At 41.8% G+C, this 69,941-nt stretch overlaps 6 protein-coding genes across 10 annotated transcripts in view; 3 read left to right on the top strand and 3 right to left on the bottom strand.

The window, feature by feature from the left end:
- The first annotated feature begins 2,148 nt into the window (after window positions 1-2,148).
- Window positions 2,149-20,524, top strand: mapk6 (mitogen-activated protein kinase 6). 2 transcript variants are annotated; one of them, XM_071528737.1, is made up of 8 exons: window positions 2,149-2,239; window positions 8,241-9,144; window positions 9,586-9,903; window positions 15,959-16,103; window positions 16,478-16,642; window positions 16,916-17,111; window positions 17,414-17,531; window positions 17,986-20,524. In XM_071528737.1, exons 2-8 carry the CDS (start codon window positions 8,908-8,910, stop codon window positions 19,081-19,083), a joined length of 2,277 nt encoding a protein of 758 aa, XP_071384838.1. In that variant the 5' UTR covers window positions 2,149-2,239; window positions 8,241-8,907; the 3' UTR covers window positions 19,084-20,524. The 2 variants fall into 2 exon arrangements, with proteins under 2 accessions (XP_071384838.1, XP_071384837.1); XM_071528736.1 differs by lacking the exon at window positions 2,149-2,239 and adding an exon at window positions 7,088-7,196.
- An 8,279-nt stretch (window positions 20,525-28,803) lies between these two features.
- Window positions 28,804-32,964, top strand: LOC139651681 (uncharacterized). The gene is made up of 7 exons (XM_071528696.1): window positions 28,804-30,047; window positions 30,299-30,496; window positions 30,697-30,892; window positions 31,012-31,236; window positions 31,390-31,532; window positions 31,674-31,806; window positions 32,776-32,964. The coding sequence occupies exons 1-7, from the start codon at window positions 28,804-28,806 to the stop codon at window positions 32,962-32,964; spliced, it is 2,328 nt and encodes a 775-aa protein (XP_071384797.1).
- Window positions 32,965-33,435: 471 nt separating this feature from the next.
- Window positions 33,436-47,025, bottom strand: usp8 (ubiquitin specific peptidase 8). 2 transcript variants are annotated; one of them, XM_071528838.1, is made up of 19 exons: window positions 46,888-47,025; window positions 45,922-46,093; window positions 45,486-45,630; window positions 45,193-45,278; window positions 44,859-45,000; window positions 44,178-44,220; window positions 43,771-43,942; window positions 43,382-43,544; window positions 43,139-43,280; window positions 41,460-41,746; window positions 40,822-41,331; window positions 39,621-39,695; window positions 39,117-39,412; window positions 38,381-38,602; window positions 38,078-38,288; window positions 36,463-36,699; window positions 36,203-36,345; window positions 35,593-35,725; window positions 33,436-35,170 (listed from the first exon to the last, which is right to left on the bottom strand). In XM_071528838.1, the coding sequence occupies exons 2-19, from the start codon at window positions 46,023-46,025 to the stop codon at window positions 35,012-35,014; spliced, it is 3,270 nt and encodes a 1,089-aa protein (XP_071384939.1). In that variant the 5' UTR covers window positions 46,026-46,093; window positions 46,888-47,025; the 3' UTR covers window positions 33,436-35,011. The 2 variants fall into 2 exon arrangements, with proteins under 2 accessions (XP_071384939.1, XP_071384948.1); XM_071528847.1 differs by having other exon boundaries at window positions 43,771-43,939.
- Window positions 47,026-51,957: 4,932 nt separating this feature from the next.
- Window positions 51,958-56,120, top strand: hdc (histidine decarboxylase). The gene is made up of 12 exons (XM_071528754.1): window positions 51,958-52,037; window positions 52,163-52,335; window positions 52,480-52,593; window positions 52,744-52,866; window positions 53,021-53,158; window positions 53,246-53,389; window positions 53,488-53,554; window positions 53,715-53,877; window positions 54,039-54,129; window positions 54,219-54,317; window positions 54,489-54,590; window positions 55,034-56,120. The coding sequence occupies exons 1-12, from the start codon at window positions 52,010-52,012 to the stop codon at window positions 55,847-55,849; spliced, it is 2,058 nt and encodes a 685-aa protein (XP_071384855.1). The 5' UTR covers window positions 51,958-52,009; the 3' UTR covers window positions 55,850-56,120.
- A 221-nt stretch (window positions 56,121-56,341) lies between these two features.
- On the bottom strand, window positions 56,342-61,544 carry LOC139651741 (long-chain fatty acid transport protein 2-like). 2 transcript variants are annotated; one of them, XM_071528734.1, is made up of 10 exons: window positions 61,070-61,544; window positions 60,337-60,546; window positions 59,615-59,773; window positions 58,782-58,906; window positions 58,375-58,569; window positions 58,014-58,104; window positions 57,704-57,902; window positions 57,194-57,291; window positions 56,644-56,774; window positions 56,342-56,515 (listed from the first exon to the last, which is right to left on the bottom strand). In XM_071528734.1, exons 1-10 carry the CDS (start codon window positions 61,542-61,544, stop codon window positions 56,342-56,344), a joined length of 1,857 nt encoding a protein of 618 aa, XP_071384835.1. The 2 variants fall into 2 exon arrangements, with proteins under 2 accessions (XP_071384835.1, XP_071384836.1); XM_071528735.1 differs by lacking the exon at window positions 59,615-59,773.
- Window positions 61,545-65,721: 4,177 nt separating this feature from the next.
- LOC139651716 (long-chain fatty acid transport protein 2-like) overlaps window positions 65,722-69,941 on the bottom strand; it is an 11,276-nt gene continuing 7,056 nt past the window's right edge. For both annotated transcript variants that reach the window (XM_071528732.1, XM_071528733.1), the window contains 6 exons: window positions 69,788-69,941; window positions 69,304-69,394; window positions 68,985-69,183; window positions 67,329-67,426; window positions 67,040-67,170; window positions 65,722-66,444 (listed from right to left, as the gene is read on the bottom strand). The exon at window positions 69,788-69,941 is cut by the window's right edge and continues 41 nt beyond it. In XM_071528732.1, coding sequence (XP_071384833.1) covers window positions 66,268-66,444; window positions 67,040-67,170; window positions 67,329-67,426; window positions 68,985-69,183; window positions 69,304-69,394; window positions 69,788-69,941 — 850 coding nt within the window. In that variant the 3' untranslated portion in view covers window positions 65,722-66,267. The remainder of the gene's footprint in view (window positions 66,445-67,039; window positions 67,171-67,328; window positions 67,427-68,984; window positions 69,184-69,303; window positions 69,395-69,787) is intronic.

The raw sequence follows: 69,941 nt of genomic DNA, 5'->3' as shown, positions 1-69,941 counted from the left end.
GAGCGATGTCATTACGCAAACTGGATTTGGACATCTTTATCCCCTGCACCGGGGACACAAACACAGACGGGAAAGAGTTCCAACACTTTCTCTAAGTAGGCCTCTTTCATAACGCTGTGAAATACCTGAGCTGTGTGGTATCTGAAGCGAACAGGGTGTGTATGGATAACATAGTAGCTCATGTAAGGGTCAAATCATTCCTGAAATCAACAGAGGTGAGAGGATTCATGCTGCACCTTGTCTCCAGGTCCAGTGGGATTGAAATGTTATGTAACACCTCAAACACTGCATCACATAATGAGGCATCAGTAGAAGTAGAATAGGTTACTTTTCTACTGTTGTACCTTTAAGAGAGCAGGCCGCAAATGCACACACACACACACACACATGGGACACACACCACAAACACACACAGCAGACAGAAGAGCTCAGTCACTTTGCTATAAGTTTGAGTTTTTACCTGTCAACAATTAATCTCTTAGATAGAAATAACACTCAGATAGCAATCAGAGGACAGCTATAAGTCTGGCAAACAACACAAATCCCATAACTCTGCCCTCATTTCCTTATATGTCAGCTCAAATATTTTGATAACATACAGCCAGTCTAGACCCTGGGGCAGTCTGGTGTAAATATCAAACAGATACACACGCACAGACACACACATACACACACACACACACCCATAGACACACACACACACACATTTCCTCACATTCGCAGTCCAAACATGCCTGTCCCTAAGGATGCCAGTGGCTGCCATGACGAGCAGGCCAAGACAGAGGAGAGACTTGAGAGACGGACAGCAGGACGGGTCTAGCAGGGAAAGACCGAGCGGCAGACGCCATGTGATAATGTGAGAACGAGAGCAGGAGCCAGATGGAAATGCATATCCGCTCACAGATTGTGTGAACGAGGAAAGCCCGACAACCCGCATCATTCTCCAGAAGCATCAGCAGCACTGACTCCTTCCTGGCGCTTATATGGTGCAAGCCTCAGGCATTGCACCTTTGTAATAAACCCCGCTGATACCGATCATAACAGCAAGCAATAACACACACATCAACCCCCGCAAAGACTCCCCTTAGGAGGATGTACACACACACAAAAGTGTCTTCTTAAAGTGATACTGTGGCCCCCATTCTTCACCAAACAAGCTGTAGCATTGAGATCTGATGATTGTGTTTGTCATGGCTAATGTGTTTGGTTCCTGCAAATTAACGGCACCTCCGAAAAAACATAGCAGCAGGTGATAAAGTGATAAAGCAGTTTAGAAGGTCAGACCCATCAGGGAATGCTTCTTATCGAGTTTAAACAGAGCTTGCTCCCATATCCCCCCCCAAATGTAAACATACCGCTTCTGTCAGGTGAAAACCTTTCATCTCCAAAATGTCAAATTTTCAGAGACAAAGAAAAAAGGAATTGTTTTTAGGTTGATGGCAATGCATTTTTCAGTTTATCCAATGAGATCCAATGAGATTTTCTAAGGTTTTGATAAGCCCAAGAGTCGACAGAACTTTCTCAACACATAGAGGTACATGTAATCCTTTGATATAAGTCAAAACATGAAAGCCATCAAAATTGGATTCACCTGGTTTTCAAATGGCGATATATTTCAGTATGAGCTCAAGCCTCATTTGAAGCACAGACTCTTCTTGCATACAACACACAAACAAGGAGAATGAAAAATGAGAATGGATTTGAAAATGAGAGAGAGAGATGAGGAAAGAGGCAGAAAGAAACGGAAACAGGGAGAAATAGAGAGAGAGAGGAGGGAAGAGAAAGAAATAAACAGAAACATGGAGAAAGAGACAGGGAGAGAGAGAGAGAGAGAGAGAGAGAGAGAGAGAGAGAGAGAGAGAGAGAGAGAGAGAGAGAGAGAGAGGAGTTGGCAGTGGACTGCAATGGTACTGGGTCTGACACACTGACAGGCCAAGCCATACACAGAGCAGTCTCCTCCCCTCTCTGGCCCGGCCTATATTAACTCTCCATGGAGCTCCACCTCACAACCAGAGGCACATGGAGTAGGATAACACATCACTGAGGCTCTGAGAACACATTCACAAACATACTGACTCACATACAGGGAGATACTACCTCTAATCTGGTCCTGGACTGCACTGAAACCTCTCCTCCTGTCTGGCTGTGGGAATAGCAGTGTTGGATATAAATTCTCCTGAATGGACTAATATCTTGTGTGCCATGTTGCTCCGGACGCCCCTGGAGGATTCTAGCCATGGTAAGAGAGGCAATAACTGGCAAGAAGGTTTAGGTTTGCAAGAGGAAGTGTTTTCTGTGTGTGTGTGTGTGTGTGTGTGTGTGTGTGTGTGTGTGTGTGTGTGTGTGTGTGTGTGTGTGTGTGTGTGTGTGTGTGTGATGGTGAGGTTGAGGTTGTCTCTGTTCCATCTAATTCTGAGATATCAACAGGTAAAAATTAAATATGGAGTATGTGTCTCTTGCTATATAATGAGATGACAATAGCAATGCAGGAATGTCAGTTTAGTAGTAGATGGAGCTGACATATGCTTGAGATGTCAAGCTGTGTGTGTGTGTGTGTGTGTGTGTGTCTGTGATTCTTACTACTGTCATCAGCAAACAGACATAGGTAAACAGCATGCATGTGCATAACTCTACTTGTAACACTACAGGAACACATTGTGGACAATAAACAAAACCCCTGCGTTGCAACAGTACAGTGTTTTGTTTTTAAACCACAGAGCATTAACACAAGACTCAGTAGCAGTAACAGGCTGTAACAGACACTATTCTAATCTCTGCTAAGTTACTGAGACAAACCAGACTTGAGTTTTTATATCCACTGCAAATAAATAATTTCTATTTTAAATAGTAATGTTGACCAGAACATATTTAAAATTAATATTATTCTGTTTAAACCTATTTATTAGGGGTTGTCTCCTGACATTAAACTAACCAGAAAGGCCTACAGCAGCTAAGGCTATAACAATCCTGCTGGAGAAACATAATTAGTTGAGATATTAGTTTAAAAAGAGTTATTGAAAATGAGAGAAGGTGTAGTTTTTGCCTCTTGCTCCATTAGTTGACCTTTCATCTTTGTTCTCCAAACTGTCAAAAGGCCACAGTCAGAAGACGTTGCAGATCAATTTGATACCAATTTAGAGGAGTAGGTTCAAAGGCCTGCTGCAGTTTTATCAGATTTTATTCACCAGATATCGCAGAATATCTTCAAGAATTTGATGATGAAAAGTTTCCTTTGTTGTGCACTGCATGACCTCTATCTGTTAAGTTAACTGACAGAGCTACATGCCAAAGATCCATGTGCATATCTCTCTCTCAAGCCATAATTACAGCAGCATGACACACTGCACCTAGCCTGACTCTTATATAAGCATGTTAGGCAGAGGCTGATTTGTCAACAGTGGGCCATTCACATGCCGAAAGAGAATTATCTATTGTTTTTTTTCAGACAGGTAGGGAGAGATACGCGGCTTCTCCTTTTGACCCACATCCATTCATGTACAGGAGAGGGCAAAGAGCAGTCATGGGACCAGAGTGTCCTGACAAAACCTTAGCTATTGTTTTTTTGTTTTTTTTATAGTGTAGTTTTAATGACACGCTATCAATGACTCCTGTGGGTTTCATGAAGCTGTTGGGATTGAGTGAGCCCAGTGATAATGCAAACAATAAATTAATAGGGATATCAAACCGTTTTTCTCAGTTAACTATTGGGAAATGTCACGCCTGATCAGCAGTAGGGAGACTGTCCTTCAACAACAGGAGGACCTGGGTCCTGGGACTGTAAAAAAAAAAAAAAAAAAGGTTGACACCCTCTCTTCCCTGCTGCAGTGCCCTTGAGCAAAGACATTGATTCCCTACCAGCTGGAGGGAGGCTGCTCTGTAGCTGCCTGTGACCTCTGACCTCCCTGTGGTGAGGAGGGGGGATCAGTAAAGTATCACATTATTTACAAAACAACATAATGTACAATATCAAGTGGATTAGTAATGTCAAATAAGTCTCACAAACTGATTCCCATTCTATTCATAAAATAGACAGAAATACTTTCAGAAACTCTGTGTCCTCAAAGTCTGAGCTGCTCCCCAAAGAGGATTCCCCACCATGAATAAACCTAATATCCGTCTGAGCAGCCTCGTCATGAAAGATTGGACCATTGGGCATTAAGTTGCACTGATTGACGACATCTATCCCTGTCTCCCTCTCTCACTCTGTTTTCCATTACATAAAAGAACTACCCTATCCTACAATGGATTTTAGTATACTATACAAACATCACAGCAAAAGATAGGGGTCCCTACTCACACAAAAAAAAAAGCTGCCAGTTGGAACTGAAAATGGTTCTTCGGAGTAATACCGTAGAAGAACCATTAGCATTTCTTTGCTTAGTCTGCATTGTGTTTTTGTTTAATTGCCCTTGTATAGGCTCATTTACAATTAGGCTAGTATGCAGTTAACCCCCCCCATCCCGGACCATAGAGGGGTGATCATTGGTCATTTCCAAATGTATGCCATCACACCATCCAATAACTCAAATAAGAATTAAGAACATTTTAATAGGCTATACCAAAGAACTATGAAGAATCATCCATTAGGCTAAATAAAGTGGTTCTTTAGTAGGTGATGGTGTGCTTTCTGTGTGTATAGGATATAATAGGAATATTATAGTGATAGCATAAGACATAAAATATTACTATAAGGTCACTAGAAACAGCTGAGCACCACTGACGCACTTCGAGTCCCTATAGAGGTATGACATTGTTTTCGTTATGATCCCTTTATCTCATAATATAGGCTACATCCCTCGTTCTCAGATTATAATCTAGACATTAACTCGGTTTTCTAACGCAGTTCGCTTCCCAAGCCATGCAGCTTGTTGTCGCATTTCTCATCCCCATCCCGGAGAGCCCATCCCGGCCCGTTACAGGCATCTGCATTCCCCGGCACATGGATCCTCACATGGTCTGCGGATGCTGATGTAGGCTCGTCTGCTGCGGCTGATGCTGCCTGCAAACCCATTCATTCACAGCGTGATACCGCAGTCTGACGGATCCGAGCTGCACAAATAGAAACCTCTTGATCTCTGATTTATTTAATCTACTCTGAGCCTCTAATTTGGGGGAGATGTAAGCCTAGAGATGACATCTGAGGGAAGTTATCCGCCGTTGATGTAAAAAGAGGGAAACAAACAGTCGTGCGCATCTCGATCCCAGATGGACTTTCTAAATCAGCCAGCCGCATGCAGTGAGTGACCTGTCCGAGGGATTTTTCGCACTAACACGACTAATGCAATACTCTGCCCCAATCTGAAAACAACACTAATGCCTTCAGGGCGAAAACAAAAGGGAAACCAATTGTATCCGGATAACAACTGCCTGTCTGCAACGAGGAAGCCTGGAAACAACAACAATGTAAATAATTGATGGCTGAATTAAAAGATTATTTATGGGAGAATTAAATAGAATATAGCCTGTGAAGACGACTGATTTTTATTTTTTTTATTTATTTTTTAACTTCTCTCAATATTGGCAGGCCAGAAGAGGATGCTCAGTCAGACTACGCCACAGTTTTAGACTATTTTTTGAAGAACATTAAAAATAAACACCTGCAAATAGAAGAGACGAAAAAATAAAGCCCTATAGGCATAGTCCTATAGCTCAGGTAAGATAAACTGCCATAACACCTGTGCTGGCCTATAACATTTTTATGTGCTTGTAACCAATATTTTGTGATCATTTTGCTTTGTATGCTGCATAGGACTATTCGTAATCTCTTATAGCCTAAAATAGGCATAAGAATCAATTGGGTTTCTTTCCCACACCCTATCAATATAGCCTGTTCAGTTTGATCTTTTGGAAAGAATAGCAATAAAACAAACCAATTATTGTTATTATTAATATTATTATTAGTAGGCTAGTAGTAGTAGTAGTAGTGGTGGTGTTATGTAGTAATGTTATTAGTATTTGTATTATTAGCATTATTCGTATGTTGTTGTGAGACTACCATTGCTATTATTCCATTTAGTCGGATTTTGAATCTACCGCCTGTCCCAAATGATTTTCCACCTTCACCACCCGTTTTGAATGACTCTTGCCGCCTTCAAGTGCTCCTCGTAATCTCCTTCTTCCGGAAGTCGTAAACACAACTTGCCCCGTATTCAAGTGCGTTCAGTTGGAAATAATGACAAAATCTCTCCTGTTAAAAAGTAGTTTTTTGGTGGCTATTATCTTAGAAATCAAGCAGCGCAAAGCGAGGTACTTGGTGCTGCAGCGTCAAGAGTGAAGAGGAGAAAATGTGCATTATGCATGTGATTGAGGTTTTAATTAATGTCAAAAACAAAAATGCATGGCAACTAAACAGTGAAAATATAAACATACAACAATATGAACTGAACAATATGAATTATGCATACAGAATTATACATAATAACAAATAACATGAAATACAGCATTTTTGGGGGTGGAGGGGTGGGGTATGAATAATATGATTATAAGATAATATAGGCTATGAGTTCTATCTTAAAAAAAGATTAGTTTGGTTTACAATCGCCAGACCACTTCATTGTTTGAATATGAAATCTGAATCTGCTATGGATAATAAGTAGCTTAATCAATTATGATTAACTGGTATCTACATAACTTAAAATATACAAGTAGCCTACATTGTGAGTATAATCAGTAAATCGTGTGAGTTAATTTAAAAGACACCTCTTCGCTTTTATTGGTGATACAGTATTTATTAGGAAGCAACCACACTTTGTTCCAATTCACAGCATCTAGTAGCATTCCATTTAGTGACTGCTGCAAGAATAGATGTTTCATGGCATAATTTATGCATTTATTACACTTTTGAGTTTCTAATGCCTATTTCCGTTTAACAGAATGGAAGATGTGAAACTGAAATATCATTACAATAATCATGACATCCAACTAGCTGAATAATAGGTTACTCTCAGCAATGGCATTGGTAATGGCCTTAAATCCATTGTTATGATAGAAAATTACCACTTCACCCGAGCCCTCACCGTAGTTGGGATATTTCCCATGGCCCATGAAGGCAGCATCTGACGCAAACACTGCCTTTCATAGTGCTGCCCAGCCTGAATGGCGATTGCAACAGATCCGCAGGGCAGGGAGAGCGGAGCGCGCACAAACCTCATCTGGGTTTGATTTAAGAAAATAATCTGATGCGACGGATGAGAACTGTAAGTGAATTCTTATACTTTGGATTCTGTCATCAGTGAGTCTTGTTACTGTCATTTTTAAGGCAGGTTTAGATCCGTTTTGAGAGGTTTGACTGACGTCGGCTTTGTGCTGGGAGAAATACCACGTAGTCAGTAGCTCGCTAGCCTTCGCCAACAACGACTCCTTTGTTCGTGATCTCATTGGGTTTCAATATAACGTTACGCGAGTTAGGTATTCTTTAATACGCAATGTGTAAATGTGACCGTTGTCTAGGTATCAGGTTGTTTATGTGTTCGTTACCGGGCGGCTGTGGTTGTCTGACACATTTAAACCAACTAGAGAGGTAGGTCGGTTAGCTTGTCAGCTCGCTTGCCAGTAACGTTATGCCTCCATTCCGGGGTCTCGCTCCGCCAGCCACAGACCCGGGAAGGCAAAATAAGCTGTAAAAAAACAAACATTGAACAGCTTGTTTTTCTCTCTTCTAATGTTTGCCGCCTGCACTTCCTCATGTAGCTTAATCGCATCTGACCTCTCAATGGCTTATGTTATCACACAATTTTATCTATACTCCAGAAACCGGACGAACAAGCGCCTAAACCGGGCGGGGGAGGGGGTAGTTTCCATCCACGATACTACATTCATAATACATTTCTACTCAAGCCGGTGGATTAAGATGTTTCTGCTCCGGTCATTTTGTTGTTGTTGTTTTATTGTTGTTTTTGCGAACCCACCCCCAGTTATATTTCAGCTATAATAAGGTTGACGGGTGGGTTTTCTCTCATACATGCCCAGAGAGAGTTGTAGTATGTAGTTGGCCACATGGCTTGGTTTCAGACCAGTTTTCTGTTATCTGTAGTTTTTCAAGGTTTTAATATGCAAGTTCCCCAAATTGTAGTTATCTTAGATTCTGAGAAATAAAGTGTCTATCAATTTGCATGGGAAAACAATACTTAATTAGATATTCAAATGAAAAATGATGAAATTGAAACTGTTAACGGTTATGGCACTTTTTATGGATTATTTATTCTCAACTTTTTTTCTTGGTTTGTCCTTGTCTTTTTCAGGTTATGCCCAAATAAAATGGAGGATAGTTTTGATTGCGACTGTGGCGAGCTTGAGCCACCTGATCATTGAGGGTGAATCACTTTGAAGACTCAAGGCCAGACTCATTTCAGATCTTCAGATCAGGTGAATTAACAGGAAAATACATAAATAAATAAAAAAAACTTAAAAAAAAAAAAAAAAAAAGTGCTTTTTGGCACATTAGTATGAAGCTGCTCAGGACCAGTCATACACTGAATGTATCTGCACTGTGAGGATGCAACTAGATGCTTTTATAGTTTCACACAATTTCAGTGCTTTTTAATTGGCATCAAAGTCCATTCCATTGCAGTCTTTAAAACACTAGTCAACCAAGAACTGTTGAGTTAAAGAAGCCCACAACCAGAATTGGAGAAGGAATTCCACTTTGAAATTTACTACCCTTACACAAGATGTCAAGAAACTTTGACTACAGTTTAGTGCCCCACATCTGACAGTGAGGGCTAGACAGGGGAAATCAGTAGTTCTCTGTACAGGGGTGAGTTAGCGCGGCCTCCAAAGTAGCAGGGGAATCCATCAGATAAATCCCTCCGTCAGTGTTACATTGGTCTTGACCGCAGGCCAGATCCCCAACGTTAGAGATAGCAGACGGTGAATCAGACGCTCGGTGTTAAAAGCCAGGCGCTCATCATGGCAGAAAAGTTTGAGTCGTTGATGAACATCCACGGCTTTGACCTGGGTCCTCGCTACATGGACTTGAAGCCTCTGGGCTACGGAGGGAACGGCCTGGTGTTCTCCGCAGTCGACACGGACTGTGACAAGCGTGTAGCGGTGAAGAAGATCATCCTCACAGACCCCCAGAGCGTGAAGCATGCCCTCCGGGAAATCAAGATTATCAGACGCCTCGACCATGACAACATTGTTAAGGTAAGATGCAAATCATCGTCTTCGAATTCCTGCTTTCTCGTTCATTGAAATAAGAAGAATATTCATCCCATTATTGTGGGTTTGGCAGATGTCAAAATGTCTGCTTCAAAAGTGCATAAATAAACAACAGCACATAATGAGCAGGTGAACATATATAGGCTATAAAAATGCAGAATATATTATATAGAGAATAGAATATATTATATTCTGCATGTTTATAGCCTGTGTGTGTTCACCTGCTCATTATGCGCTGTTGTTTATTTATGCGCTTTTGAAGCTTTAATAAATATTTGACGTTGCACAAGTAAGATGCTTCCAATCCCTTTATTCTGATTATATCCTGCGCTACGTTGGAAGCCCTTTTCTTCCCATTATTTTTTGCCGTGATTTTAATGATGATCATTTATTGACCCCCACTGCTCGGTCTGTTATGTCTTCCAGGTGTTTGAGACATTGGGCCCCAGTGGTCGCAGGCTGACGGAGGACGTGGTCTCCCTGACAGAGGTCAACTCGGTCTACATCGTGCAGGAGTACATGGAGACAGACCTGTGTCAGCTGCTGGAGAGGGGCCTCCTGTCTGAGGGCCATGCCAGGCTCTTCATGTATCAGCTCCTCAGGGGCCTCAAGTACATCCACTCCGCCAACGTGCTGCACCGCGACCTCAAGCCCGCCAACCTGTTTGTCAACACAGAGGACCTGGTACTAAAGATCGGGGACTTTGGCCTGGCTCGCATCATGGACCCACACTACTCTCACAAGGTAGGACCGGCGGCCAAGCAGCTCTTCCATTCAGTCTCGTAGTCCTGCACTACTTGGAATAAAAATGTTATGATTCTAGTGTTGTGGAGTGTTGTTGATGTTGAAATGCTGTATTCACTAGAGCTCCAGGAAGAGCAAACATGACCTTGTTCGCGCACTTTGTGCCAAAGGATGAGCGTTTTGTTGCCTCGGTGCGTGACGTTTCTGTTATTGCCCAGGAACGCAGTCTGCTCCCCAGGGTGACGCAGTTCCACAGCAGGAAGTAAACAACAAGGGATGTGGTTCCTTGAAGTCACGCCTCTGTTTCCCTTCCCGGGAGAACTGTGGCCGTTGAAAACTCAACCCTGGGAACTATTGTTTCCATTTTACAGGAGGCCATCATCCTGTCCTTGTGCCTGTGACTTGTAGAGTCAAGAGTGCCTTTTTAAAAATAGGTCTTGGAGAAGGCTGTGTTATTTGGATTGTGTTGGTTTGGCTGTGTCTCTCAACAGATGACAATATAATGTAAACCTGGACAGATAAAGCCAGATCCGTGTATACCAGATATTGGACGACACACAATTAACCTCTCTATAAACTTACAATTTACCTCCATGAGGAATGAAGCTGTAAGTAGCAATATAATGGTCGCAGTAAAGTAGGCTGCTTTTATCTCTAGCATGAGTATGGATCACCCAGTGTATGCATGTCTCCCTGTCGTCATATAAAGGCATGAGGAATTTCCAGTCAAAGGCCATATGATGGTGTGAGGTGTGTGTGTGTGAGTGAATCTAAGTTGGGGATTTTTTTTTTCTCTGTAGCTGCTGGATCTCCTTAGAGCACTGAGGCAGTCAGATGCCTACACGTGTCTCAGATTAGTCATTGCCAAGTCTGAAGTGGGCTCACGTGACGCGATCCCACAGACTGGCACAGCCTCATTCATAGCCTTGAACAGCGAGGCTTCTGCCACAGAAAAAAAACAAATTTATGGCTTCTCAGCCCACCACCTACATTGTTTTTCGTACTCTGGTCACATTTCAAGCATTGCCTTGATATTCTGATATGACTCATAACTCGGGTCTAGACAATATGACTCTCTTCAATAGCAATAGCAATATAGGAAGAGGAAGGGGTGAGCTCAGCGATGCCGGGAAAGAAGTGACTGAGAGTTTCTCACACAGTTCAGTCACTGTAACCGCCCCTCCCACCGTTACTGCACTCCTCCCCTATTGCAGGCTTTGCCATGTGGGCTTTTTTCCCCCTATATAAGCAGTTTTTCTGATGAAAAATGGAGGCAAGTGGGTATTGAAAATGAAAGACTGTGTGGCTGAGGTCAGCTCTTTTCTTCATCACTACTGTCTGTGTACTAACTGCTGTAGCAGTGGTACAAGCTGTATTTGTGTGTGTGTTAGCTGGTGTTTTAATGTGTGTGTGTATCAACCATATTGTAGTTGTGTGGGAGGATAGGCTATGTATGTAGGTCTCTCTGCTGTTCAGTTTTTATCTGTAGACTGGCTCACTTCAACAGGCTATGGCCCTGAACCCACCTCCCCCACAGTGTTACTATTTATTGTCTGTTTCTCTCCTGTGATAACATACACTGAAGTGGTGTTGTGTGTGGGGGGGCATTCCCACCTCCTCCAGCCCCTTTCCCATGGCACCAGTAGCCTGTGTGTCTGGTGTCTCTGCAGAATGTGGGACCAAATGAGACTGCCGCTGGGTGGCCTGTTAGCAACAAACCTATACACACCCGTGAGGTGTCCGTGGAGGTGTAAAAACCACTTGGTTTCTGTGTTGGCTGGACATGAGGCAGAATTGCTGGGGGCAAATTTGCTTTCACAACCACTCTCTACATCTAGCAGGCTGGGCGAGCGAGAGCAGCTGGGTGGTTGGGAGCATGCTATTTGAATAGCGTCGTGTCTAAATAAAGAAGGGCTCTTCGCCAGCTAGCCTTGGTCTCTGGCATAGTTTCAATAACTTGCAATCTAAATATGTGCATCAGTGATATGGGTGCAAGGTAGTTGTTCCACGTTTTTACCTCCACATTACAACTGTTGGTTGGGTTAATGAAAATATGACTTCTGATGATTAATCTTCAGGCTATAATCCATCCTGCTTGGCTTCGTCCTGTGTTTATGAAGCTTGTTGAGAGTATGTGAGTGTGTGCTAGGTTCCCATTGTGCTGAGTCCACGAGCTGTTTCTGTCTATCTGAAACTCATGGCAAGCACTCTTGGTGGCCCAGGATCAAGAATGACAGGAATTCACGTGCAGTGATCCAACTTCTCCGGCCTTGATTCTCCGTCTTTTCCCAGCCAGCTCTTTGTCTTGCCGTGGGAGCCTTGCTCAAGGCCTTATTTGAAGCTGGTGTAAAGCCTGTGTTACGTTTGCTGTAGGATTAACCTTCCCTTTGGAAGAACAGTATGGATAAAATGCTAGGTGTAGCTCACCCATTTAGGTTTAGCATCTGTTTTGCTTGAGCATGCCCTTTGGTTTTAAACACGACATGGCCAAGGCTGTAAACTACTCTAGGATAGTGTAACAAAGTTAGTGTGTGACTTAGTTGAGTGATATCACATCTGCTCTGAGTAGCAACACAAGCATCTCTTCTATTTTGAAGGTGAAATTCAATTTGTCATCTGAATACGTCAATGGATTAAATTATACTTTGGAAGCTAAGAAAATCATTGACTAGATCTGAGTCTTGTTCGTTGAAATGAAGGCTAGATGTACATATGGGAAAGCTTGCAGAGAATAGCCTATTTTGGATGTTATTGTGAATCGAAGCAGATGTACTAAATGTAAACATGGCCCACTCTTGGATAGGGATGTTCCGCCTGCCTTTGGCTCAGTATAATAAGCAGTGGCTTGAGACGCTGTGGAGATGGCAGCTTGTGGAAATTTTCTGGAATGTTATAAAGAGAGAGGCGGGGGGGGTTATGGAGGACCAAGTCATCTCACCACACATGCATCCTGCACACCACACCACTCCAAACCACCCTCGCTAGAACACACATACACACACTTGACCCAGTTATTCAGCCAGTAACAAGCCTGGCTGGCACCAAAGTTCAAAAGATCCAAGAAGAGAAATTGTGGGGAAGCAAGTCGAAGCTTAATGAATGTCAGAAGGGAGCTTTTCCTTATTTTCTCAAGTCTCATCTCCTAACAGGTCTAACAGTTTTCGTAATTGATGGTAGTTTTATCTTTTACTATGGGCGGTTGCAATGGTGCTGTGGTTTTCAAGAACCAGTGAGCTCAGGCTGGGTGAGGGTGCCTGGACACTGTCCAACACCATCAGTGTCATAAAAAACATTTTCTTTTTGTATTATTGTAAGATTTAATTGAATTATAAATCTTCACATCTTGGCTGACATCTGACATCCTCTTCTAATACATTCACATAGTCTTCAAATACATTTTGATGGTCACACAGCAAAAGAACAAACCTTGGGGTTTTTCATCTATCAGCCTCTGTGGACTGTGATGTATGGCTATACATAGCTAAATCTTTTATGATCAAAGACAACTCATTGTATGTAATGTATAATGAAACGCATTGTTGTATTAGCAATGCTTCTTTATATGTAAAATGCCATAAGCTGTGTTGGCTACTGGTTAGCAAGCCAAGTAGACTAACATTGCTGTATTCTCTGCCAAACATATTAAAGCAGCTGATCGACTAGGGAGACAGAGATCAGATTCAAATAAACTGCTCATTAAGTACTTCTATATGTCTTCGCCACAAATGTGCTGTGAGTCTGTACAGAAGCTGTTCTTGTTATCCCTCCATATATAGTCCCATGCTTTTCCAACTGATTCCCTGTGCGTGTGAGTGGGTTAAAGCTGTCTATAAATACGTTCAGTGCCAGGGAGGAAATCTAGCATCTAGTCGGCTTCTATGAACCAGCCCAGCTTTACTGGGCTTTACCCTGGAGGTGGAGGTGGTGACTGAACTGGCTCTAGTCTGCTCCAACCTCCTCGACTGACTTCCAGTTAGACTCTGCTCTCTCTGCTAAAGGTTGCTGTCAGTAACCACAGCCAGCCACACCGAGGGGGCCTGTATGACTCACTAAATGTCAGCCTGGTCTGATCTAGATCAGGTTGGTTAAGTTATTCAGCAACCGTTGCCTTTGGCCTGAGCTATTGAAATGACTGCTGTTCTAAAGCCTGTGTGTGTGTGTCTGGTGTCTCTTTGTGGAGAGAGTGGCCCACTTGGAAATTAGGAAAAGTAGTAGCCTAGCTGGAATGTTCACTTAATGCAATTAATCCCCTCAGTAGGTAGGCTAGCTCTAATCTGTTCAGAGTAAGTCCTTCAGCTCAGAGTCCAGGGTTCGCAGAATTGTCCTTATGCAATGGCAGACACTTTTAAAGTTAACCTAATTGCTACATCTCTGTCGCAATGCTGTGCTAAGCTGGTTCCTTGTATTTCGCCATGAACCACACCGCATCGACATATGTCAGACCATTTTCTCACTGTTGCTCAGAAATGGTGCTGGGCAGCCAGGCAAGAGCTCAAATGAGAAGCTTCAGTCAGCGGCTGTGACCTGCCTACGTGTGTTGCTCAAAATACCTTTTATTACCCTCGATCACTTTACCAGCTACTTGGTACAGGCTGCACCATTAGGTTATTACATTAGTTGCTTGACAACTGGTTACCTGAGGGACGGAGAGGTTTGAATCTGCATTGGGTGTCATTTATAGGCTCACCAAGACATGGGCATGTGGAGCAGTGACTCGCTCTTTGTTTGGAAACCAGGATAGCATGACATCAAGTATTTGTGGCTAAATTAGGGCAGAAACAGGAGCCTGTCTGAGAGTGGTGAGCCAACCATTTTGGTCTCAACACAAACTACCACTGCATGAGCTGTAGGGGAGAGAGAGAGGGCAGCGAGGGTGTTGTTTTACCACCTCCCTTCCCCCAATGTGCGCACACACACACACACACACACACAGGTCGGTTTCCTTTGTGTTTGGTATGCTCCTGTCCCTGAGAGTAGTCAGGCAGGCCGCATATTGTTACTGACATCAGTGGCCCAGAAGTGCAGATTGGTGTCACTGGTGTGTGTGTGTGGCAGAGGGGGATTATCCTGCTCTCAGTCTGCTGACAAGGCCTGCACGTGTCTGATCTCCCTCTTTCATCTCCCTCACTTTTTCTCTCTGGGGTCTTTGTCTCCATATCGGATGGTGTACGTGACCGGGACAGAGCGGGTCCGTCAAGGAGATGGTGTGGGGGAGTTTGTTGCTGACGAGCAGCCATGGCTTGGCCTGGGCCGGTTATCAACAGCAGTGTTTTATGGCAAACAGGGAGACACATACAGAAACGTGATCAAGCTGATTACACTGATCCATTACTGGGTGCAGCAGGGCTTTGAGCCTCTTAACGACCACGAATGAACCAGTCATCATGAGGAAAAAGTGGTGTGCATGCACAGACCAATGAGGAGTAATCTTTGGAAACTTTAATACATATTTTGATATGTTATGACATGCAAAATAATGGGAGGAGGGAAACTACTTGTAATGCAAAAAGTAAGGAAATTTATTCAAGCTAACATCACAAAAAATCGAGTCAAACTGCGTTACCAAGTGTGAACTAAGCCAGTGATAAGTGTTCCACAGCTTTCTAACGTGATTTTTTGCGATGTTAAGCTTGAATAAATTTCCTTACTTTCTGCATAAAAAAAACAGTGGGGAAGGTCTTCCAAAGCCCAAAGATAAATCAGAAAACACGTTGAAACGCATTGCGATATAAACTGTTTTTTGTGTTCGCCCCTTGCTCACTTATGCACTTTTGATCATTTGTGCACGTATATGTAGCATTAATAAACTTTTACTTTTTGCATTCAAGGCAAATTTTTTGACTTTATGCATTTATGCAAGTGGTTTCCCTCCTCCTATTATTTTACTTAGTATTTTGGCCAATTTGGGAGCCCTTCATTGTTTGCTATGCTATGACAAAGCATCTAGTTTGTCGAGTCATACTTTCTGGTACCATTTTTAATTATTTTCAGCAGGAAACATTTCCATCGGTCTCTTGGATCCTATGACCAACTGTGTATATTATCTCTCTCTCAGGGCCATCTGTCTGAAGGTCTGGTCACCAAGTGGTACAGATCTCCTCGCCTGCTGCTCTCTCCAAACAACTACACCAAAGCCATCGACATGTGGGCCGCTGGCTGCATCTTTGCTGAGATGCTCACAGGGAAAACCCTCTTTGCAGGTCAGTTGTTGTTTTTTTAGTGCTCTCTCCTATTCACTGGTACTCTCTTGAATGCTGCCTCTCACAGTCACACTTTTTACACACAAATGTACAGGTAGGCAGTCTGTGAAGCCGGTCAGGTGATTGTGAGGTGCTTTCACTAGGCGTATTGCTTCCCTTTACACATCCAACTGAAATTGTGAGAGAGAATGGTCTTCATATAAACAGACTGACTGTTCTTGTTTGGTAAAACCCCCTTGAGCCGAACACAAGGCAAATATCAGGCTCACTGTTCCCATGATCTGCTGCACTCATGCTTAGTGAAACAAAGGTGCTTCACTCACAACAGATTTTGCGTGTTGGCAGCTCCTCACGTCTCTGTCTGGTGTTTTCAGGGGCTCATGAGTTGGAGCAGATGCAACTGATCCTGGAGTCGATCCCCGTGCTGCGAGAAGAAGACCGACAGGAGCTCCACAGTGTCATCCCCGTGTTCATCCGCAATGACATGTCCCAGCCCCACACGCCACTGGCCAAGCTGCTACCTGACGTTAGTCCCCAGGGTAGGTAGCCACACACACACACACACACACACACGAGTCACTCATAAATGCATACACAATTACTCCCAGTCATAAGAAAGTTAAACAAATGTGACTTTCAAATTGTAAAGCATTCTCATGAACATACATTTCCATGTTCCCTACAAAGACCTAGCCAAAGATGGGGGTCATTCCTCCCTCTTCATATCATATATCATGTCTAGTGTTTCCCACTCGTTAATCTCATCATCCACCCTCCCTCTTTCCTTCCTTCCTTCCTCCTTTTCTCTCCAGCCCTGGATTTCCTGGAGAAGATCCTGACCTTTAACCCCATGGACCGTCTGACTGCGGAGGAGGCCCTGGCCCACCCCTATATGGCTGACTACTCATTCCCCCTGGACGAGCCTGTCTCTCTGCACCCCTTCCACATCGAGGACGAGGTGGATGACATCCTGCTTATGGACCAGAGTCACAGCCATACCTGGGACAGGTACGTGCTCTCAAACACCCACTCGCTGTAAATATGCTTAAAGACAAAAGGCCTTTTTTTCCTATTCAAAATTTTTTTTATGTGGTGTTTAATTTCAGTAGAAAACAGTTTGCTCTGCTCTTTGTTATTCAAACACTACGCTGGGAATGTGGATATGCAGGTCTCAGAATTATCACATGCTATGAAAAATAACAAGTTCCTCTGTTTTTGGGATAGTTTAATGGCCTGTTTGCATAGTTGATCCTGTACTTGAGGCTGTTTCTCTGTTTGTGTAGTAGAGTCTAACTCTCATTCTGTATCAGGTATCATGAGAGCCAGCTGTCAGAGGCTGATTGGCACCTGCACAGCACCCACGATCCAGACGAAGTTCAGGTCGACCCAAGGGCCCTCTCTGATGTCACAGATGAGGAGGAGGTCCAGGTGTGTTTGAACATTCACACACACATACACACTTATGATGGAAGCCTTTGCATTTAACATGGTCCACTCCATATTCCTGAGTATGTACTTAAAAAACAAGCGAGAGGTTTTGTACACTCCCACAGTGCAGTCGTGGTGATGATAGATAGTCATCTCTGAATATAAGAAAAGGACTGTGGGAGTTGTGTGAAAATCTGCAGCTAAGGTGTGAGGATTCATAGTTAAAGTAAGATTTTCACAGTAATAGAACTCTTGCTCCCCTTTGTTAATTAGATATTGCTCCAAAAAGAACATTTGTAGAAAATAATTTTAAATGTTGTACACTGTGAATATTGAGACAGGTGTGCACAGGTAAACAGGAATGAAGTTTCTCTCCCCAGACTGACTGACATGAATTTGCCTCTTGAATGAGATGACAAAGGCTAAATGGTTGTTTGCTATTGTCTGCTTCCAGGTTGACCCCCGTAAGTATGCTGATGGAGAGCGCGAAAAGTTCCTGGACGAGCCGTCCTTCGACTACTCTACTCTGTTCCCACCAGAGCGATCCTGGCAGGACGACCACCACGAGAACAAATACTGTGACTTGGAGTGCAGCCACACCTGTAACTACAAGGCTGTGTCACCCTCCTACCTGGACAACCTCATCTGGAGGGAAAGTGAGGTCAACCACTACTATGAACCCAAGCTCATCATTGACCTCTCCAATTGGAAGGAGCAGCAGAGCAAGGAGAAGGCCGACCGCAAAGCCAAGAGCAAGTGTGAGAAGAACGGGCTGGTGAAGGCGCAGATCGCGCTGCGGGAGGCCGAGAAGACCCAGAGTCCGGTGGAGAAGGACAGGGAGCAGGAGAAACACCAGACGCAGCCCCAAAGCCAGCAGAACCAAGGCTTTGACTTTGACTCCTTCATCGCTGGCACCATTAAACTGAGCCTGCAGCCGGAGCCCTGTCCGGAGGTGGCCCTCCTGAGCGAGGTGGGCCTCCTCAACGAGCTCAACTCCTCCGTCTCCCAGCTGGAGGCTCCTCGCTCGGGCTCCATGTCCAAGTCCATAAGCCAGGAGAAGGAGGAGAAGTGCCTGGTTAACCTGGCCCAGTTAGGCGGAGGGGGGCTGGGAGTAGTAGGCGGGGACGGAGTCAGGCCCGCTCACCCTTGGGAGAGTTTCGGCGGCGGGGAGAGAGTCGCGGAGAATGGCTGTTTGATAGATGAAGCATGCTGGGACATTCACAAAGAGGACCACCTCCAGAAGGAGAGCACTTACACCAGCTACCTGGACCGTCTGTTCAGCCGGAAGGAGGAGGGGGGAGGAGAGAGCGTGGCCAGTCCGGAGCCAGAGCCGTCGGAGGGGAGGGAGCGGGAGCTGGACGAGGGCTTCCTAGGCAGGAACGGAGAGATCATGTTCAATATGCAGCTGGACTCTCTGGCCCTGCCCGGCTTTGACAGCACAGATGACTTGCCTCTAAAATCCATCCAGGCGTCCCTCACCCCCTCTGCTGTCAAATGCTCCCCGCAGATCGCCCACAAAACGTACAGCAGCATCTTCAAGCATCTAAATTAAAATATATTAAAAAAAAACAAAAAAACAAAAAAAACAGCCTCCCTCACAGTGCAAAATCTTGGCGGTTCTGTTTTTATGTTTTGTTTTATAATAATGATATATATTATTTTACTTGAATCATTTCATACCTTTTTATGTACGGTTACGTTTTAATTTAGATTTTTTTTTTGGTATTATGAATTCAAAGGGGTGATTTAATATATTGAAAGAGTGTTGGTCATCACTCTGAGCCTTGATCACCAGGCCTTCATGGGTTAATGTCTACATACCCATTGCTAAACTGGCATGTCATTCGCACACTTAAGTACTGTAGACTAGCACAGAGGAGAAAGCAGGAGGGAAGTAGCTGGAAAATGGATGGATTGATGGTAGGAAAGGTATAATAATGTGAGAGTGAGAGGTTTGGCTGAGAAGGTGGGAGACATTGTCACTAATATTATTGCTGTAGGCTGTGGAAGTGCTTTTTCAAACCAACAGCCTTTCCTAGGATGGGAGACACAAGCAAAAGGGGATGGGGATTCATTTTTTTTTTTTTTTTGTGTTTGTAACTTATTTTTTTTTCCAAAGAAAGCTTATAGATAACCCTTTCATACTGTAAATTTATTTGACACATGATGCCAGCAGCAACCATTATTGTAGACGTTGATGTAAATGTGTTATCTACCTCAAGGTAACAGCCGCGAGAGACACTCGAAGCCGCACTAGTGCTTTACACACATGACCATCCTCATACCATGAAATGACATGGTCACGTAGATTAAATCTGTCTCACTTAAGCATTTAACATAGTGAGGTTTTTCAGTAATCATTATTTATTTCTAGCAGACGTGCGATATTTATTTTAACAAAATGTGTTATTTCAATGTGATTATTGGAGATCGAGGGGTTGGACAGACTTCCATTTTCGTTTCGGCACTATATGGGGCGTGTAAGTGTTCCTTTTGTTTATGGTAGGATGCAAATTCATCTGTTTTTACGTTCTAAAAGAAGTTGAAGCTTTCCATTTTCCATCAATATTGTCCTAGTGGATATCATTCTTTTTGTTCATTTTTTAAATTTATAGGTGCATTCTGTCTTTAGTGGAAAAACTGCTTTATGGTTTAAAGAAGCGCCTAAAAGTCTTAATTTTTTATCTAAATGTATTGTAAAAATTTGCGTGCATGGAGGCAAGAGAAGGTACATTAAAAGCAAAGTTAATGGTGAAGTATATTGTACGTCATTAATTTTATTTTAATTGTATGTTTTTATTAAATTTATATATACTTTTTTCCAAGCAAGCATGATGAATTAGGTTAAGGTGTAGCATGTAGAACATTTATGGACTTTTTTCTTTTTTTTTTTTTTTTTTTTTGCCTTGAAAGGCTGGCTCTCTTTTTTTTTTTTGTAATCATTGGTTCCCCTGTTCTACAAAATATCTCAAAATAAAATTACCGGCAAAGAGTCTCGACTGCTCTTCTCCTTTCTTTCTGGTCAGGAGTGGTTCCCAGGGTGTGTGCCTCCCTGACCGCACGTATCGCGGTGCCAAGTTAAGTGCTGTTTTTGTCACTTGAATATTGTACCGCGGCACAGCCATGAGATCGTCCTGCGTGGATGAAATGTGCTGACTGCGGTCCTGCCACCTCCAGAGTCCAGTTTTAATGTCCACGCAGGCAGACTAAATTACACTGCGAGCGCTGAGGAACAGGGACACAAGCATTGAATCACCAGCTAAATGTAGCTCTGCCTCCGACTGCCATACATCACACCTGTCTGCTTGGGACACCTATTCCTACCTGGTTTTAGATATAAAACACTGCAGAGGAACCAACAGCCCACAGTAGGGTTATATATGCAAATGTGTAGGTTTTGCATTATTGGCTGTAACATCTCTGCTATGTTGAAATAATGCCACATTGTCATATTGGCCTGTTAACAGACCTGATGTGGAAAGATGCTCCTGGTTTGACACCATTTGACGTCCCAGCTCTGGCCAACCCCCAGTGTTTCCCAACTTCTCTAAAATCTAAATCACATGAGAAAAAAACTGAAAAGAAGACATGTGGAAATGATCCACTTCTCCAGGCCGCAGGGAATTCATGTCAAAATGAAAGTGTTCAGCCAGTTATGGGATTTAATTTCAGCGGTTAGAGAGAGTAGAATACGCAGTCGGATGTTTTCATCTCAAGACTGGGACTTTTTAGTTTATAAATATCTTGTTTGATAAATAAAGTATACTTGCAGCCTCTGGGTTTTCTTTGCTCTCTGTCTCAAAGTGTGCTTTGTAGGGGCACAGTGAATAGTTTACAAGGTTGAGAAATTCGTGGTGCATAGTGTGGGAGATTCACAGCAAGCTGCTCATTCTTATCGGGTCCAGGAGCTTCTTCAGCAGGCTCGGTCTGCGTCACACGACTCTGACCTTACAGGACGGGGAAAGTTGTGGGACAGAGATCAGAGTCGGTTAGGTGTTTCATACAATAACCAACTACAGCTGGGTTTTGGTTTTCAGCGGTGCTGCTTCCTGCTGAGAGAAATCAGGCCAGCTATGTGTTGCTTCTCTGCTCTCTTGATAATAATACGGTCCTAAGCCATGGCGATTAAACCCTGCTGGCACATTCAAATGGAAGCAACAGTGCCTCATCTGTGTTAAGTGCTAGGATAGAAAGAGAGGACTGGCAAGACTAAATGTAGGTCAAACACTCGGTCACCTTATCAGGGCCAGGATGTCACGCACACCTTTCACCACAGTCATGGCATTATGTCCACACTGCTAGCAGCTTGCGGCTTTGCTGGTGTCTAAACTAGCAAAGCCCCGTCTTCCCTAACCTCGTTTTCAACCTACTTCCCTCTGGCCAAGCTTCTTGTCTTCCCTTTCTCTTTCCCTCTGTCTTTCTGTTCTCTCTCTCCCTGTCTTCTACAGCTAAACAGGAGACAGCAGAACATTATGATGGTTCACTAATTTATCTTCCGCTCATATGTCAACACTGTGTGTCAACACCACAAAGGCCTTCCTTGTTATCCCCGTTGCCACACACACAAACCCTGCATCTCAAGTCCCGCCTTTATTGTCCCACAAGGGGAAATTTGGCTGCAGTCAGGACCAGACAACAACACAACCGACACATTAGAAAAATAAAAACAGCTGCATCTCTTGGAAATGCTTCCATTTTGATGGAATTGCAAATTTAAATTAGATGTGTACTGTAGTTCTCCCAACCACAGAGTCTTTCCCTCACTGCAACACCTACGTACCTAGAGCTTTCTCCCCTCTCCCTCCTGCTGCACCCCCTTCTCCCACCCACACACTTCTCTCCCCTCCTTACCACTCATCCCTCGCCCTCTGAGGTCTCCCCGAGGTCCTGGGCTGTCAGGTGTCGTCAGGTTAAAAATAAGATCCAGGAACAAAAGGATAAGCTGCTCAACTCACCACCCATCAGCTGACAGCGGCTTAACACATCGCCAACTAATTCAAGGTCATGAATGCTACTCTCTTTCCTGGAAGGCCAATTAAAACCCAATGTTGGAGAGTTAGCAAAGATTGGAAATAACCTAAGCTTCTATTTCCTCCAGTGGAAACTACTGAAATAAGTTCTATAGGTGAGCTATGTATGTTACCTTGCTTGGCAGAATTCTGCAGTGTGGTTATGGATGTGGAAACAACGCACCCGCTGCCCATTCAGTTATCTGCTAAAACCTGAGGCAGTTCATTACAGCTACTTAGTGTCAGGGAGTGCACCCATATATTCAGACCAGAGTTCTGGAGAACACCAGAGTGTTGGCCGGCTGCTAAACTTATAACACAAAGTGCCCTTATAAATAGACCTGCGCTCCCTGGGACCGACACTTTGAATACATCAACCTCTGCCAAAGTTACAGAGAGTCCTGACTGTTGACATTAGACTGGTGCGTCATACTTTATATGACTCCTGAACAATGTTTTGATGTGAAAGGATATGGTTGGGATTTCCAAATCTGGATTCTTGAGAGATGCTTTTCAAGAAGAGTGTGTTTCGGAGAGTAAACACGATACTGTTTTGCACAGCCATTCCCAGAAAATTTTATTTTTCTCTTATATAACTTGAATTGCCCATGCACTCGCTTTCTGAGTATGAATGACATTGATATTTCAATACATGCTTCATATAACAGTGTGCAGCTAAAACTGTGAACCTGACTAGCTTCTGACAGTCCATTCTGACTGCAGAACATCGCTGTAATTTCACTCTCAAATTTGCCACCATCTTGCAAATGAATTTTGGAGGTAATACCTGATATTTTGACTGAGCCTTTGAAAAGGGTGATGTAGTTATCAGTTAGAGAAAGACAGATGCATTATCCCTCTATTAGGCTTAGGCACTCCGAGCCTCACACGATAAACAATGGTGACTAACTGAGGCACACGGTAATTTGTGTCCTCATCCAAAGAATATCAATCTAAAAACTGATTATCAAGCCTGACATGAATATTCACATTGCCCTCGAAACACAATGTTCTCTCTGTTTGCAGTGTAGTAATGGCTCTTCTTGGTAGAGCACTTCTAATACAGAGAGACGTGCAATTCAGCTGGAGAGTTTCCATAATACAACTTTTATTCTTTCATATACAAACCGCATCTGGTCTTTACAGATGGATGGACTTGTCTGGGATCAGTGGACGTCACCCAGTGTACTGACATAGTTGTAATGATGTGGCCTTAGGTCTGCAGGCTGAAAGGGAAAAAAAGGAAGATTAGACTTATCAGTAGTTCTCATTTTCCACATTGTGGCTGATTTTCCAACCAGCCATCACACGAAAGCCTGCATGCATTTCCACTGTAATAACAATTCCTAGTGTTTTCCAAAACAGAGTTGACCTTTTTTTTTCGGACTATGGATATTTCCACTGCACGTTCTCACTCTAAAATACACAGACAATTCAGCTTGCACTCGCCTATTCTAAACCAGACAGAGGTACAGAAACACAACTGATTTTATTATACAACTATTAGCCAACAGACCCAGGAGACAGTCACTGGAGCTCGGCAATAGGTTCGGCTAGATTGCATAACCAATCAAATATATTTTCTGGCAGGAGCTTAGCATAATGTATTTTTCCACAGGACTCACAGGGGACAACGCTGCCTTAGTTGGAAATGCATTTTCCCACAAGACAGCCATTTATGTTCATGCTGATGCTGTATGACTATTTACTCCTATACATTTCTGCTGTTCATGAATTAGTCAGTGAACATCCTGGTACCAGAACAGAGCAGCGTAGAGGTGTAGACAGTTTGTTCCTTATAAAAGGAAATGTGTGCGTGCGTGTGTTTGTGTGTGTGTAATGCCAAACCTACCAGAGTGCAGGAGAGTTAACTGCATCAGCAGTTATGTTGTGTAAAAGTACAGCACAATCCAGAACAAAATTCAGATAGTAAATATTTGTGCTCCAAAATGATGCTCCAAACTGTAATTTGATTTTATAACATGGAATTTAAATTGGCAATTTTTCAGATATAACAGGATGCAAATAACTATTTGTGGATATAATGGATACAAAGTTGGTAAAACAAATGACTAGTTGTAGAAAAATATCAACCAGTCAGCATTTGTAAGAGAGACAGGGAGTCACCACTAGAAGTCCCTGTGGTTTTTTTCTGTCTGACTTACTCATATGATCTTTCACAGGTTATTACCAGCTGAAAATGAGGGACCATCAGCAGTAATGTTCAGCCAAGTAACAAATATATTTAGTTGTGATACAAATATGGGTCGACCCTATTGTTTATATTTAAAGATCTTCATCATGAATACAAAGCAATTTAGTCATTTAGTCTAGTGTTGAGTGAAAAAAAAAACATTTTTTGTAAAACGAGTGATAAAAATCTGCCAATGGGGTTTGATAATTTCACTTGCTTCCAATGCAAATAACGTTGTACCAAGAATAAAGTCTTGGTGCAAAGTCACATTATATCGATACTAGTAGGGATCCATCAGGGCTATAGAAATAAGCTTGACTTGAACTTATTAATAAACTATTTCACCCTAGTGACATATTTTTCACTTGCTTTAAGGAAAACAAGATTGTAAGCGCCAATACTAGACTAAATAACTTGTTAAATGGATATTTTTTGGAGTGTATTCTCTGGCTTGGTTGTGGACAATGAACTTGACATGCAGTCCCAGTGTCTCTGTGGCCCCTCCCATTCAAACGTAACCATTACCATTACAGTAAATAACCAGTTACCAGCCCGCCGCGCAGAAATATGTTTAGCAACTGACAGTGTTCTGGTGCATCTTCGTGAAGAAAAATGGCAAGTGGCAGCAGCACACCTGATGTAAGCTGCTGGAAGCAGCTGCACCACATCATGTTCCAATTGTCTACTGTAACATGCCAAAGCCTAAAAGCCATACCATACATATATGGGGAGAAATTAATATAATTATTGACCAATATATGTGATAAAATAAATAGAAATAGAAATAGAAAATATTACAAATACAAATATGTATTAACATTGTGAATGCAAAAACACAAAATATATATCATCATCTACAAATAAATGATTTGTTAGCTGAGAAAAGTTACAAAACTTTTACAAAAATTTTTTAGCACTAACATATTTTGAGAGCCTAAACAGACATTTAAATGATTGAATCTGCATTTGTGAGTCAGATTATGTGTGTGGATTGGCTTGCATTTGTATTCTTCTTTTGGACACTCTTCTTGCACCTGTACACAGAAGAGACTGCAGCTTACAAATAGAGCTGTCTGACTCCAGGGAAACATGCTGTATAAGCAGGTTTGGGGATATGAGTGGTTACAATTATTTACAGTTTTCCAGTGTTATGCGTGTCTTTGCATCCATAAAAGGAGTCAGCGCAAACAACACCAGAGCTGTGACAGTTTCATCCATCTGCCCTCTCTGTCCTCCTGTTTTCCAGAAAACAGCAGCACTACACAGAAATAGCAGAGAGGAGCCTTCAGATGTGAATGTGTGGTGATTATTATTTCCCAAGGCCTCTGTTTTCTGACTCATCAATCACATCTAGGTGGATTCACAAACAGAACATCAAAAGCAACAACAGCTTGATAGAATCTGTGCTATAATAGTGTTTTCAGAAGATGTTTTGCATGGCGGTGTCACATTGCTTTAGACTCCTACATGAAATGAATAAAATCATCACCGTTTATATTTTTTCTTATTGATTGTGTGGGTGATATGCAGCAGTCACATCATGCTAAAGCATTTCCAGTAACAGTGGATACCGTGTCTTCAGGCTGTCTTCTTAGAAATGTACAAGAGTAAATCTGTTTTGCAGGAATAAACTGCAATGTGAGTTAATCATTAGGTTCTATATTAGAAATTAGAGAACGTACAAAGGGTGCATTGAAGGAGAGAAGAAACCCTTTGATTTTAATGGATTAACATATTCTGGGCTTGAAAGTGGATTGGATTTATGTAAGAGAGAGCTGCTGGGGCCCTCTAGGTAATTGTGTGATTCCTCCACCCCCATGACAGAAGGCAGAGAATTGTCACGACACGCTGCTGCTGCTGGATATACATTAGCTGTGGAGAAAACACTCAGGAAGGACTGCTGCTGAGGGACTGCTATTGTTTGCTTGTCGGCTTGTTTATTTCTTCTTCCATACAGCAAAAATATATCAATGTCATGTCATCTAGTATTGAGTCTTGAAATGCTATTTTTCTTACAACTCAAAAAATCATCTCATGGAAATCAACATCCAATAGACATAAACTTTTTTCTTGAATCAGTTGTTTCTAGAAACGTCCTGAATCAAGTCAAAATGCATTGTAAACAATTGGAGTTATCAAAATTTTCACTTGTTTTAGGAAAAATACGACTTTAAGACTTAAGTGACTTGTTAAGATAGCCTTTTTTTTTTTTTACAGCGCAAATGCAAAATCTCCTTCATTGCCATGTGTGTTTCAGGGTTGGTCAATAAATCAGGTATTGATAGATATTTAATTGGATTTCAGAAATGATCAAAGTAGTCTAAACGGACTAAAATGTATTGCTACAACAAGATTCAAGTAGAGACTCCATGTATTGATGTGTCATGTCACAAAGCATCAACACGGAAACACCTTTGTGTATGACATCACAGAGACCCATTGCCAAGAACCAGACAGAGATTCTTCCTGGTCATGAAGCGGCATGGATGAGGATAACAGGAGGTGAGCTGATGAATTATGGATTTCTTCTCCACAAATTCGGAATGGCCTACTTTCTTTTAAAAGCCACAGTAAATGGTCTCTTTTGTTTGGGCTGAAGGGAGATACCACCAACTTCCAGACATTGAAAGATGTATTTTTTATGTCCTGGGACATTTCAGCATGTTTTGTTAAATATACTCTACTGTCTCCCACAGCCACAAACAAGAGACACCAGTTTGTCCCAAACCCAAGTCTGGGATATCACACCAACACAACGGTCCACTGAGAATTAATTTTGAAATATGGAAAAGTGACTGTTATAATCCATATTATTTTCTAGGGATCAAGATACTTTCTATCTAGTTCAGAACTGATATCACTTTGGCAATATGAAGTTCTTTGGTTGTAAATGTTCAGACAAATATTGAATAAATGTATGGGTCTCCCATTCATTTTCAATGGAGTAGCTCCAGAGTGTACATTGGTAGATCATCACAGTTCTATCATTTATTTATCATTATTTTTCAAGTCATAGAGCACCTTTCAATTTTCTTCACATACAGCAGCTTAAAACAAAAAAGCAGCTAATAAAGATGAATATATGTATGAGATAATTATGAATGCACACCAAGTACACTCTAATGAATAAACTCAATTTAACTGCAGCAGGGAAGTGAACAGTTTCTTCTTGTAAGCATCAAATGTCTAAGTTAGATTGGCAGGCCAGGCCGACAGCAAGATGTGTCAAAACTCCAGCAGACCAGAGAAAAGGGAAATACAATAATCTACTTGTAGAATAATAATGCAGGCTCTCTGAGTCTGTTAGTGAATTGAAACCCAACACTTCTGCTGTGTTTGTTCAATGGTTAAAAGCTGTTCTGGTGTTCTAGCCTATTTCTAACATGAGCTTCAAAATCAGCATCAGCATCTAAAAGCTCTTGCTTGCTCTTAAGGAACAGTGACCCTCATTATAGTAATCTGTTTTAGATGAGAAAGGCAATGCTCATGTTCTCAAAACCTACTAAAAGACTAACTTATGAACCAAAAGGACAATATATATGATTTCTATATGATTTCCCTTCAGTGAGCGGTCTTCTGATTGGTTTGGTAAAGACCAAGCCAAACTCTGACGCATGTTGGGCAAAACATGACATGAGATCGACGCTGCGGTCAAAGGGTTGTCAGTGTTTATATGTTGCCAAGACACTGTTGTCTAGCTGCATTCTAGCTTCAGTGGGTCCCAGGTGATTTACCTCTACAGCAGATCCTCATGAGTGTCAGACAATGTGTACTCTCACATACACACACACAAACACACACACACACACTATCTAGAAGGAGAACCACCGCCATTACACAGCTCTGCGTTCTGTGTCTGGTTCTCTTCCCTTAATCAAATCAAATGAGCTACCAGGAGAAATTTGAGAAGTGGAGGAGAAATTTTGAAGTCACACAGTAATGGAGTTTTTTGTGGCATGTCTGTTGCCATATCCCAGAGGTTTCACATCAGAGGTGTCTTTTTGCAAGAGAAACCAACACTGACTTGAGAAGTCTTTTGCTGAGACTGAGGAGAGGAGGAGAGGCTGAGATGAAGGCCAAGGCTTTGTCAGTGAAGGAGTGCGCCTGGACGTCGGAGGAGTGCCATCTAGTGGATGAGATGAAAGTCGCCACCCAGAGGGACAGCCTGTGTCTACCAAACCTCTTCAGGTCTAAAAAAGTTAAACCTTTCACCAGGACTCGGACCGGCCCCACCTACCAGGTGCACAACACGGCCCGGGAGCTTCTGCTGGAGGTGCTGGACAGAGGAGCGGTCCAGGAGCTGGCCAAGAGGGCCGCTGTTGGCAGCCGCCCGTCCTACAGTCAGAGCAGGGAGCAGAGCGCAGAGCTGTCAGAGGAGCAGTACGCCGAGGCTCTGACGTGGTTCTCCATCGTTCTGCAGAGCGGTCTGTTCACAGGAGAGGACTGCGTCTCGGAGTCTGAGTTGTCTCTGTACCTGGACAGATGGCAGGGTGTCCTGAAGAGAAGCAGCTTCCAGACCAACCTCCTGTCTCTGTCCAGGGTGGAGGATGGAGACAAGATGGAGGCCCTCTCTGCCTTCTGCAGCCACTTAACCAGGCGCTGTCAGGCCTTATACACACCTGGTCAGCACCTGGCTGTGAAGAAATACCTTCTGTCCTACCAGCAGGCTCCTTGCCCTCTCCACCTCGCCCTCCTCTGTGACGTGAGCTCAGGCTTCATCTGTAACATGTACCTGTACTGTCCAGAGCAGCTCCAGCGGCGCAGTAGGACTCCTGTGGTTGAACAGGTAGTTGGGCAGCTCCTGAGGCCGTATTACAGCCGCGGACACCTGGTGCAGCTGGACAAGTCTGCGTGGATGGAGGGCAGACTCACTGAGACCTTCTCTGACTTGGGGGTCAATATCCATTTTGTTGCTTCTGTTAAGAGGCCAGTCATGGAGGAGGCATCTTCTTCATCTCTGCCAGTCATGCCGCATCAGCACCAATGGACACCTGAGGACCCACTGTCTCAGCTGGTGGCCCATCTCCAGGGCTGGACCGGGCCCGCTTTGTTTCCTCAGTCAGACCTGAAGGGACCGGCAGTGGATGTGTTTCTCCCAGGCCTCTGGGCCGCGCTACACATGATCTGCATCAACACATTTGTTCTCCACAGTCTGCAGAGCCAGGACTCAGGCAGGCAGATCTGTCTGACGGAGTTCACCAGATCTCTGGCATCTCAGCTGGCCGTGGACAACAGTGTGGCTGTGCCCGTCCTGTCAGGGCCACACACCAGCTCATACCAAGAGACTTACATCATTAATCTTTCTGAGCAAAGGTTAATCTTACTGTTTATCACACTCTTTCAGTTCAAGCTAATAATACCCTTCAAAACAAAAACAAAATGCAAACCAAAGTGTTAGAAGTGTGATAAATAGCTTTCTGTTTTTTAAAGTATTTGGAAATTTTGAGCTCTAAAAGTGTTAAATATTTTTGTTCCAAGTCTAATATTGCTCTTTATGGGAGACAGTGAGATCAGACTTATTGTCTTCTGTTCTGTCATTGGTCTTGCAGGACAAACACCACCAGCCGCAGTGAGGCGATGCAAACTGAGGAGCCTGGCTGCAGCTCTGCAGTGAGGTTGCAGGGCTGCAGGCAGCCAGGGGTTTGTGGTCTGGAAAACTCTGGCAACTCTTGCTACTTAAACGCTGTGTTACAGTGTTTATGCTCTACTGTGCCTCTTGTTGAATACCTCCTTAATCAGGAAACACGCAAAGAGCTGGCAAGGTAAGACCAGCATATATATATATATATATATATATCTCTCTCTCTCTCTCTCTCTCTCTCTCTCTTCCTCACTCATATTTGGTGCCATGAGAATATAACCATTTAAATATACAGAAGTGGTTAAAATGCTTTAAGTGTTTTGGCTACCACTGTTGTTTACAATTGAAGTCACCTTCTCCCCTGATCTAACCTCTGGTCAGGCGTAAGTGTCGGGTGGCCGAGGTGTTTGTCCGCCTGCTGGAGGAGATGTGGCTAGGACAGAGCTCCAGCTGTGCCCCTGTGGAGGCGAGGTCGGCGGTGTGCTCCATCCACCCCCAGTTCAACAACCAATCCCAGCAGGATGCCCAGGAACTGCTGCTCTTCCTCCTCAACGCGCTGCATGACGACCTCAAAAAGGTGCAGATCGAGGCTGCCCTCTCATCTGCACTATCGTCACTCCTCTGCAGATCACTGTACCTAGTATGTCAACTCGTTTTAGAGAGTGAATGTGTGTGTTTTTGTGTGTGTACACAAAGGGTGAGAGGCGCCAGATGTGCTCCTCAACACGAGAGTCAAGACGGGACCAAAATAGAAACCCTCCCACTGCAGCGGGGGAGCCCACCATCGTCTCACATCTGTTCGAGGGCCAGCTGAGCTACATGACACTCTGTATGCACTGCAATCATCAGGCAAACAGCAAACAAATCTTCACCATGCTGTCCTTACCCATCCCAACAGATATCATCAAGTGCTCCCTTCAGGTAGCCTATCTTTTACAGCAGCAGATTCCTCACAGCTCCCATTCACACACCATTATGTACTGTATGTGTGTCATATTTTAGATACAGGGGGTCTTGACGTTATTATTCTCTGTTTTTCTGTTTTCTGTATTATTCTGTCTCTGTCTTGTGCAGGACTGCCTGTCTCTGTTCTTTCAGCAGAGTATACTGACCGGAGGAGAGCAGATGTTGTGTTCAGCGTGTGGAGTGAGGAGAGACACGACGGTCCTCACTACCCTGGACAAACCCCCCGAGATCCTCATGCTGCACCTCAAACGGTGTGTAAATATCGAACAACATATCACCGCTGCATCTGTTAAAGTCTGAAATGTCTGAAAGAATCCACTAAAATAATAATTTAAAAAAAATGTAATCCAATCATATTGTTTAAGTCAATGTCATGTTTATATCTATTGCAGTTTTGGTTGTAAAGGGAAGAACAAGGTGAAACTGAGGACTAATGTTTTGTTCTCAATGGAGAACCTTAACCTCAACCCGTTTCTATCCAGCCCCTCAGCACAGCACACCTCCTACTGTCTCTATGCTGTAGTGGTGAGTAAACACACACACACACACACACACACACACACACACACACACACACACACAGAGAGAGAGAGAGAGAGAGAGAGAGATTTGGAGCCCTACTTGCTAAATGAACCGTTTAAGTAGAATACTTAATCATCTTTGAAATCTAATTTATTCCTGTATCTCATGAAAGCACATTTTGATCTATATAAGGCTAACTACTGTCTTCAATAACCAAGACAAGGGAGAGCAGTTTGTCTTGCCACATAAACTGTGCTGCTGCACCAGCTGTAACACTACATGGAGAGTAATTTGTAAATGGTGGACAAAATAACTGAGACCAAGACAATCTTCTGAGAATAAGCTTACATAATAACCTAGTTTACTAACCCTAACCCCTGGTTTGGGACATATAATGATACTGTAATATAAAAGCTTTTTAAGATGTAAACGTTTAGACAAATTTTATTTGCATTTAAAGTCTAAGTCTATTCATTGTCAATGGATGATCCAGGCTTTGCATTGCCCATCACAGTCTTTGTTCTCTGGTTTCTGTTTATTCTGAAGTACTGACTGGTTTGTCCAGTGTCAGGAAAATAACACACATCCCCTTTCAGAAGTTTTTAGGATAACATGTTACTCAGTATGGCAAAAGATAATCCAGTAAGAAATTATCCAAAGAAAGCTTTGGTAAGTTTCCACATTTTGTGCCACAGCAAAATCAAATAAATTAGTGTTGAATGTTGCTGTGCAAGATTTTGAGAAAAGGCTCTTGATTTGAGATGGTTTTGTTCCAACAGCCACACATATAGAACGGCATGAACTAACGTCAACCACTGACCGTGTTACACTATGGCAGCTACCCAAGACATAATATCTGTTACATACAGACAGAGGAAATTAATAATGACATCAACTGACAAAAACAGGCCTATTGTTGTGCAGCAATGGGGTTTGTCCTGGTTTCTGCTCATGTAACTCTTCCCTCTCCAGAACCACACAGGTCACCTGGACATGGGCCACTACACAGCTCTGTGCCACAATGCCCTGACCCGCAGCTGGCACTGTTTTGACGACTCTGTGGTCAAGGAGGTACAGGACGGCTCAGTTCAGTCTCCCAACGCCTACATGCTGCTCTACAGCTGCAAGCCCTTCCACCAGCCCAAGATCCACAGGCTCTGAGCTGCCTCTTCTTATCCTTGGAGGAGTTGATTTCCAAGTTCAGTCCATTTTCTTCAAATCTACTGCAACAATTATGAATTTCAAACATGAGGAGGATAACCTGGTGCACACCTGGCCCATTTGCCTGCATCAGCCAAGCTAAAACTCTGGTGCTTTTTTTCCCCCCCTGCAGGCTTCACCATCTCTTTTTTGATCAGAAATTCATCCTGTAATTTCTGTTCTCCCCAAATAAAAATGAGATGATCTAGCATCAACTTCTGTGATGTGTGGTATTATTATGCATAATCTAGAAATGCTGGCAAGATGTCTGCCTACAATGTGTGTAAACTGTGTCGTTTTACAACCACAAGGGATGAAGGGATTGGAAACTAAACAGAGTAAATCCGTTTTTGACGGCAGCACTGAAGACGTTTGCTGAAAATATCCTTCAATGCTCATGCACACACTGAAATAAAACAGACCACGTTTAATTTGGAAGCAGTTTTAATAAATAGGTATAGTCATATGAGTTGTTTGAGGTTAATATAATTGTTATATCTGAAACAAAAATTTTTAGAGCGTTAAGAAATAAAATCAACATATACAAGAAAGGAAATACATTATGATCTCATGCTAGACACGTTAACTGTACTCAGAGAGTCACATCTTGTCACCTCAGATCCACATTTCCTCCAGCAATTTCCTCCAGAAATAATATCAGTATGCGTTGTGCTTGCTCTTGTCAGGGACAGTCGGTCAGTCAGTCAGTCTCTAAATGTCAGGTTAAGATTGACACAGTCATGTAAGCGAATAAGGCCAATTTCTGACGCCTTCCCGTTCCCTCAGGTCAGTACTGAACATTGAAGGTAATTTTAAACCAGATCGCAATCAATCTGATAGAGGAGAAACTACAAGATCAAACTGGTAGCCTCCAGCCACCAGGAAACACCTGTTCCTTCAAACTCAGCATCATAGATAATAAGGAGGACATCCAAGAGAGATACCAAATCATCCTCAAAAAAATAAAAAAGGTAAATGACTGTTACATTTCTGGCCTAAATAGATTTTTGTGTTTGCATTGGAGATACAGTATAATAATGTATATAGTCAAGTGTATTCAGCAGAGAACAAAATGTACTACCAACCTTGTACAGCAAAGTTTTCTTAAAACTGATCAGCTTTAGTATCATCTAAGTCAAGCATTCTGAGTCGGTCATTAGCGTCTCCTTCAAAGAACGTGATCTGCTTGAAACAACTTAAAATGGTTGCATATTGTGCAAGTGCATCATGTTGCAGCTGTTGATAAAGAACGTGGCTAATACGAACAAGCACAAGCTCAATCCACTGCTCAGTCAGGGGGCATGTAAAATCAGCTTCGACACTCTCCACCCCCTTTAAGAGCACATTAAAAACATAGCAGAAGGCTATGAAGAACACTCCTAAATCAAATGGTTCGTCATCATAAACAGGGTGATACTATGATGGCTGCTACACTTGAGAAAAAAAAAAGAAAGAATTTGGTCACTTTACAAATAATCACCTTGCCCTTCTATATGTACACGTTGAATGTGCAATATCAGCATTGGTAGGTATGTACATGCCGTCTTAACTTTTAACTCGGGTGTATTCACAGTACAAGAAAGCTGAAGATCAGTTCTGCAAAAAGGCCGTCCACACTGAGTGCAACAAAAACAAGAGAGTAAAGAGCATCTGAACCGGCTGTCAGTCCTACAACACAACCATCAAGGTATACAAGTCAGAGTAATAGGAGCATCTGTTAAGTCTCAGTAGGTCTCTAATATGAATAGACGGCATGTTTTTAACAGCTATGGGATCTTCTAGTAGCTGAAGCATTGCACAGTGCCTGCACCTTTCTCCAATCTGGGACAGACTGGATCTCATACCCATACTCTCGCGTGCGCACACACACCCTCACACACTCGCCTAACCCTGCAACCCTGCGTAACAGGTCCTCAGAGCTGTGATTTTTTAAATTAAAAAACACAACAGCCTCTAGGCTTGAGCACCGCTGCACCGGTGTAGTGTCCTCTTGTGTCGCGAAGCTCCATCACAGGGTGGAGTAAAACAAGATGTAGGCAGCGGAGGACTTGACGGAGGAGGTGGAGAAGTCGGACACCTCGTGGTCGTCGAACTTGAACCAGCGCTGTTTGACGGAATTCTTGCAGTAGGCCGTGTAATGGCCTCCATCCAAACCCCCGTAGTGGTTCTGGTGGTGGAGAAGAAGAAAGTAAGCGCTCTCTGCTGATTATGGCGCCATGTGAGTGGACAGATGATCATTACACTTAATCCTCACTGATGATCAAACAAATTATACAACACAACAATTATACAACAGTTAGTTCCAGTCGAGTAGTTTGATTGGACAGGAGGCATTCCAAGGGTGCTGATATACAGTATAACAGCACTGGGACATTTCACTATATGTATCACTCCACTTCACACTTCTAATATAAACAGTTCATGTGTTGCTTGGCAAAGACAAATAAAAGACAAAAAATCATAATCTGTTGTCTCAAATTACCATTATTTGATAAACTGTTGTATAAAAGCAATATTACACATCAGGCCATCCAGCTACAGTGCTGGCGAACGATACTGTCCCTTGCAATTCGCTACACTATTACTTACAGAAACTCCAAAAAGGCTGTATCTCTTGAGGCTCTGCCTGGGTCCGATGACATACTGGGACAGGTCCAGACTGTCTAGAGGGAAGTCGACACAGGTCTGCAGCTTCTGCTTCCATCGGCCCTCGTAGGAGAAGCTGCACAAATGACACACACAGACAAGCACACAAAAAAACAAATCAAAATAAAAAAAAAAAAAACCAGAGTCAACATAGAAATGTAACACAAAGAGAAACCCAAACAAAGCTCAGTCCAGAGAAAGTTAACTCAGGGGTCAGGGGAAAGTCAGGATCCATCAGGACTCTAACAATTATAATTTCTAGAATCCATCCATGGCTAATTTTCATAGTCTCATTTCCTGGATAGTACTCATCTGATTAATACCTGTTCATGCATGGATGCTGGTTACATCTTTGCACTTTACCATACTCATTAATATAACTTTGCTCTCACTTAGAAGTTGGCATAAAAAAAGCCTTTCAAAACAAGTTTACTGAAAAAAATAGTAGTATTTACTACTGATCAGTAGGTAGTGATGAGGTTGTTAGCGAGTACTTGGCCCTAGCCACACAATCTGCACAATTTTAAATGTAAGCAAACGCAGCACTACAGACCGTTTTAAGTGGACCAGGAGAATGGGAGGGACCTTCCAGATCTCCAGTTTCTTGGTGGAGTCTCGGTGGGCCTTGCAGTGTCTGCAGAACACCTTGTTGTTGTCAGTCAGCCTCTCCTCCTTGGAGAACAGCTTCAGACAGTCCTGTCGCACAGCAGCAAACATTCATATGACTCCAGTCTCACAAAGCACAAAACAGCTTTCAGATTATATAGATGTACAACTATTTATTTCTGTTCCTCCAGGTCTGGTCTGACTGACCTGGAGGGAGCACTTGCTGGTGGAGGCCAGGGGCAGCGACAGGTACATGAAGGTCTCAAAGGTGCGTGACTTGCGGTGGCAGGTGAGACACTGCACAGTGGACTTGAACTGCCCCTGGAACAGCGCTACGATGATGGACTCATTCAGCAGCTTGTGTTTGCCCCAGGCCAGGTCCGCTGCCTTCTGATCGTCCAGATGGTCGTTTTCCTCCTCCTTATACCGCTTCCTGTTGTCCGCCTGACACCAGAGATGGAAAAACAACATGTTGGTACATAGGAACAACTGCAGCTAAGGCGTTAGCAAAAACCTGCCTTCTCAATGCCACTAGTTCTTAGTCAGTGATAGTTGGCATAGGCTTTATTGGTCACAATTAAAATATTTGACAAAATATTGAATATTGGGACTGAAAAAGACTGGAACTTAAGAAGAACTAGAGACTGAATTGCCATGAGCATCAAACATTGTCCATTGTAAAATGCTGATGTTATATTCCACACCAGTCAAATGTCTTTCAGCCTCATTCCCATGCAGTTCAGCCATATCCAGTTCACTTCCAGTATGGTAGGCAGGAAGATACAAAAGACAGGCTTTTTTAACACTTGCTAATTAATATCTCATTAATTAGTCTGGACTTCATCATTCAATTAGTCTGGAGAGACAAAGTGGACTGGGACTGGGCCAGCCTGATGGCAGAAGACAGGTCACACAACAAGGGATGTAATGAGATGGAGAGACTGGCATGAGAAATGCATGGGAGGGCCCGCTGTCATTTCAGCCCTTACACCCTACCATACTCCTTTCATTTGAAAGACTGGATAGGTTGAAAAGTGAAATCTAGTGGATGTACTACTTCAACATGCCACCAGGTGGAGACAGTCATTAGTATTAACTTTCCCCCCACCGGGTCTTTTCAGAGTCATCTTCACTGAAGACACTAGGAAAATACAGGGATGTAATATTTTGTCTACTTAAAAAAAAAAGAGGTTAATAATGAGCTAAGTTTGAAACTCAAATATTCTCCTTTGGTCTTTTCCCAATCCAGCTACTCCCTTCCCCCATTCAAATGAACATGAAGCCAGTAGAGGAGAAGTCAGTCAGTACAGGCAATGAGGCATGTCTTGGGTCCACATGCACAGAGGTTCTGACGGAGCATCAGACCACACAGATGCAGACACACCACACTCACACTGCTGCAGGAGGACCAAGGACACACAGCTATTTACTTACTCTCTAATTTGCCATCAAAATGAAACCCAGTGAAAAAAGAAAGAAGGAAAATGATAAAAAGGCTAAGTGTTGATTATTAAAATGCAAATGTGCAACAACATACAGGGGTAGTACAAGGCAGGCCACACTATGTCTTGGTTGAAAGAATTAAATTACTTCATACTTAATTACTCAATATTTCATTTAGGATGAGCATATTTATTTATATTTAACCATTTCAATATCAAATCTTTTGAAAATAAGTCAAACCATTATACCCTTTCTTTCCATGCTAGCAGACTTCCAGATCTTTTTACCTGTGAGTAACACTGTAAAACTGTTAAAATGCCAATCCGGTAGCCATTTCCCTGTATCCCCATGCTTGCTTGTCCTGTAGTGTGAGCTCTACCTTGTTGAGGTCTTCGTGGAGGCCGTCCATCAGGAACAGCAGCAGCTCCTGGGAGTCTTGCTGGTCATAGCCAGAGAACTGCTCATTGATCTTCCCTATGGTGATCTTGAAGTCGCGGGGGCTGATGCACTTGTACAGACCCGACCACAGGGCCTTCATGATCACGCCAAACTCCTCCGCCACCTCGCCCTTATGGCCCAGGATGTTGGCCCTGGCAGAGGGAGAGAACAGGGACAGGGGCGTTACACTTCTCTGTTAATTCAGCGGCTCACACTCGATTTGTCACATTATCCGGGTCCTGACCTGTTGATGTCCTCCTGGTAGTAGTTCTTGTTGAAGTAGTCGACCATGGCAGGAGTGTTACACAGACACTGCAGGATGGAGTTCATGTAGCATGTGTTGCCGAGGTTACGCAGGCCAGTCAGCGAGACGCCCAGACCCCCGAACGCAGGGTTCAGGTTGCGGATCTTGGCAGCCGATGGCCGGGCGATCTCCACTTTAGTATAGACCTTAGTACTGGCAGGTCTGGAGGACAGAAATACAGTGAGAAAAAAAAGAGTGAGTTTTTTTGTTTTTTCTTACCACATATCTGAGATTATACATAGTGTTCTACGTATATTATCAATACTGAATATCATAAAATGTTAAAGGAGCCTTTCAGGTGGTATTTGATGCATAACATATAATTGTAATACATACTGTATATTATGATTGCATATATTTGATTTGTTTAACTGTCTTTTATTTGATTCATAATGTTTGCTTAATAATGTTTAGCAAGTCAAGACAACTTCTCTTAGAAGTGGAATTTCATGGAATTGAATGGTTTAATGTTTCCTGTCATTCCAATTCAATTCCAATTCTGTTTCCTTAGCAATTCCAATTCCAACTCCAGGAACTGAATTGGAATTGACCATAAATTCTCAATTAAATTCATGAATGGCCCAAACCCTGCAGGGAGGTTTTTTTTTTTATTTCACCCAAATTAGAATTAGTTGGAATTAGTTTTAGTATCATAAACCATCTCTGTGTGCCTTACTTGGTCTCTCTGTTGATGGTGGGTGTGGCAGCAGTGGCGGGGACGGTGACCTTCTTCTGGGCCTCCTCTCTCAGGTCCTGGCTGATATCAGGGGAGGAGTAGGAGCGTTTCAGTTTCGACTGCTCCCGCTCTCGCTCGCGGCTTTGGTCTGGCTCGGCTGGCCGCGGTTGTTTCTGTTTGGCCGTTGGCGGCGTGGAGGGCGGAGTCTGGGGAACAGTGACCTCAGGAGGGTACAGGTGGACGCGGTTGGTTGGGGAATGGTAGTAACGGTAGGTGCCCGTCACAATGTCGAGGAACTGGTTGGAGAGAAGTTGGAGGAGAAGACATGAATAGAAGGCAAGTATCAAGCAGCCAGAAACAATCTCATCTCATTTAAAGGAAATCTAGTTACTTCACAGATGTTTTTAGAGTACTTTCATCTTGGATAACTGTCTGAGCAGCTGACTCACTGTGACTTTGTATTGGCTCATGATCAAACATTTTTCAGGTGCAAGTGTCTGGTACCTTCATCCAGCCGTCTGGCAGGCCTGGTACACTCCTACCCATCTCCTCACTCCTTGCTCTGGTCAGGGGCTCTCTCTGTGGAATAAACACACACACACACATCACTTAAAATAGTCTTCTACACCAAGAAAGATGAGGGGAGCTTTCATGGTAAGGGTAAAACAAATGGAATGGCAACACGCAGTGAAAGTCAATACTTTGCCTGCATATTTCTAAAAGCCCATTATTGCTGGGTGGCATTCATTAATGCCCACTGTCAAACCGTAAAACTCTCATTTACCATATTTGCTTGTTTAAGTAAAGCAGAGCTAACAGAAAAAATAATTTCTTTCTGATTGGATTAGAGAGACAACTGCTGGATTCTTTTCCAACAAGTTACCAATAACACATCTGAGGCTGTCTCCAGCTGTGACAAATGGCTCCAATAGTTCTTTACATTTCACAAAGCGAAGCATGCACTTTAGTTGCACATACTGTATAGTTGCTGCAATTGTTGAATTATGTCATTCTTTCAGCGGTCAGTCAAACGCTGCAATAAGCCATTTCTTTGTTCTTGGGAAACTTGCTCAAGACCACTTTGTGGCAAACAATTTCCAGTTAAACAACATGCTTTTGGCTGAAAGGATTTGGAAATTGGCTGAAGCATTGTGGGTAAAAGCATGCCTTGATCAACACTGTTGGCCGAGTGTTGGTATACCTTGGGTCTGTTATAGTCATCAGGTGTTCTATCTTTTAAAATCCTTGCCTTTTGGGTTCCGCTCTTTACTTCACTACTAGGCTTCACAGGAGCCTGAGGTTGGGGACAAAACAGAGCTTAAAATCATTCAGCTTTTAAGAGTTTGTCAAATTAATGAGATCAGATTGATGGGCTGTGCGTTCATAGATGGCATGAATATGGAATGGGCAACTCACTTGGTGACCTTGTCAGCTAGCATGTAAGTGTTTTCAACCCATTGCCCATTTATCCACAGATCTGGGGCCCTACACTTTGTCCCATGCCATAACAATAGCAATTAGAGAAAGGATAACGTCTGATCCCAGATACGTGATTTGGGGCAAACTTCTCCTGTGACAATGGATGGGATTGTGACAAATTTCCCCCCTTGAACATTCACATGTATTACAGATCTTCCATGGACACAAGGATGAAATGAAACTTCACTGTGGTGGTGGCAAAAGACTGACAGAAGCAAAGACTGACCTTAATTTCACTGACAATGTGGTTGGGAGCAGGCGAGTCCAGAGATGCACTTTTCGAGGGTGTGTCAGAGTTCTGCTCTTTCCCCCTCTTCTCTTTCTCCTCCCCAACTCTGTTTTGCTTCTCTTCCTCTTCTTCAGCCTTCTGCCTTTCCAGTCTCTTTCTCTCCTGATGTCTTTTCTCCTCCTCTTCCTTCTTCCTCTTCTCACTTTCCTCCTTTTCGTGCCGTTCTCTCACATCCTCCTGCCATTCCTTCTCCCGCCTCTCCTCCTCCACGCGACGCTCCTGGTTACGTTTCTCCTGCTCCTGCCTGGCCTTCTCCATCACAGCGGCTGCCTCAGAGTGTATCTGACTTTGCTCCTCTTCAGACAGAGAGGTGCTGGGATTGAAGGACGGCTTGGCTGAGCGGTTTGGGACAACTGGGCCATTCTGGGTCGAATCCTTGGCTGAGCCATTCTGGCTAGGCTTAGCCTCGTCCGACACCCGCACAGAGGGCTTCTTGGTACGGTCAATCTGGGAGAAGAGAACAGGAGGGTAAAACAATAACATGAGGTAGACAGTATACAGTGATGTCAATTCAACTAGTGACACTAAGAGACCTTAAATTCTTGTCTTCAAGAACAGTCAGACAGTGCAGTTACCTGTGGGATGGCCTTGGCTGCGGCAGCTGACTGGCTGGGTGTACCTGCCGCAGGGCCCGTCTTATTAACATCCAGCACAGAGTTTGTGGAGCTTGTGATGGGGGAATCTATGGTGTCTGGCAGCCTGTCAGTTACTGTGGAGGTTTCTGGGGTGGAGTGCTCTGCTAGAGTGACCCCGTTCACCTGCAGGGGAGCTGGGGGGACTTGAGGCTCAGGAGTAGCTTCGACCTCTGGTTGAGGTGGGATTGGAGGCTTTGGTTCCTCTAGGGATGGGTAGCTGAAGTTCACTGCTCAATATATAAGTAAAGAGTAAATTAAATATTATAATGGATAGTCACTTGCTTGGCAACACAAGACAGAAAAATCCAGCTACACTTGATGAACAATAGTGGATGAAATTATAATCACAAAACTTTTGTGTTTGAACAACCACAGCCTTCAACAAAGTAAAAAAAAACAAAACACTAGTATATACTCTTGGTCATTTCACAAATTCATTCAAGCACACTGGGAGAACTGTGAAGTTGTCACAGAATTTGTTTCCTCTCTTGCCTAACACCAGAAACTTCCTTTCCCATGAAACTTCTGCCAGTTACTCTGAGCCTAGGATTTGTCATAGAGGCATGAGAAATAAACAGTTAGGCTATGTGTCTACTGGGAAGCTTGCTTTACAGAGCTGACTTCCTATTCTTGTTACTGGCTCCCAACAGTGCTGAGAGGTTAAAGCATGTTTTCAGCACTCCGAGCACTAAAAGGTAAAAACAATTGGCTTAAAGGAACACACCAAGATTTTGGGAGATTGGCCCATTGGTCAACTTAGCCATAAAATGAGTACGGGAGCTGAACACGCAGCAACCCAGTTCCTCTGTCCAGGCACTGACTCACTCACACACACACACACACACACACCTAGACTGATATTCATCTTGATGCTTTGGCAATATTGTCTGTGAACTTTCATGCCAATAAAGCACATTGAATTGAATTGAGTAGATCATTTGCACTAGTCCTCCATTCTAAAACTTTAGCATACTCTATTTGAGTGACAGGAAAGGAGTAGGATTATCCAAAGTAAGAAGATTGACCTTTTACTATTAAAAAGTTGTTGTTTTTTTATGATATGGCCTGTAGATTCATAAATTCTAAAAATTATTATCTTACATTATTATATTAATATAGCCATTTCCATTTTTGAACTAGTTTAGGTAAGCAAACACATATTCATATGCTGTGACGCTGTGATTTTTACCTGCATAACCCATTGTCCATCACGTTCACTTCCTTTGGAAACAAGGAAAGTAGTCCTTGGCAGTTCAAAATAGTATGCTATTTTTATATTGTGTTTTGTATAAATTATACTAATCTCCTACACAAAACTCCCAGAATTGGCCGTATATCATTTAAGATTACTTAATTTACATTTAGCTTTAGATCTGCTACAAATTCTCACTTTCTGACTTTTGAGATAATGCTAGTTGCCTACCATCACTCAACATACTGCATGTTAAAGTGTTAGCATGGATCACAGGACCAATGATCTACCAGGGACACATGAATGATTTTAGTGTCAGTGTCCTCATCACTTATCGTCTAAAATGACCAATGGGCCAGTCTCCCCAAAACTTGGTGTATTCCTTTAAGACTGCCCTGCCCTGCACTGGTATGGTGGTGATACTCACACTGAGGGAGGGTGCTGATGACGTTCTGTCTAGGGGGCCGAACTTTTGCGTTGGTTGTGTACATGGGGTAGAACAGCAGCCAGTTCTCATAGCCTCCCTCCAGCACCAAGGGCTCACTGCGCAGGATGGTGATGCTGTCCCACTGCGGAGTGTGCAAGCACATTACCTCACAGGAAAAACAGTTCTTCAAGCTCACACACACTCACAAATTCAAAAGTTCATACACTTATCTGTCAAAGCTACCTTATAGAGAGCGTCTTTGAGGCTCTGCAAGATAGTGCCCAGTCTGAGGTCAGTGACGGAGCTGAACCAGTCCAGAAGGATTATATAATCCACAAAGCCCCGCCGCCTCCACTGCTCTTTGGAAACCTCCGGCAGCTTTGCCTCAATCTGATTCACAGTGATTCTGAAAAGTAATTACAGTCCAGTTTAGGAGGTCTAAGATACAGATACAGATACAAAGTTATTAATAAAACAATGAGAGCGGTCTCCAACAGTGGTGACCAATTTCAGTCAACATTTCATTCAATTGTTTGCCACAGCGTTGTCACAGTCAGCTGTCACAACAAGTGTGAAATCAAAGCACTGGGTATGAAGCCTGATCCCCAAACTCCTTTCCCCTCCCGTCTCACCCTGGTGTGATGGCCTCCTCAGGCACGCTGATGCAGGTCTGGGCTGGGACCTGGATGTGGGAGTCCTCAAAATCCCTGTGGTTGCGGGCGTCCATGACAACGATTGTAATTGTCTGGTCCTTCATCATGTTGAAAAGCTTCTCTGCTGTGATCCCTCCGGCAGGTACTGCTGCTGCCAGATGGAAGAATTAAATCAATACAAAATATATATAGAATTTGGAGTGACCACTATCCATAAATGGCTCACAAGTGGTGGCTTTGGAATTAGGAATTCCAAGACTTCATGGACTTTACACATGAGGATAAACATAATGCTAGCAAATTTCAGACTTTCTACTAGGACTTCTACAATGTCTTAGAAAGAACTACACAGCTTCCTAAGAGTTTTTTTGTGAGGTTATGGTTACCTTTTGAGGGTGCATTCTTCAACTCATTCTGCTCTCCTTTTACCTGACATAGAGACACAAAAAATTAAAAGCTGAAACAATAAACAAATGTTGACAATACCGGTTTGACTGAATTCTACTTGGCTTAATTTCCCCTTACATGATTCAACTTCAAATGGTAAGAAACTACTTTATATGAAGTCAATGTCATGCATATATTCTGTATCTGCTGATTCAATGATTCCACCTGAGTTATGACAAGTCTATTAAGTGAGAGATTCAAACCTGAGACACTGTTTTGGTAAGGCAGGGTTACTACATATCATTAAAAATTGGGTGCTACTACTCATCATTAAGACTTTTATTATCCACATTTCCTTTAGCTAGCAAACATACTATATACTGTATAATTGAAACCTTGGATTTGAACCCCATCTATAACTGTGTTTACACAAGCCAAAAGACCTAGACTGCATTACTTTTACTATGAAATAGGTTCGGTGTATGAACTATCCCTCAGTCAGTACAGCATGATAATCACACTGCTTGGCTTAGACTCAGTTCCCAATGAGGGCCAATCACCCACATATGTAGACAGAGTACAGTAAGTCACTTTGGAATAAAGTGTCTGCCAAATACCATACATGTATATTGTTAATATTGAGATACCAAGAGCAGATATTCATTATTTGACATTTCTACCCTCTTGCTGTCCTTCTTGTTTGCTGGCGGTGCTTTAGGAGAGGCTCGACCCCCGTCTTTCTCAGTTATCTCCTCCCTCTTTTTCTTCTCCTCTTGTCTCTCCTTCTCCTCAAGCTTTTTTCGAACCTCAACTTCCTCATACCTGTTTGAAATTAAACAAATTGAAAACTCAGCAATGTAAATCAGAAAAGAAATATGATTACATATTTACAATTCTTATATATGTACAATCTTAAGCCAGCGTTCTTCTTGATTTACAATACATAATGAATAGATTTTGCAGATTATACTTGAATATGCTGCAGACAAAGTGAAGACAACCATAGCTTCTAACCTGAGTTTAAGGCTTTCTGAGAGTTTCTCAGCTTCTTCAATGGCTTTCTTGAAGCTGTTTGGGCCAAGCATGGACAGGAAATACTCCTTTAGACATTGGAATAGAGAAGAGTTTAAGCAGAAATTAGTGAATCATTGAATTCTTGACTCATTTCCATGGATCAACAAGTCTTTACATAAAAAGGAAGCACTGTTCACATAAAAAAACATGTTAGTTTCAAACATAAGTAATTCCCACAGTAGATTAGTGCAGCCATAGAAGTATTCCAATTTTTCAATTAACGGCCATTGTACCTGTTGCTGCTTGAAGTCTGGTCTTTTCTTGATGAGATCATACACCGTTAGATATTTCATGTACAGAACATAAGCCTTCTCCTCATCTCTGTCCAGACGACACTCCTCTGCCGTCTTGAAGATTTTACAGGCACTCTGAACATAGCTGTGATACAGTAAATAAGAGACAATTGTCACCTTAATTTGCCAACTTCACTGACATTAAGAAAGGGTGCATTCACAATTCTGAACATGAATGTGTTATGTTCTCCAATTCCTTTGACCAATTATATCACTGACATTACACAAGTATATCATACTGGCTAACAAGCCAGCTGTGTTAATTCTATTTAATCAACCCCAGTTTCTCCATATATTTTTCACATCACATAGCCTATAGCTTATTGCACGTTTCTGATTGCTCAATGTAAAACTCTGCCATGAGTGTGAAACATACCTTCTGGTGTTTATCTTGTCTGGCTTAATTTCCGCCTTTTTATTGAGGTCACCCAGAGATGTAGAAAGATACAGCTCCTTGACCCCAGTGGATACTGCAGGCATCTTCACAGGTGTGTTCAGTCAAAGCTCACAAGCAAGCATTCAGTGCTGTTCACATGCTCTTGACATCTCTGAAAACAAACAGGTTGTGACAAAACAAAAGTAAAACCATGACTGCCTCTGGTAAACTAAGACTATAGACTATTCCCATCCCAAATCCTACATACAGTTGGGTCACAGATAGGCCACAGATAGACTGGACACAGCAAATGTTTATGTTAGTCTTCAAGATCATGAGTAACATTTCAATAAGATAAATTAAGTAAATTGTCATTAAGCTATCATATAGCATGTGCAGTGCATATTTAACGAGACGAGAGTAAAGTTTGCTAGAATTAAACTGGATTGCGGGGATCAAGACATGTCGATGATTATAGCTTAGCTAGCGTTAGTGTGTTACTGTTAGCTTGCTATGATAGCGCATTAGCTAACATTAGCTAGTAGTTAGCAAGCAGCTAGATATGTCAACATTGACGACAACAACGTATCAACACTTTGCTGCTGGCAAGCTTGCGACCATTTGCGCTGACAGATTACATGTTAGTAAACAAACAAGCACATTAACATTAATCGATGTGGATTACAAATTCGCCAGTACGTTAACATTAACGCCAGTTATTTAACGTTAAGTTAGCTTAATTAGCTTAGTTACCTTGCGAGTTCATCTTGCTAGCCAGCTAGCTAAGTTAGTTAGCAAGCTATACTGTAAGCTCACGAAGGTTAGCTAATGTTAGCTATTTAGCTACACTCTAGGTAGCCACGGCCATAATCACAACCAACAATAAACAAATAACTTATTATAATAAAGACGACACGTATATGCTGACTGATTATTTGATTAGTCGACGTTAACTTAATAAATTACCTCTTTCCAGCTCCGTTGCTTACACTTGTTTAGCTACTTTTTTGACAGCTGATTCCTGATTCCAACGCTTCCTGGAACCAATAACAGCAGGCTCGGCCAATGATGTCATCATATTATCACAGGATGGGATTTGTTATGATTGACTTTTCCATTTATTCAAACATAAGGAAAACGGCGTGGAAATCCACTAAACTGCCAGTGGACCTTTAAAGCCTTCGTGTGAGCGTGGTTTATGAGAGAAAACCAAAACCGATAAATGATATGTGCAGGTTAGGACAGAAAAGCTTTTGCCTAAGGTAAACGTATTGATCTACTTGGCTAATGTAAATGATAGCAATAATGTAACTTTTGTGTAGCTACTTTGTAGTGGCATAGATTGTTACTGTATTGCCGTTTTATAATGAGCAGTTCTCTGCCTCTTGTGGCAAAGGTTAGGTCTAATAGTTGTGGTCATTACGCCAGAATGATTACGACAGACTGGACCCAGCTACGGCTTGCCGTACACAGGGGATGAGCTCTTACCAAAGATCGTATATGCTTCAGAAGACAAGTCACTCAATAGTTCAACTAGCCTACCCTCCCGTCTGCATGTTCAATTTTGCATCTGATAGACGACATAAGCATAATTGGAGTGAATTGTGGTTCAGTATTCAGAAATATACCATGAAAGATATAAACATAAACACAAATATTTTGTGTACCATCCACAAATACTTTGATACTTCATTAAAAAACTCCAACAGATTTTCACATGCTACCAAACTTAAAAAATAGAAAAAAAAATATTGTTACAATACTGTATGTTTTCAGAGCCAAACATATCACATATGTTGTTGAATCTGCATTTGTGAATCAAATTACATGTATGATGCGGCTTGCATTTATTTGTGGATTTTTTTAGACGTTTGCTTTGGTTGTGTAGGTGAACGATTTACAGATGCACAGAACAAGGAGCTTTTGTTTGCTTCTTTGATGACTGGAAGGCAGCCACCTCCTCCAAGGCTGCCACCCGTGGGCACAGCCCACTCTTTACTTAGCCAACCACAAGCCATGTGGCATTGTGTTTTGCTCACCTCATCAGCCAATGATTGAGAAAGATGCATTTCCTGAAGAAAATTCAGGTGATTGCTAAGCAGCAAAGCTGGTGGATAGGTGGCACTAGGTGATAGCAAGCGGATGCTAGGGTGTTTCTAGGTGGTTGCTAGATGCGTAGTAGTGGTTTCATAATGTTATTAGGTGGTTGTTAAGTGAGTATGAGTGGTTGCTATGGTGTTACTATATGGTTGCTAGGTGATTACAAGTGATCACCACATATGTTCTCTTGTTTCTATGTGCTACATACTGATTATTATGGACTATCCTATGGTTATGGACTAATTAAAGTATAAAGAGGGGGATAATATGTGACAAAGGTCCTGGGCCGGATTTGAACCCAGGTGCCCAGGGGTGCTGTTCTGTAGCTGAACCTGACCTCTGACCTCTGACCTCTCTGTGGAGGGGGGCAAGTGAACAGAGAAATTCCCTAGAGGTATCAGTAAAATATCACATCATGCAGCGACACAAATCAGCCCAGAGCATGAGTTAAGTGAATCTGATCTCTCTTTTGTAGAATGGACAAATTATACAGTTGTAAAACTGTCATCTGAAAAATTGACTTGTGATAAACCTAATTTGTGTTTGTTTGCTTTTATGATAATATGAAATGATAAATAGTTATTGTCTTCATCAAAGTGAAGATATGTAATTATCTTGAAAGGGGCAGTTCCATATAAATATTGGTTATACCTGTCTGTGAAACAGCTTTGTAGGAGACAAAATCGGTGGTTAATACATTGTGGTTAAGAATGAAGTGGCGTTGGATTCATATATCATATATTTTTCACAACCTATCATATTGTCACCATGAAATTAAACTTCTAAACCAATACTGAGTTACTGTTTACCTTTATTCACAAGGAAAGTCTCCTCTTCATTACAGAGGTTCTGCTCAACGTAAGCGATTCAACCAGATCCCCAGTTTGAATTATCCTATGATGTAAGCAATTTTAACAATTAACAAAAAAAAAAACATTCTATTGGAGGTAGATAGTTCACGTGAGTTGTTCATATTATTGATTCAAATTTTTAATGACATAGTTGGCTGCCCGGTGGCTCACTGGTTACTAGCACTGCGGCCTGGTCCTGGGTTTGAATCTCAGTCCTGGTGCTTTCTGTGAGGAGTTTGTATGTTTGTATCTTTGTATTTGTGTGGGTTTCCTCCCAACTATTCTCCCCCATAGTTAGCTGTGTTTAACCATGAATACATCTATTTCAAACAATTTGTAATAATGTGGGTAGCCTCCAGCCGCACCATAGAGAAACTCTCTGCTTACATAACTGTTTAAGATACTGTAGCTGTATAAAGACCTGCAGGTCAGGTGGATTGGAGACTCTAAATTGTGTTTTGGTGTGAATGTGAACATGAATGTGTTTGTCCATGTTTGTCACTCTATGTGTTCGCCCAGTCATGGACTGGACCCTGTCCACGGTGTTTCCTGCCTTCTGCACCCAATGCATGCTGGGATAGGCTCCAGCCCCCTGACCCTGAATAGGAATAAGCGGGTATGGAAAATGACTGAATGAATGAATGAACGAATGAATGAATCACAAAGTTTGCTTTGTGCTATGCAGCATTCTAATTTGACATTCAAAGTCGTCTTATTTGAATAAAAGCGACAGAGTAGGATCCATGATGAAACACTCTGACTTTGATGCAACAAGGCTGCACTCGAGCTTCAATTAGAGAGAATTCATTGCACAATTACCCATAAACCTGCTTTCATCAGGCACCGGCTCCCAGCCGCATAGGCACACAAGGAGCACAATAGTCACATTGTGCTCTGCTCCATTTCACATAACATTGATTCTTGTGTACTGTGGCTGAGTTGTTTGTGACTACACTTGCCATTATTCTTGTCATTGCCTTATATTGTCTTCCTCCCTCCAATGGGATCAAAAGTCTGAATAGCATTTGTTGCTCAGATTCAGAGAACTTGTGAGTGAGCTCAACTCTGAACTAACTCAGAGATTCAGAGGACTTGTAAGAATACACTCAGCCTCTATTTTGTCGTCTATCCACAGAAAACAAGCCTGCTTTATTAAATGTGACTATATCAGTAGCATTGAGTGGGAAATATGTTAGGGACATTGGGCTTCGGCCATGTGAGTTTGTGTTCCTTTCATTATGCAACATCAGTTGTATTTGTATGTTTTAGGCTGATGGAATAAAGACAGCATTATGGCAACATTATGTGCTTTAGGTAAATAAAAAAAATGCCTTAGTGGTCAGAATTAAAGTTGTAAAATATTCAAGTTATCCTTAGATTTTGTAAGAAATGTTCACTGAATCATATCTGTTAACGTGTTATAAAGAACAAAAGGGATTTTTTTTGTTTCATATGACATTCAGATACTGTAACTGAGAGTGGCATCACAACCAGGTACTTTTCCTTTCTTTAAAGAAATTTGAGACACTATGAAACATTATGATTATGTTTTGCTTATGTTTTAAAACCAGTAAAAGTAGCCTCACGGCTGCGATGTTTGCAGGGGGATTGAAACTAAACTCAAGTACAGGTGTGTTTATAAAAAATTTAAAATGACACAGAATTTCCCTGAAATGACACACAAGCTTGTTAAATTAGCATTTTTAGTTATTTAGTTATAATGACTAAGAGCACTGATCCACCACTGATCACATAAAAATGACCATATAAAACTGTATTGAGACTTAAGAGGGAATCTGGTTTCAAACGGCTCAGGTAAACATCCTCTATTGCTCCATTAGTCTCATTGTTAGAATCAGTGGAATGAATTGATTGCCTCTCATCATAGTTTTAGTTGTATAACATTGATGTGTGCCTAGTGTGTTTGTATTATGGCTAGATTTACATCCTACCAATGGCTTCAGCAGAGAACTAGATGGGAGCTAGCACATGTTGAGCACAATGCACAGTAAATACCGGGGTGTGTGAGCAGTCCAGCTGCTGCTTCAGCTTTTGTCAGAGGTTCAAAGGCATCGATAAGCTATGACATAGATGGCTTTGCCCTCATCATCCTATTACCTTCTACTGTGTATTTATCCATTGTTCATTTTTATAATGTCCCCGACCTTACCTTTCTGTTTGTTTGTTTAGTCATCATCCAATACAAATACCGCTGGTAGCCCTGCCAGAACAACCATCCTCTGTAAAATGCTCAGGCTATATGGGAAGAGGAAATAGCAATGAATGTTAATTGTATCAAATTATGAGAGCAGCATCACTGCTGTGTCTGCCAGCTGAGAGACACTGTCGTTTCAGAGGAGTTCATGACGCACAAAAGTTTCCTATCATGTGGTTGCTGGGCATCTTTAGGCTGGGTTCAAGAAGGATCACATGCAACTGTTATTCTGACCATACCTTCATCTTTTCAATGTCAAGTACATACTGAGGAATATTATTAAAGTCTGTAACGTATGTGCATCCCAGGATGGGATGTCTGTGCATCCCAGGATGGGTGAGGGACCCATCCTGGGATGCACAGACACACTGATATATTATATATTCATATATATTTTCTGAGATGAATTAGGCTATGTTGTTTTCAATACAAGAGTATGGTTTTCATACTCTTGTTGTCAAGTGGTATTTCATCAGTAATAAAATTTGCTTCTAGTAAATTATTCAAAATGTAAACATGGCAATTTTTAGAGAAGGCCTCAATCTAGCTATAATATATATATATATTGCCCCATCTTCCTAAGAAATTAAGTTACTGCACTACTTTCTAGGAAATTGTGAAATAAAGCATTACTGTTGTTTTTTTTGAGTTGTTTTTTTTAGTTTTGATATAGTGCACAACACAATGAACAACTCATCACTCATCACATAAAAAATTTGAGCAAAGGGATGATATGGCCCATGATGCCAAAAATGGATTTGTTTAGTGGTTCAAATGCGTCAGTAATTGAGGGCGTGTTCATCACAGTAGGGTCTATATAGGTCTGTGATCTCTCCCTCTGAACACAGCATCACTGCAGCCACCTGTTACACACAGCGACTCCTCACTATCTCTTCGTGGACGGAGCCCTCTCATCTCAAGAATGCAGGCTGAGGAATACAATCGCAGAGGTAATCATGGCTTCCATTTTACCATATTTGACACCTTTGCACTGTGCCATTATTATATTCCACTGCACATAAGTAGAATATAATAAGTAAAATAAATATAACAATAAATGTCTGTTTCTGACCAGGTAAGGAGTTGGTGGACTACATCACAGAGTACCTGGGCTCCATCAGGGAGAGGAAGGTGATTCCCGATGTGAAGCCAGGCTACATGAAGGAGCTGCTGCCTGACAGCGCCCCTGCAGAGCCGGAGGATTGGGAGAGCATTTTCAACGACATCGAGAAAGTCATCATGCCCGGAGTAAGTTCCTATGTCACCCATCGCCATTTCAATAATGTGGAACTTGAAAATAAATTAAACTGTCTCGCTGAAACTCACTGAAATCATGATGAATTGTTATTACAGTAAGTGGAGAAAGTGTTTTGAGATGTGACTGTTCCCCAGGTGGTTCACTGGCAGAGCCCTCACATGCACGCCTACTACCCCAGTCTGACTTCATGGCCCTCCATGCTGGGAGACATGCTAGCTGATGCTATCAACTGCATTGGATTCACCTGGGTAATGAAAACAACTTTTGTTTTTCATGTTATTCTCTCCCCTATGCAGCATAAAACAACAAAAATGTCACGACTATCATGTAACCGTGAAGTCACAATTTCCTTCTCACTGATAGAGGATTGTCTTGTGTGCTGTGATGGTTTTGGACAGGCTTCCAGCCCTGCATGTACAGAGCTGGAAATGAATGTGATGGACTGGCTGTGTAAAGCGCTGGGGCTCCCCTCCTTCTTCCTGCACCACCACCCTGACAGCAGAGGTGGAGGCATACTGCAGGTTGGCTGCACCTCGCACTATTTATTGCACATTCACAGCTATTGCACAACAGTCTCTGTAGATGGCGTCATTTGACTAAACACCTAGACGTTAATTGGATTCCTCATTAATTGGGCACTTTGTCTCTTCCTCTTCTGCCTGGCTCTCCTGTTAGAGCACAGTCAGTGAGAGCACCCTGGTGGCTCTTCTGGCAGCCAGGAAAGACAGGATCCTGCGGATGCGGGCCGAGCTGGACCAGGACCTGGACGACTCTGTCCTCAACTCCAGACTGGTGGCATATGCTTCAGACCAGGTCAGTCTCACCACTGCTGTCACAGCGTCCTATCAGTCAAATGAAATAAAAGTGGGATATTGACACTGTGTGCGACTCTGTTCACAGGCCCATTCCTCAGTTGAGAAGGCCGGGCTGATCTCTCTGGTGAAGATCAGGTTTCTGCCCACCGATGAGCAGTTTTCTCTGAGAGGAGATGCTTTGAAAGAAGCCATTCAGGAAGACAGGAGGAGGGGATTGGTCCCTTTTATGGTAGGTACTAGGTACTGAATTAAGGAATAAATTAAATGCACACGAGTACAAAATAGTGGCATCAATTGCTCAGTTGCATTTGTTTTTCTGCTTTGCAGCTGTGTGCCACTTTGGGAACTACAGGAGTATGTGCCTTCGACAACCTGTCTGAACTGGGGCCAGTGTGTAGGTCTTCATATATACTTATTAACTCTATAGTGTCTTCATTAACATTGTAAAGTCAAATGTCGTAATGCCGCATTTAGACTAACTTACTGGGGGGGTTATGCTGTTTTGATCCTCCTGATCATTTCAAATGCTCACTGTGTTTTGTTTTGTTCTCCAGGTGCAGAAGAAGGCCTGTGGCTCCATGTTGACGCTGCGTACGCCGGCTCAGCTTACTTCTGTCCTGAGCTGCGCTGGTCTCTGGAGGGCATTGAATTTGCGCACTCCTTTGTCTTCAACCCTTCCAAGTGGATGATGGTTCACTTTGACTGCACAGCCTTCTGGTGAGTAAGAACATAACATTATCTCGCTTCGATAGACAACATAGAATAAAAGCTAAGTGAAATTAAAAAACAATCTAGCCAAATTAAATGTATTTAGGTCTGTGAAGAGTGTTTGTGGGTGAATAGAGGCCAGGTAACATGGTGTGTCTTTGTTACCACAGGGTGAAGGACAAATACAAGCTCCAACAGACCTTTAGTGTTGATCCCGTCTACCTCAGACATGACAACTCACAGGCAGCCACTGACTTTATGGTATGATTCCCATCTGTCTCCATCCACTGAAGATTCGGCTATAATAGTGTATCATTTTGTAATATAACACTTTTCTTTTTTTCGTTCAGAATTGGCAGATTCCCCTCAGCCGACGTTTCCGTTCTCTCAAGCTCTGGTTTGTCATGCGCTCCTTTGGACTGAAAAACCTCCAGGCTCACATCAGACATGTAAGTTCTCTTTATGTAAATTATTTAGGGAAATATTAAATCATCAAATGAAGGCCTAATGAAAGGAAGTGGAATTTACTGTAGGAATTGTTTATTGTGTGAACTGCTGCAAGCTTCGGGGTATCTTTTATAGTTTCAGAAATTACATGTGAATGTTTCCTGTGGTTTCAGGGCATTGAGATGGCAAAACTCCTGGAATCTCAGATAAGGAGTGACCCCAATTTTGAGGTTCCTGCTGAGAGGCACCTTGGCCTGGTGGTCTTCTGTCTGAAAGTACGCAAACGCTCACACTGTTTAAGTCCTATCAAACGAGCCATGCAGTATATATCCAGAGAGAATGATTAAACAAAGCAGAATGTTAGTGCTGAATCCAGGTTTATCTCTGTAAAATGAAGTAACTTTTCTTTTACTGGCTTAATGATTGTTGACTTATACAAACTTGCCAGTCACACCTAGCTCAAAGGTGAGTCACTGTGTCACTTAACCTAGTCTTATCAAGTACAGGTGAAGGGCCAAGTAATATCAGAGGTCAACAACCTTAAACTAATCTAAAGGAAAAATCTTTTTATTTTGTTTGTAGTCTCAAGGCCCTTTCAAGGCTTTGCAGTTTTCAAGACCCTTTAATGAATAAGCTCAGAAAACCTGATGAAGTAATGTGAAGTAATAATTAATAATGAAGTAATAATTAATAATTAGTAATAATGCTCTCGCTCCAGGGAGGAAATGATTTGACCCAGGAGCTGTTGAGGAGGCTGACGCGGTCCGGCACCATGTACCTCATCCCTGCAGACGTTCACACCAAACGCATCATCCGATTTACGGTGACCTCGCAGTTCACCACCTCAGACGACATTCTCAAGGACTGGGGCATTATCTCCAAAATGGCTTCCAATCTTCTGGCTGAGACGCAGCCTCTGGGCACAACGGAGGAACCACGAGCTGGGGAAGAAGAGGCAAGAAGAGCAGAAGAGACTCCGGGGACAAACAACCCCGACTCAGACGCAGCATCTGGGGAGACGGAGTGTCCTGCGCCCAGGCTGGACAAGGCCCAAGTGGAGCTGTGGATAGACAAGGCTTGGATTCGATCGAGGAGACCAATGCGCTCCCTTAGGTGCAACAGCGAGCCTCTGCCATACATTAACATTGGGCCGCGGTACGGCTACGACTTTGAACCAAGTCCTGGACCTAAAGACCCTGCGGTTGCCCCTGCTATGATGGATGTCAAGCCAAGGCCTCTGCCTTCAGCCACGGGGTCGGGTCCCCTGTTCAAGATCCCAGAGATGCCTTCAGGTCTTCTGGGTAAACAGGTCCTAAAAAAGCTGACAAAATTCTACAGTGTGCCCAGTTTCTGTAATCAGTGGGTGCAGTGCGGTAGGTACCAGCCGTGCTGCCCGCTGAAGGTTCCCCAAGTCGCCCAAAAACACTTCTCCTCCACCTGCAGAAGGATGAGCTGTATGTCGTCTTCTCCTGTGGCCAATACAGCTCCCACTCCTACTCCACTGGAAGCTGCCACTGTACATAAGCTTCTGTAAGGATCCTGAAAGTTCACAGTGTACAGTTTATACACACAATAATTCAGCTATTGAGAATCCAGCAATTTACTAGTGTATTAGATGTGTTAGAGCTGGGCTAGAGCAGAAGTCAGCACAGTCCCAGATCTTGGCAGACTGAAGATCATTTTCTCACCATGTCAGTGTAAAATCACAAAAATATTAGGCGATTTGAGATGAGAGATTATAAATTGTTATGCTTATTTACAGTCATGCTGTTTGATTTTTTTATTAAAAATTATTTTTAACAAAATCATTTCACTTGAAATATTTTGATACACATTCATTAAAAAAATAAAATAATCCTGGTACAATAGCTCATGAAATTTGCTGTACATAAACGCTCAAAGTCAATACACAGTACATTTGGCACCCTGTATCATCTAAAACCTAAAATCAAATGTACCAGTTTATGTTGATAAATCTTACACAACAATTGCAATGATAAACACAAAACTCAGCCGCAGCGGACATTCAGAGCCTGAGCTTTCCCTCTGCGATGGAGCTGAATATCTCCTGTGTCATGGGGATGTATCCCTTACTGTCCTCCAGGTAGAACAGAGGCTCTGTGATGACTGCTGGGTTGAAGCCCTCCTCTGCCAGCTTCACCTTCATCTGCTTAAACGTCCCAGTTACTGCCAGCGAGTCCTACCAGAGAGTGGTTTTGAAAAAGAAAAACAGATCATTATATAACAGTTGCAAGGCATTCAGAGTGAAACGCATGATTTTGAATTATACGTTAGCATACTTTTGAAACCGAATTCAGCAGGACTTACCTGTATGCGAATAAAGCGGGGTCTTGCATAGCTGGGAAGGTAGGTTTTGACATGCTGGTATGTAGCTCCGCTGTCAAAGTCCATGTCCTCTTTCAGCTTGAGTGCTGCCATGCCAATTCTTCCCTCGTGTCCTATCAGTCAAGGTCAAAGCAAAGAGAGCACAGGACATGGATTGTAAACAACTGTTTGCATGTCGTTATTAGGAACTTTACATTTCGCTGTTGTCAAGGGAAAACCTTGTATCTCCAATTTAGGTGATTTTCATGTTTTAACCTCGCTTGAAGGATTACATGGTTCTCTATGGGTTGAGAAAAATCTATGACCCCTTGGCCTGATGAATCCCATTCAAACCCCCAAATGAATGAACTCAAAAATACATGGCGGTCAAGCTAAAAACAAGACTGTTTTTCTTAGTTTCTGAAAGGTTTACATTTTGGAGGTACAAGGTTTTCACCCAACAGTGACAATTTGTAACATAACCTAAACAAATTAGCTCATGAGTATTTTTCTGTATGATGGCGAAATCATTAGATAATAATGAAGTTGTTACCTGGCACCTTCACACCATAGACATTAGCCTCCTCAATGCAATCCACCATGATCAAATGATCGGCCACCTCAGTGGTTGCCACATTCTCTCCTTTCCACCTGTGTATGAGGACAACAACAAGATGGCACATGCATTGTTTTCATTTAACAATGAGGACCTTTTGTTATGATTTAGATGCAGGGATGTAGTGGAGGGTAAACCCACCTAAACTCAGTTTACCAAGCTTTTTTATTTGCATAAAACAGTCTACCGCCTTTTTAGTCTGTCATAAAGCTTCATGATATGAAAAGAATACATCATAATATGCAGTATCAAACTGGTATAAGTTATATGATTATAGTTTGTTTTGAGAAAAAGAAAACATGAATTAACGCTTTTCTGAAAATATAATTGATTTTTTTGTTAAAATTGTCATTGTTTGCATCATGATGACCACCAGCTGGAGCACTTGGTTGACCCACCTTTTTATTTACCACTTAATCACTGGGTAGATTTGTTTGACCCACTGACCTGAAGGTGTCTCCAATACGGTCTTGAAAGTAGACAAAACCCTCACGGTCTATCTTCAGGAGGTCGCCACTGTTAAAGTAGAAGTCTCCTTTGACAAAAACGTCCCTCAGCTTCTTCTTCTCCGTTTGCTGCTTGTTCTTGGCGTAGCCGCTGAAAGGTGTCCTCTCTCCGATCTGAGCAACCAGCAAACCAGTCTCTCCTGTAGTTAAAAGCAACAAGAACAGAAATTGTAGCAGTGAGAGTGGAAAGGTCATTTGAGATTCCTGTTTTGTTTTTTTGAGAGAGAGATCTAGTGCTGTTGTTGTCTCACCTCTGGGGACTTCAACACATAATCCTCTGGAGTTTCTGACTGGCTCCTCTTTCTCCGTGTCGTACCTTATGAGCGCATACCGACCACTAGCCTGAGAAATAACAATAAGACAAAAACTTGTTTTTCACACTTAATTTCATACTAGTTCTGTAAATATGCTCTTTAAATTGTAATAATGTGATGATTACATAGAAGCACTTGTAAAATGCATCAGCTAAATCATGCTTCTTTACTAGTTGGATAAAACTGACCAGCATACGCTGTAAGTTCTTCTTATGATGTAAAGTGTTAACATCCCACAAAATACTGAAACTTGTATTGGAATAAAAAAACAAAACATTTGTTTTTTTTCCTCACTTACTCTGTGGAGAAAATGCTCTTTGCCAATAGCTCCAACTTTCCCAACATAGTTGACAAAGCCAATATTTCCTTCCGTAGCTCCGTAGCATTCACAAATACAAATGTCCCCAAAACGCTGCAGAAAATCAGCCCAGGTGTCGGCTCTTATCCCGTTCCCTAAAGCCAGTCGGACTTTATGATCTCTGTCATTGTCTTTCTGAAAAGTGAATGGGGATGGAGAGGTGACATAAATGACAAATATTTGCAGCTTTGGCTGAGTACAGATCTCTGACCGCTGCAGCTGTACATGATGTTAAGTGTCCATACCAATTTCACAAAATACTGTGTGCTGCTAATATACGAAACAACATATTGTTAGTTATTCTTCCAAAACAATAATGATGATGACCTGTGAAAGAAATAGTTTACCTTTGGTGTGTTGCAGAGGTAGCGCATAATCTCTCCTATGTACTGAATAACAGTCACATTGTATTTCCTACAGTCATCCAAGAACTGGGAGGCAGAGAATTTACGTCTCAAAACAACAGTGATACCTAAAAATAAAGGGATACAAAATTCAGCAAGAACTTAGTGAGACAAAGAACAAGTGACACAAAGTTTTGAACTTTAGGACTTTGAAACACAAACAGTGGAAATCAGAGCCAAATTGCCTCTCAGTCAAGGTCCTGAGATTATAGCTGCCTATTCAACCTTTATTAACCTCGGTATCATCATCAGAATGCAAACTCCATCTAGGCAATTGTGGAAGAGCTTTAATCATTTATATGCATTAAGTGTATAAATGCATTTCTTTAGTGTGTATCTGTTTACAGAGTGGGAAAGTATTGAATCCTTCATGCAAATTGTTTACCAGATCTGTGTGTTCTGTCCCTGTCTATCAGACAGTCAAAGACATGTGAAACTCACACATAGAAGCCCAATTGTTACACTTTCAACCCCCAATCCACTCCTTGTCTTTGTACTGAAAATCATATCCCTTTTTCCTGCTTCACTATTCAGAGAGCAATGAACCTGCCACCAGCTTGTATTCACTCATTCATTCACTATGCTTTGTTCACTCTGCGTGCGAATAAAGCTACTTTTGTAAAAAGAACTGAGACTTCAGCTGCTTTTGTCCGTCAGTGAAGCCGTTCCCATAGCCGATCCAACTAAAACAGAATATTTTGTCTAACAGCAATCATGTTTTGTGGTTTCATGATACTTTTGATCGCGCAATTATAGGTTATTGTTATATGCTTTACCTTTATCTATGGCTCCACAGAGTCCCATCAGAAAGCCGGCACTGTGGTAGAGGGGCAGGTATATGTAGATGACATCGTCTGAGCGTACGCCAGCAATAGACTGAAGAAACGATGCCATCCATATCCTGTGATGGTTAATTACAGCTGCTTTGGGAAGCCCTACAATATAGAATTACCATTATAAATCGAGGTAAGATGTCTATTGTCCTACCTCTGAACAAATCACATGATGTAGTTCAAGGCCAAGGAGAAAAAGGTGCATAACAATGGGTTAGTCTAATATAGGGCTGAGCGATATATTGTATAATATTGATATTGTGATACGAGACTAGATATTGTCAGGGAGTTTGGTTATCGTTATATTGTAAAATAACTTAAACGTTATTTCTCCCTGGTTTTAAAGGCTGCCTTACAGTAAAGTGATACAATTTTCTGAACTTATTAGCTGGTAAAATGAACAATGATTGGCTTTACCTGCTCATCATATCCACAATACTTATTACCATTTACACATTACTGATTACTAATGCTCATTACTAATTTTCTAAATTTTGTTGTGTGTAAATATCTTATGAAAGCACAAATACTCATCCCCAAAATATCGATATGAAGGTATTCAGTCTAGAATATTGTGATATTTGATTTTGTCAATATCGCCCAGCCCTACTCTGTCAGATCTCCAACGATGCAAATCAGAGATGCAGGTCAGAAGGGAGGGTCACCTGTGGTTCCTGAGGTGTAGATGTACAGAGCGGGACTCTTCAGATGAACGTTGGCCCTGAGCTGAGGGGACAGAGGCTGGTCTGACGCCTGCCGGATCTTGTCAGAGAGACTTTCCATGCCCTCTGCGTCACAGTCCTCGCTAAGGATGAACACCCGGACCCCCTGCTGCTGCAGGGCGGGCAGCACCTCCTCTACAGCACCCCGCAACTCTGAGAGAGACGGGCAGAGAGAGCGAGCCACAGGTTCAGGGAGGACAAATCAGAACAATGAGGAAGCAAGAGGGAGACAGATAAGGAGCTACCTGGGAAAGATTGGGAGAAATTAAATGTATTATCTTTACAGGTCCCATATTCAGTTTTCTGGATTTTGTTTTCAAATATAATATGGCACAGGATTAGAATAATACCCTTTATGATGTTTTCAAATAAATTGTTTTCTTAAAGGGGTAAATTTCAAAGTTCAAATGCTGCAAACTGGCCTGACTGGAAGGACTATAGCAATATGTTAGTGAAAGGAGCCTCATATAATAAAAAGGCAAAGTTGACAAAGTACAAATGAACTGGCATTAGAAACTGAGCATGCAATCAAAATGCAGCTTACAGGGAAAATCTAGAAATGACTCAAGTGACATGTATTTGACCACAAGCCAATGCAAGCCAATGCATTTCATATACTGTATTAATCTCATCCCAGTCACTTTGTCTTTTGCACTCCCGTTTTCTCCCAGCTTACCAGCACCAGCCACGAGGAACTTTGCCTCACAGCAGGAGAAACAGTGCAGCAAGGATTTGGATCTGATATTGTAGTTGAGGAGAGCAGCTGTGCAGCCCAGCTTGGCCAGACCGAGCCACATCCACACATACAGAGGCTCGTTGCCCAAGAAGAGGGCCACAGTGTCTCCTTCCTTCAGCTGGGCATGTGTCGACAGAGCCCGGGCCACTTTGTTGCTTTCATTGTCGGCTTCTCTGTAAGTGTACGAGCTCTTCTCAAAAACAATGAACGGTTTGTGTGGATGCCTCGCCACTTTGTCGAGGAAACAGTCCAAAATGCTGTGGAAGAGTTTGGTGTATCTGGTCATGCGAAAAGCGATGTGAAGTGCAGTGATCGCGTAACTTATGTCTTTAAAAAAATAAGGATTCCGTATGTAAAGTAATAATGGCAAAATTGCCAAACCTGTAAGAGCGGTATATAGAAAATATGCACTCATATTGTATTCTGGACAAAAGATTCAGTCCTACCGGCTTCGGTCCTGAAAACTTCAACTATTCAGTAACCGCTTCGTGAACTATGAGCCTTTTCTCCACAGCAACTACATCAGCCAATATCTGTTCTTGGGTGGTAACATGATTTATTTCCTATGTTGTGCTCGTCTGTCCAAAGACCTTTTGTGACACTCTAATGCTTTTTACTGCTTCTTTTCTATCATTTTATGGTTTATAGCTTTGTTTTATTATTATGGTGCCTTTCCACGAATGGAGTTGAATTTATGTCCCACCTTTTGAGGAGTGATTTAAAGCAAAATAGTAAAAAATATATATTTCTATGTGAAAAGTGAAATTAATTACCATGGTATTTCAAATATTTATCTGTAAATTAGTCTTTAAATTAACACGTAGTACGTTTTTAAATACAAAATATAAATATTAAATACAAAACATAAATATGAAAACTAATCCTTGCAAATGCAATAGGGTCCTCCGCACCATCAGTGATCAGGCCCTAAATATCTGGAAATTGTTAACATGTTTGTTTACATGTTAATAGGTTGGATTTAACATTAGTTAATGTGTTAGTAGGCAGTTAACAATATGTCAGTTAATGATAATATTTGTTTGCAAACACTCTGGAAAAGTGTTATTAACATGTTTGTATACATGTTAATAGGTCTGCTTGTTGCTGTTAGCAAATGCTTACAAAAGCCCTAGTAATACATTGTAAATGACTAAATGTATGTATTAATGTTAACAAGCAGACCTATTCACATGTATATAAACGTGTTAATAACCCTTTTCCGGAGTGTTTGCAAATGAAAGTTATCATTTACTAACACATTGATATTATTACATTAACATATTGTATATATATATGTGTATACACACACATATATATATATATATATATATATATATATATATATATATATATATATATATATATATATAATCTTATTATTATTAACATCGCTATTATTACATTAATATCGAAATTCATATTTGTTTAAAAATAACACAGCAATAGTAAGTGTTCTGATAAAAGAGTTAGTAAATGCAGTTTCATGTGCATAAAATGTGTTAAAGTGCATTATTTGTTCAACCCTGTTACTCATTGCAACCCTGTTAAGCAAAGTTTAACCCTGTTACTCATTTTTAATGAAAATAGTATTTTACACACAGACTTTACAGTTATGCTTACTATAATAACAATGTAATAACTTGATCATTAAGTTAAAATGATAAGTATTCACCAATTGGTAATATTTTCTTTTTTTTAATCAAAAATAACTTACTGAAGTCTTTAGCATACAATGAAAAGTGACAAAACACAGGGAAATTTGTTGGTTGTAACTTATATTGAGAGATTTAAAGGGACTACATTCAGCATATATATTAATTATATCTAGAAAACAGAAAAATATGTTGCAATAGAACTTTAAATGTTATTCAGAAACTTACTTAAATATTGGTAACAGGGTTGCAAAAACGGTGCGCATGTCAGGAAAATAAAATACTTTGTTTGATGACCTGAGGTGGGCAAATAATATTTTCTGAAGGTTAAACATCTTCTTTCATTATGACTTTATTGAAATAAACCTAAAAACAAAGTTTGTTTTTTGAAAATTTCAACTCCATTCGTATGTGGCCCCCTCTCTCAAGAAAGTTACACTTTGACAAAAACCATTAATCTGCCCTGCTGCCTAAAACCATCCTTTCATTTATTAGCCTGTGCATTGCAATAACAATGAAAAACAGGCTTGCTGAACTTTAGAAACAGCATCAAATCAAAGATTAACCTCATGTCTCTCTCTCTGGTTTTAATCTAAAACAGCAAACAGACACCATAAAAGAATAATCCACCTTTGTCCTGCATCAGGAAGGTCGAGACACAATACTTGTTACACTCGTTATCCTCCAATATGGACTCTTCTGAGATTATGGTGTTACACTGTTAGTCTTATCTCTCTCTGTTGTCCCTTCCAGTCCAACATGGCACCCAGCAGCATGGTAGAGGAGGTGGAATGTAGATCACATCCTGTGAAAAGTCTCTGATGCCTTCTATGCTTCTTTCAAGGCTAAGGCAAATAACCTGTTTGGTTGAAAGGCGTTGTGTGTAAATTAGTACCTGAATGTTTTTTTTGTTGTTGTATTACTTCTATTAAAGTGACTTTTTACATGCAAGGAAGCCCTGCCCCTGTTCCTTCTAGTTGCTCTGCCATTTTTGGGTCCCTAAACTACCTTTGAGTCGGCAAATAACACAGAAATCCAAGTTATTCCAGATCATTATTTGACTGCATACATAAATATGGTTTATAGTTGTGGTCTGGGCATTTTGACAACCTGTTGTGTGAAGTACAGATGTACAGTGTTGGGTTACTGATGGCAAATTTAACCCTGCGCTGAGGTGACAGACGGTCTGAGGCCTCCTGGATCTTGACAGAGAGACTTTAGTTTCCCTCAGTTTTACAATCCTGTCTGAGGATAAACACATGAACCAACACCGACTCTACAGCAGCGGTTCTCAACCTTTTTGGCTTGTGACCCGTTAAAACAAAGTGAAGCCTACTCGTGACCCCCCGTCACGTCACAGGTTGCATATGCAGAGTGGTGAAAAGGACTAATTATCAGAGGAGGCCTAGAGCCTTAAGAAAAAAAAATAAAAAATAGAGAAAAATCTGAAAAAATAGACATGACAATAAATTTGTATAGCAGAAATCGCAACCCCCCAAAATGAAATTCTTGAATGTTGAGAACCACTGCTCTACAGCACCATGTGGAAGACACAAAGAGAACTGGTAGGGAGTTCACAGAGGAAAAATAATTGAAAAAAATGGGGCAGTGAGAGGGAGACAGCTATGGAGAGATCCTGAGAACTGAAATATGTTCTCCTTCATTTTTCTTGCATCATAAAAAGCCAACATGCGACCAAGTGCGAATGAACTGGCATTTGAAATTGCCATATTATTGACTGAGTTGGACTCTATTTGTACAAGCATGTTAGTCCTGTGTGCCTGCAGCAGCGATGAGGACTTTGGTCCCCGACAAGAGACGCGTGGCAGCAGAGACCTGGATCATAATGCAGTTGGGCTTAGCGGCAGCACAGGACAGTTTAGAAAAGCCCAGCTTGATTTTGTCATGATCTGCTCTCTGTCATGATCTGCTCCTCGGTTTTGCTCCTCGGTTTCCTGGTCGGCCACTCCTTCTACCCCCCAGTCCTGTCATCCTCCAGACTTCCACCAGATGTCCTCGGACTTTCCCTCCTCCTGCACACACACACCTGTCTTCCATCAGCCCATTAGCCCTGTAACTTTGTTCCCCCTTCCCCTGCCTGCTTTCAGCCAATCAGCTCCCGGACTCATTCCCATCCAGCCAGCTGTTCTTTATTCTCGTTAGTCCCAGTGTGTGTATATATTGTCTGTGTTCCGCTGGAGCGGGGGTCAGTTCGTCTGTTTAGTTTTCTGTTTTGCTACTTACTTTGTTATGAGCTCTGTTTTCATGTGTTTTTGCCTTTTGGTTTACCGGTTGTTTGCTGTACGACTGCCTCAGTTCTGTAATTAAAGCTTCTTGCTTCAGCAAAGCTCTCTGTCTCCCGGCTTGCATTTGGGTCCAGTCCCTGAGTTTACGTACGTGACCGATTTAGATATTTGGTCCCTGTAAAAAGAGCCACAGTGTCCTCACGTTTCAGCCCAGCATGCTACCTCAAAGCTCTGGACAATTTGTTAGTGTGCTGGTCCTCATCCTGGAAGCTGTACACTTCACTCTGAAAGGTGATGAACTTATTTTTGTCAGGCTGGGTTGCCTTCAGATCCAAGAAACAATCCAGTAAGGTTTAGCAAATTTTTCTCTTCCTGAATTCTGCTTTTTGGATCTCTCTCTTGACAAATTTGTGGATGTGCATGGCATGCAATCATGATTATTGATGTAATGAAAGAATAGAGGATACTGAGTAGTTTACTTCAGGCCCAGTCTGAAACCGGTCTTACCAAAAGCTGAACTACAGCAGAGTGGAGATCAAACTTTTTATTTTATCATTGGAAACATTAGATATGCCTTCCATGTTAAAGTTAAAGTTCATTTATTTATATAGCCCTTCATCAAAAGCATGTCTTAATGGACTTTACAAAGAAAGCCTAACTAGGTCTAACTGATCAAACATAGAACAGGATGATGATGATGAGTAAGCCTTCATGTCTATACACAGTAAATGTACACAGTAAAAAGCAAAAAGCTGTCAGGCTGTCAAATCCTGATTAAGCAACACAGCCCTGTGGCTGTCACCACCCTGTGGCTTTAAACAGGAGGATTCTCTTGATGTTGTGGTAGAAATACATGTGCAAAATATTTGTTGTTTTACATTAAGATAATTACTTTACTTTCTATGAAAGTAATTTGCATTTACCATACATTGACACATAAATATGAATCATATTTGGTCCCTTTCTACAAAACTGCCTAACATGTAAAGAGTAACATAGATAAATCCTTACAAAATTCTTTTAAACTTGTTACACTTTTGATTCCCATATATTGCTTTATACAAACACAATATTATGCTATTTTGCCTGCATTTTCTATTACTACACATGCACAGTATGATCAATATGAAAAAGATCAGTTCAGTCCCTGAGCTGGATGTTCATCAGTAACAACAGATGTATCTATATGGCTAGACTGATCGGCCAACGCACAGTTATTGAATATCAAGAGCAGGCCTCCTCATAGTTTCATGGTTCCTGAAGTGATGGAGCCGTAGATCTGAGCCGTCACTGGCATGTAACTCTTCTCACGGTCATCAAGGATGTAGAGCGGGTCCTGGACGCAGCCGGGGTCGAAACCTTCCTCCACTAACTTCACCTTCATCTGCTTGAACGTCCCAGTCACCTCCACTGCATTCTAAAGGAGAGGAAAGTGCACACACACACACACACACACACACACGTACAACAACAGGTTTGACATCTCATCATCTGCTTTTGTTTCTATCAGAGGCGTGACCAAGTCAACTTTGCTCAACTCCCAAGTCTCAAGGCAAGCTCCAAGTCTAAATGTAGATTACCAAGTCAAGTCCAAGTCATTAATGTCAAGGCTCAAGTCTAAATGTAGAAGTCAAGTCAGAACAAATCAAGAGTCCAGTATCAATTTAATATCTTAAAGAAAACTAAATATCTAGGAGTTTTCAATGCAATATCATTTTCTATAATCAGTTTAAACTTCAGTAGATTCAATTCCATACAAATTCAGAAAACAGAATTTAAATTCAGTCGTCTGGTGGAACAAATCTCATCTCTTTCAAGTCATCAAAGTCAAAGTCAAGTTCCAAGTCACCAGAACCCAAGCCAAGTCTCAAGCAATTAAAATTCTGACTCAAGTCTGACTTGAGTCCAAGTCATGTGACTCGAGTCCCTGCCTCTGGTTTCTATGCAGCAAACACACAGGCCAAAAATGCGCTGTATATCAATTCTAAATGCTTAAAATCATGAGAAATTACCTGTATCCTTATAAAGCGAGGCCGGGCGTACGACGGAAGGTAGCTGACCACATGGCTGTATATGTTGCTTCCATCAAACTGGGCGTCTTCTTTTATAGTGACAGCTGCCATCCCTATCCTCCCCTCATGCCCTAGAAGGATAAAAAGCCAACATTTAAGAGCCAAACAAACAAAGAAGCAAATTCATTACCAAATAAAAGTTTCTCTTCGTCGTTCTGATACTTTGAATTCCAAATATAAACCATCAAACATACTACAAAGTACAATGTAGAGAGGAAATGTCCATTACCTGGTACTTGGACTCCATAAACATTGGCCTCTTTGACACAATCACAAATCGTGAGGATGTCAGCTACTTCGGTCGTGGCTACGTTCTCACCTTTCCACCTGTGGGTTCAAACAAGTTACCAATTTATATGTACATGTGTATTTGGACTTAGGGCAAAAGTAAACTTTCCAGGTCCTCATTAGGCTCATGCAGAGAGGAAACAGGGGACATGTTGTTCCATTTGCCCAATAAAAGCACATGTCTGGGGAATAAAGTGCAAGTTTTGACAATTTCTCTAGTGCATCACCTCTTTAAAGGAGAATTCAACCAAAATTGGCTTAAAATGATATTATTCTGCAAAGTAGACATTTTCATACATTTTCTTAAGAGTAGTAGTAGTTTTATGAAACTTTAGTAGCTCTCAAGGTAAGAAAAATCCAATTATATTACGTAAGAGTTGTACTGCCTAAGATGGTTGAAAAAAATGGTATTTAATTTCCTTCATCTTTCATTTTTATGAGGGGGAGTCACACGTGATTATTGATTGAACACCTAGTATTATGAAAAAAGGTACTAGAACATGACTGTGCATACAATTTTCACAATCCCAGCCAATGCAACTCCTTGGACTCCTGGATTGCAATTTCCTCTACCTTAAGAATAAATATTCTCGTTTATCTTGTGTAAATGTTAGGAGGACTATAAAACGAAACTCATTTCCGTTCAAGCAAGCATGAGTTGACAAAATAAGTGTCCAATTAATTAAACTGTTATTTTTTGGTTTGTCTCAAATGAATCCGGTAAAAAAACAGGAAGCTCAAATTGTCACTCTTCTGATCTGCAGTTCCAGCAATCGGCTTTTGAAATCAGAATGTCGCAGTGCTAAAGCCAAGGAGGTTCACTGTGTTTACTGGACAGACTGCTTCAAAACTTCTCTCAGAGCCCAAGTCATGCTCTTCAAGGAGGTTTATTGTTCTGCTGATCGATTGCACTGGTCAACCCCACTGCCTGTCGCTGCATTTCATTGTCTAAGTACTCTGTGCAGTGACAATAAAGTTGAATCTAATCTAATTTAATATAGTGTGTGAAGTGTTTAGGTATATTTAGACATCGTCCCGTATGGAAACTTGTCCCTACATTCGAACAGGATAATGCAGATATTTGTTGTAAAACAACATATTTCGGTTTTCTTGAGTTGACAATACAACATTTATCCCCTTTGTTGGAAAGCAGTATCTATTAGATTCCCTTCTAAAATAGAAAAAGCTTTAAATTGTATTTTATTACTGATTTTTGGATCCTTATTGGTCACTGACCCATAGATGGCATAATTTTCAGGTTTTCAGATATCACTGACCAGAGAAGGCCCAGGTTTCTAGTTTTGGGAAAGAGAAAAATAATGTAATATATTTCTAATAGAGCACTGTTCTCCTTCAACCGCTTTCCCCCCAGTTTGGATTTGGCCTTTCAGTCTTTTTAACAGTAGAAAGGTAAGAGAAAGGCAGTAATTTCAGAGCTTGTGAGTTCATGTTGTTTTATTCACCATTAGTTTTGGTCTTGCATTTATGGTTGGAGGATATGGCCAAAATTGCTACATAAAAATGGAAAAAAACAATTATTACTATAAAACTATAAAAACAGTGGATTTCAAAAGCAAAACAGTAATACAACATGTACCTAAATGTGTCTCCTACACGATCCTGAAAGTAAATGAAGTTGTCTTTGTCGATCCTCAGCAGGTCTCCGCTGTTGAAGTACAGATCTCCTTTCTTGAGAACGTCTCGCAGTCTTTTCTTCTCCGTTTGCCATTCGTTTTGTGCGTAGCCGACAAAAGGAGCAACTTCTGTGATCTTCGATACCAACAGTCCCGTCTCACCTTCAAGAAAGAGGAGAAAGGAGACACGTCTGTTACACTGTTCCTACATTATTCTATTAATGCCATACTGTATTAATACTATACTGTGCTCAGAGAGACAGCTGAGGAAGTTTCCCTCACCTTTGGGTGACTCTATGCAGAGGCCATTTGCATCTCTAACCGGTTCATCTCTCTCTGTGTCATATTTAATAAGAGTGTAGGGAAACAGCTTCTACAGGAGGAAACAGCACATTACAGTATATTGCATTATGTGCTCAATACCTCTTTATACCAGCAGCAGATTAAAACATTATCATTCCATAATACAGTTGACCTTAATTTATCTGAAAGTCAGACTCAGATAGAACTGGCCAGTTAACATAAAAGGTGTCATTGTGTAATGAAGAAAATATTGGCAATTCTATTAATTAAGTAGCTATAATTGTTAGATGGTGATTTCTTTGTTGATACATATCACAATAATGAAGGATGTTTTGGGATGAGCTCTAATGACTCAAAATAGAATATTTAGATAGCTTTGAACTGCTTCAACCAATCATAAATAAGTCTTAAAAAGTTTCACAATAGAGGCATAAATGTTTTTCTGGACTGAGCTCATTCTTACCCGATGGAAGAAGTTGACTCGTCCAATAGCTCCAATTTTCCCTGCGTAGTTGACAAATCCCACATTTCCCTCAGTGGAGGCATAAAACTCTCGGACCTCAATTTCCCCGAAGCGATTGAGAAACTCCCTCCATATCTCCGCTCTGACACCGTTG

This window comes from Centroberyx affinis, unplaced genomic scaffold (genome assembly GCF_046629955.1).
Source record: "Centroberyx affinis isolate AG114_WGS23_722 - 3 ecotype Tasmania unplaced genomic scaffold, CSIRO-AGI_Caff_v1 ptg000122l_1, whole genome shotgun sequence".
NCBI classification, from domain to species: Eukaryota; Metazoa; Chordata; class Actinopteri; order Beryciformes; family Berycidae; genus Centroberyx; species Centroberyx affinis.
The sequence above is the reverse complement of the archived record's forward strand: the minus strand, read 5'-3'. Positions and strand labels throughout refer to the sequence as shown.

Coding starts and splice junctions, on each gene's coding strand:
- LOC139651741 (XM_071528734.1), bottom strand. CDS start 61,544: ATGAGTGCATATTTTCTATATACCGCTCTTACAGGTTTGGCAATTTTG. Junction 60,547..61,069: donor GTTCCTCGTGGCTGGTGCTG/GTAAGCTGGGAG, acceptor CGTCTCTCTCAG/AGTTGCGGGGTGCTGTAGAG. Junction 58,105..58,374: donor AAGAGCATTTTCTCCACAGA/GTAAGTGAGGAA, acceptor GTTATTTCTCAG/GCTAGTGGTCGGTATGCGCT.
- LOC139651681 (XM_071528696.1), top strand. CDS start 28,804: ATGAAGGCCAAGGCTTTGTCAGTGAAGGAGTGCGCCTGGACGTCGGAG. Junction 30,048..30,298: donor ATTAATCTTTCTGAGCAAAG/GTTAATCTTACT, acceptor AAACACCACCAG/CCGCAGTGAGGCGATGCAAA. Junction 30,497..30,696: donor ACACGCAAAGAGCTGGCAAG/GTAAGACCAGCA, acceptor ACCTCTGGTCAG/GCGTAAGTGTCGGGTGGCCG.
- usp8 (XM_071528838.1), bottom strand. CDS start 46,025: ATGCCTGCAGTATCCACTGGGGTCAAGGAGCTGTATCTTTCTACATCT. Junction 36,700..38,077: donor TCCACGAAGACCTCAACAAG/GTAGAGCTCACA, acceptor CTCTGGTGTCAG/GCGGACAACAGGAAGCGGTA. Junction 35,726..36,202: donor CTCCTGGTCCACTTAAAACG/GTCTGTAGTGCT, acceptor TCATTTGTGCAG/CTTCTCCTACGAGGGCCGAT.
- hdc (XM_071528754.1), top strand. CDS start 52,010: ATGCAGGCTGAGGAATACAATCGCAGAG. Junction 52,594..52,743: donor ACTGCATTGGATTCACCTGG/GTAATGAAAACA, acceptor GGTTTTGGACAG/GCTTCCAGCCCTGCATGTAC. Junction 53,555..53,714: donor GTCTGAACTGGGGCCAGTGT/GTAGGTCTTCAT, acceptor TTTGTTCTCCAG/GTGCAGAAGAAGGCCTGTGG.
- mapk6 (XM_071528737.1), top strand. CDS start 8,908: ATGGCAGAAAAGTTTGAGTCGTTGATGAACATCCACGGCTTTGACCTG. Junction 9,904..15,958: donor ACCCACACTACTCTCACAAG/GTAGGACCGGCG, acceptor TCTCTCTCTCAG/GGCCATCTGTCTGAAGGTCT. Junction 16,643..16,915: donor ACCTGACGTTAGTCCCCAGG/GTAGGTAGCCAC, acceptor TTTTCTCTCCAG/CCCTGGATTTCCTGGAGAAG.